Below are 72,089 nucleotides of genomic sequence, written 5' to 3' on the forward strand. Positions count from 1 at the left end.
GCACAATGTAGCCTATTTGCTAATCCCTAATACTTTAAGTATACATTTCTTTACTTCATTGAAGATGGTCATGCTGAAACATATGTAACCTGGAAATAAGTGATTGCTTTTGTTTTAATATTTTCATAGCTTTATGTGTGTTTTTTTTACAAATGATATTACACAGAATTTAAAAGTAGTCTTGTTTACTTTTGCATATTTCAATCTTTGTTCTCCGCCAATTTCTCTTCCCTTTTCCAGGTCTCTTCCAACTAACGCTGAGAGAGTTTACAGACAACTTCTCCTCGGGTGAGCGTCAGAGACTCCGTGGTCGTAGGTAGAATTGGTTTATTCCAGCCATTTTCCTGTTTACTGCTAACTGTACATTATGATATGTTTTTTGTGTTGCATGCCCTTGTTGGCTAAAAGGTCACTTTCTCCTAGGTTGTCACTTCTAACGAATTCTGGATGCTAAGAGTGACATTGATTTAAATTGATTTGCTCTGCTTTTTTCCTCCATAGCCTGAAATATTTGAATGGAACTTTGATGCATTATATCATAAAGTAGCATTTGATTTAATCATTATTGGTTAGTGCTCAGGTTTTTACTGCTCCCCTACATTGAAACACAACTAACACTGAACCTAGAACTTTGAACAGTATGGTACAAGAACAGACCCTTCACCTCACAATGTTTATGCTGAACATGATGTCATACAAAACTAATCCTTTATGTCTGCGCATGATCCATATCCACTCAGTCCCTACATATTCATGTGTTGATCTAAATGCACGATTCCACCACACCCCTGGCAGTGTGTTTTGGGCACATACCACTCTTAGTAAAAACCTTGCCCTGCATATGTCCTTAAACTATCCCTTTATGATCTTAAAGTTACACACTCTAGAGTTTGACATTTCCACCCTGGGAAAAATGGCCTGAAGAAGGGTCTCGACACAAAACGTCACCCATTCCTTCTCTCCACAGATGCTGCCTGTCCCCCTGAGTTTTTTTTTGTGTCTTATCTTCTGACTGTTTACCCAATCTATGCCTCTCATCATTTTATCTACTTCTATCAAGTCTTCCCTCAGCCTCCAAGTCTCCTGATGCCTCTGTTTGTGGATAGAGTCTCAATATGCTGGGATGGCACAGAATGCCCATTGGAAAGCTAAGGGAGTGGGATGAGGAAACAGCAACTTTGTGATTTGGAGAGGTGGAAAGCCCTAAGGTGTTCTTGTCCACATATTCTGCTGCTCTTCCAGATCCACAGTGCACTTCTAAGAACATTTATTGTCTTAAAAAAGAAACACTTAAATGGCCTCTTGTGGCCGAGGACATTGATGAACAAATGTTTGCTTACAGATTGATGTAAGTGTGAGCATTAACTGTGGTAAAACTGGCGAGTACCCCAGTTAATACATTCAGGACGTGACTTAGAAATTAGGCCTGTGATTTAATCCTCCACCCCCACCCTGACACACACACACACACAAACATTAACGCCTAGAGACAAGGCAGATAGAGACTAGACACACAGACAGACAGACAAGACACAGGCACACACACATGTACAATGTGGAGGGCAGGATTCCCAGTACCTGAACCTGGGCAATTTAAAATTGTGGAGAAAAAAGAGTGCCAAAATTATTGCCAATCCAACAGTATCAGTCAGTATTCAGTATTTCTTTAATATAATTTTCACTGAGTACTCGCATACACAGAGGAAACGAAAAAACGTATCTCGATCAGTTTCGATTCAGTGTAGTTAATAAAAAAGGATAAATACATAGAGCTTTAAAAACAAATTAAAATTACCATGTCTAAAAACAGAAAATAGGCCTTACATTTACAATAGAATAAAAACAGACATTCCGATCGCCAGTGGCTTTACAGTGGCTTTAATTTGACAGTTGCCTAACTGTCAAAGTATGGATGAGGTTGAATGTGTTGGTGAGCTATATTTGGGGAGGGGACAAAGTCCGTAAATCAGTCTTATTGCCTGTGGGAAGAAGCTGTGGAGCATCCTGCTGGTTTTGCAGCTGATGCTCCTGTACCTCTTCCCAGATGGCAGAATAGAGAAGATGTGGTGTGATGGGTGGTAGGGGTCCTGGATGATGGAGATGGCTCTACTGATGCTCCGCTTCTTGTATATCTCCAACAGGAAAGGGAGTGGGGCACCAATGATCCTGCTGGCGTTCACTATCCTGTTGAGTTGATATTGTTCGTAAGCCTTGCAGCTCCCAAACCAGGAAGTGGTGCCGTAGGTCATTATACTTTCGATTGTGCCCCTGTAGAAGGTTCTTAGATGAGCAGTAGGAAGACCTGCTTTCCTTAGTCTCCAGAGAGGGTCGAACCGCTGCTGATTTTCAACTAGAATAGCATGTGCAAACTGTTTTTATTTTAGTGATTTTTAATGCAGTTATTCTTAGGTCAATCAATAATGCTCTTACTCCTGCTACTGCTTTCTACAGATCAATTAATTCTACACAGATTAGGATCCAGGTCCCACTAAACTCAGGTAAAACATTAGTTTATGTCAGGTGATGAACGTTATGCACTTTAGTGGAATATAAACATAGAGGCAGTGCATGTTTTAACAGTTAAAATACAACTCCAGCCATGAATGAATAAAATAGAAGACTGATTTCTCATCTTTTCTTGTATCTGTTTTAAACTGCCTTGTCCTTACTTGCCTTTTACGCTAATTTAGTAATTTGCCAACATGTTGCAATGTTTGGCTAAATGGATTTCCCTGTGGAGTGAACATAAATAACTACTTGGGAGTCTTTGACATTCAATGCCGGTAGGGCAGTGTAAATAATGGGTGACTTTGCTCATCCTTTGTCTGCATCAATGAGCACCGATTAACGGTGTGAAAATTCATTAGAGAATTACAGAAACACTAGAATTATTATTTATATAGCACCACTTTAAAATATTAAGCAAAGATGCCAATTGCAATTAATAATTGGGAGAATTGAAAAAAAACATTTCTACTTTGCAGATTGTTAAAACGCAAAGAAAGCTGTGGAAGTATCTTTATCAGTTTAACATTACATAATTTACAGAAAAACACAGATGGGCTTAGAGAGAGAGACAGGTGGCCATTCAGCCCTTCAGTTGTGTATGCAAATACATCCTTGCAGAGAATTATCTGGCCATTCTTTGAACACTGCATTTGTATCCCTACAATTCAATGTTTGAGAAAATTCCCAGGCCACCTTTTGTGCCTTTGCTCATCACCTTCGGTTTATTTCTTTTGGTTCTTGACCCTCTCTGCATCCTATCTACTCTGCCCGTATCCTTCATGATTTCAAATAGTCCTCTCAAATTCCCTCCTAAACTCCTCTGTTCCAAGGACAATGTGCTTCTTCACTCTGTTCACAATTCCTCATTCCAGGAATCGTCTGAGTAAAACTCATCCCTGCTTTCTACAGAGCCTTTATACCTTCCCTGGTGCCTACTGCAGGAATGAACATAATACTGTGGATTGGAGGGTAGCTAATGTTATCCCACTTTTTAAGAAAGGCCGTAGAGAGAAAACAGGGAATTATAGACCAGTTAGCCTGACATTGGTGGTGGGGAAGATGCTGGAGTCAATCATAAAAGATGAAACAGCAGCACATTTGGATAGCAGTAACAGGATCGGTCCGAGTCAGCATGGATTTACAATGGGGAAATTATATTTTTTAAGTCCCTACGGCTCATCAGGCATGCACTAGCCCAGGAGGAGTCCCTTCAGCCCATCAGTAAATATATATATGTGTGTGTGTGTGTGTGTGTGTGTGTGTGTGTGTGTGTGTGTGTGTGTGTGTGTGTGTGTGTGTGTGTGTGTGTGTGTGTGTGTGTGTGTGTGTGTGTGTACATATATGTGTGTATACATATATATATATATATTTGGACATCCGAGGGCGCTGTTGCTAGCTGCCTCCGCCTTCAGTTTTTGTTTTTTTGGTTATGTTTGAAGTGTTTTTTGTGGGTTTTTTGTCTTTATGTGGGGGGAAGAGGGTACGGTAAGGGGGATACCATCCTTCAGTCGCTTCCTGGAGAGGATGCGATTATTTTTCGAGTCGCATCCTCGTGTCCCCCCCCGCCCCCCCCCATGGCCTACCTACTGGATTGGCACCTACCTTTCTTGCTGGGACCGACCAGAGCTCCAGCAGCAGCAACGCAGCACTGGATACATCGCCGGGCGGGTGATGCCTTACCGGGGATCGCCGTTTGGAGCTCCGGAGTGCTGGGCCTGCTGCACCGACATCGCGGAACTCCCAACGCGGCCGGCGCTGACCATCATCGCGGAGCCCTGTGACACCGCCCGGCTCGACCTGTGGACTTTGGGAACTGCGGACTCCGGTGGGAGGTGGCTGATTTGGAGGTCCGGGCCGCTGAGGATGTTCTCCGTCGGGGTTTGGCGTCGGGGTTCCATCATTCCCGGTGAGAGGGCCTGAGCATCGGGCCTCCCGTGACGGTAACTGCGGGTGCTCGGGAGGCCCTGATCACGGATGAACATCTGGGAAGATCGGCGGGGAGGCTGCCTGGACTATGGTACCTTCCTCAACTTTGGTCCAGCTGTGGGGTTATGTTGTGTCGTGGACTTTTGTGTTTGTGTTTTTTTTCCCCCTCTAAATATTTATTTATTTATTTATTTATTATTTTTATGTTACATGACTGTAAGGAAAATCTATTTAATTGTCTCTTATGAGATAATGACAATAAATTGAATACAATACAATAAATTGAAAACAATATATATACACACACACACACACACACACACACACATACTCAAAAAACAAACAATAGTAGTACAATAATAATAATAATAATAATATTAGTCTATTGTAGTTCAGAGCTTATTTGAGGTTGTTGTGTTTAGTTGCCTGATGACTAGGGAAGAAGCTGTTGCTGAACCTGGACGTTACAGTTTTCAGGCTCCTCTACCTTCTTCCCAATGGCAGGGATGAAATAAGTGTGTGGCCAGGGTTGTGTGGATCCCTGACGATGCTGACTGCCTTTTTGAGGCAGCGATTCCGATAAATCCCTTCGATGGTGGGGAGGTCAGAGCCAGTGATGGACTGGGCAGTGTTGACAACTTTTTGCAGTCTTTTCTGCTCCTGTGCTTTCAATTTGCTGAACCAGGTGATGATGCAACTGGAAATATGCTCTTCTAAAGCTTATCCCCCAGTCTAGTTCAGTCAAAAACCACTGAGTCAAGCACTGGAACAACTAAACTTTATTTTTAGATTGAACAGCAAATTCCCGTATATGATACCTAAATCACCGCGGGTTCAATCCTTGTATCTGCCTGGCCAAACCTTTCAGCCTCGTGCAAGCAGAAACCCTCCAAAAGGTCACGCAATCCCAAGCGCTCCTCTAGAAGATCGATACCGATCTAAGAAGGAGCTACCTTTTATAGGTCCACAAACTTTGAGGTGCCGTACTACATAGGGGTGGTCTCTTTACAATCCAATCAAACATATTCATTACATCAATACATTATTGACAGTTCACCAACCCAATAACAGAGTCTCCCCTACATTGTTTCAAGGAGAAGCTTTGAGAAGAAAGCTAACTTTACTGAATAATGCAACATTTACCATGGAATTCAAACAAACCTTCCAGAGCTTAACACTTTTGACCAATCAAAAAATAGCAGGGTAACTGTTGCACAACATTATTTACAATTAATTTGCAGTAATGCAATCAACTTCATGCATTTATAATTATTTGGAAGTCCTCTGCAGAAATCTCATTCATTCTGTCAATTGAAGAGATACTCATACATTTCTTATTTGCAACATTGATCTGGGACCTAGACTTACTGGCACCATTCAGCAGCTTCTCTTTTTACATACTGAAACACAGACTTGACCAAAATGGCCTAGCAATGCATGAATCCTTCACTAAATTTTGTTTCTATTCCTGTTCCTTTTCGGCCAGGATTTACATTACCAGTCAATATGCTCTCTACTGTACATATGTAGAAGTTCAAGAGAATCCTCTCTGACATACCAAATCTCCGTAATCTTCTCAGAAGTAGAGGTGTTGATGTGCTTTATTTATAATTGCATCATTGTGCTGGGTCCAGGAAAGATCTTCAGAAATATGCACGCCCAGGAATTTGAAGTTTTTGACTCTCTCCACTATTGTCTCATTGATATAAACAGGGTGGAAATATCAAAGACATAGAAACATAGAAACATAGAAAGTAGGTGCGAGAGCAGACCACCAGGTCCATCGAGCCCGCACCGCCATTCGCTCATGGCTGAACACTAAACAGACACACTTACCCACAAACAGTAGACACAAGACACAGAACACAAGACACTACCCTCCCCTTTATACCGCTATCACCCCTCTCCACCCCAAGAACCTCGTGATCTCCTGGGGGAGGCAAAAAAACGGATAAAAACCCAGGTCCAATTCGGGAAAAAAATCCGGGAAATTCCTCTCCGACCCCAATCTAGGCGATCGACACTTGTCCAGGAGATCACTCAGGTCTTACTATACTAACCATACCTAGGTCCATATCCCTGCCCTCTCCCCGTAGCCCCTTATCCCCTTGGCAGCTAAAAAACCATCTATTTTAGTCTTAAATATATTTAAAGTTTCTGCTTCCACTGCTCCCTGGGGCAGTGAATTCCATAAATTAACCACCCTCTGGGTGAAGAAGTTCTTCCTCATCTCAGTTTTAAAAGAGCCCCCCCTTATTCTGCAACTATGTCCCCTAGAGTGCATAGCCTTAAGTTGAGAGGGGCAATATTTAAAGAAGATATGTGGGGCAATTTTTTTACACAGAAAATGCTGGAACATGCTGCCAGAGGTGGTGGTGGAACCTGATCCAAAAGTAGTGTTTAAAATGCTTTTAGATAGGCGCATGGATATACAAGAAATCGAGGGGTATGGGTCATTTGCAGGCAGAGGAGATTAATCTTGGTTAATCTTGCATCATGTTGGCAGGGACAATATGGGCGGAAAGGCCTGTTCCTGTGTTGTACTGTTCCATGTTGTATGTTCTATTGATTGGTCAGGCTTTCAGGACTCGGCCTAATTCAGTGAATTCTGGTTGCAGGCAGCAGGATTTCCACCTCCATCAAAGTAACTGTGCAGTGAATAGTGTGGTAATAGAATGAATGTACAAAAATGAATATACCATTGCGTTTCATGGGAGATAAATTTAATAGCCCCATAATCAGACTGAATGAAGCACAATCAAAGCTGGCAGCACACTGGCATACACAGTGGAGCTGTTGCCTTACAGCGCCAAAGACCTGGGTTCAATCTTGACTATGGGTGCTGAATGTATGGAGTGTGCATATTTGCCCTGTGACCATATTGGTTTTCTCTGGGTGCTCCGGTTTCCTCCCACACTCCAAAGACGTACAGGGTTGTAGGTTAATTGGCTTCTGTAAAATTGTAACTTGTCCCAAGTGTGTAGGATAGTGCGAGTACATGTGATGATCATTGGTCGGCGCGGACTTGGTGGGCCGAACGACCTGTTTCTGCCCTGTATCTCTAAAGTAAAGTTGAATCATAGTTTGCAATTAGTGTTTAGTTTAGTTTAATTGAGAGATACAGCGCGGAAACAGGCCCTTCGGCCCACCGAGTCAGCACTGACCAGCGATCCCTGCACACTTATACTATCCTACACACACTTGGGACAATTTACATTTTTACCAAGTTATTTAACCTCCAAACCTATACTTCTTTGGAGTGTGGGAGGAACCTGAAGGTTTAGGAGAAAACCCACGCAGTTCACGGGGAGAACGTACAAACTCAGTACAGACAAGCACCCGTGGTCAGGATTGAATTTGGGTCCCTGTTGCTGTAAAGCAGCAACTCTACCTGCCGCCCTTGATTACCTACTTCAGCTTGGTATACCTTGCTCTTGCCCACAAGTACAGCACTTGGCCAGTGTTAACCTGGACTGTATCTATTGGAATGGTGCAATGTTATGCTTGGCTAATTCCCACTAATGTTAGGCAGCACTGCTAAGGTAGGCAAAATTGATTACCGAGGAGGTGATGGTGGCTGGAATTGGAGCCAGCTCTGTGTCCCCGAGTCAAGAACTGAAGCTGTTCTGGGAAACAGTGAAGAATCATGTAAGAGGGAGACCAAGCAATGGGGACTTCAGCCTCTGAATGGGCAGGTGGAAAATTGACACGATGAATAACTGTAGGCAGCTGGATGGCCCATCAAACACATAGTCTGAATACAGTGGAAGAAAAAGGTTTTGGAATGTCAGCCCAAGGATTCATATTCAGCACTGAAGAGGTTCATTGTGCTCACAGGGGAATTACATTCAATGACTTCATCTGCCATAACCTACCGAGGGTTGTGTTGGACTTAGGCTTGTTCAAATAGTCCCAATGACTCATCTAACAACAATCTCTCTCAATCAGGTCTCAATCCCTGCATCACAACTTAGACCATATACCACCCCCTGAACACAGTAGTGCTGAAGACAGATCCTTCAGATGTGAGCTCATAAGATCATAAGATGTAAGAGTAGAATTAGGCTCTTTCTGTGACCCCATTTGTAAGGTGAATGAACAGGATCACAGTGGTTGATAAGGCCATAGGTGATAGGAGTTGAATTAGGCTATTTGGCCCATCAAGTCTACTGCACCATTCAATCAGGGCTGATCTATCTCACTATCCTAACCCAATTTTTCTGCCTTCTTCCCATAACCTCTAACACCCGTTCTAATCAAGAACCAGGGACCTCTTGAGATGAAACCTGAGTACCTGGGGAAACCCATTCAGACACAGAGAGAGCACGCAAACTACACATATCAAGAATGAGCTCACTCATGTCATTGCAGTTTGGAGGCAACAACTTTCCCATTTGAGTCAAGTGCCAACCACATTGTTTAAACACTGAGGACAATATGCACATATCCAATTCTCTTATGCAAAATGAGATGATGAGCAACTCGATGCAGTGCAATAATTGAAGAGGTCTGGGCACCCTTCATCTCACAAGGGTAGTGCCGCCCAAGGTCAGTTGGCCATGAAGATTATCACAGTTGAATGCACCTTCTAATCACATCTTTGGTCTCACATACTACCTCCCCCCCAACCCTCACTAAGTCCATTGATTTATTAGCTGGTGTCATCGATTCTGGTGATTATGTGGTTCTTGTCCTGCTGGACCTATCTGCCGCCTTTGATACAGTGGACCATGGTATCTTAATATCTCGGTTACAGCACCTAGTGGGCATTTGTGGCAGTGCCCTGGGATGGTTCAGGTCTTATCTGGCAGACAGAACTATGTAAGCCTTGCTGGTTTTGAATCCTCCTCCGCTCCTCTGTCATATGGGGTTCCACAGGGCTCAATTTTGGGCCCCTGCTTTTCTCACTGTACTTACTTCCCTGGGTTCCATTCTTAGAAAGCATGGCATCTCTTTTCATTGTTAGAGGTGATATTGTTTGGTCCCAATGGCTTGAACCTCTGACTTCGGTCTCAGAGGGCGGTGTGAAGCCACCAGTTTTAGACCTTCTTTTTAGGATGACAGTGATTTTCATTAGATCATCAAATAGGCGCGGTAGTTAATCCAGGGCCTAAAAAATGGCAAAGGTCAGCCCATTCTTGAGTGGATTTTGAAACAGTAATCCATGCCTTTATCACGTCTAGGCTGATTACTGTAACGCACCTATTTTGGAGTTGCTCGATCTTCCCTGGCTGTCTCCAATGTTTCAAATGCTGCTGCTCGCCTTTTAACTGGAACTCGAAAGAGTCCATAATGCCAATTCTGGCCTCCCTCCACTGGCTCCCGGTGTACTTTCGAGTTCATTTTAAAATTCTTTTATTTGTTTTTAAATCTTTAAATGGGCTCGCCCCGCCTTACCTCTCTGAGCTGCTTCATCCCTACACTCCTGCCCGGTGCCTCAGGTCAGCTGATCAGCTGTTCCTGGAGGTACCGAGGTCTGAGCGGAAGCTCAGAGGGGATAGAGCCTTCTCTGTTGCTGCTCCGGCGTTATGGAACACTCTGCCGTTGCACATCAGACAGGCCCCCTCACTGTCCATCTTCAAAACCAGTATTAAAACCCATTTCTAGTCCTTGGCTTTTGACCCTGCATGAGACTTTGCTCCTGTTTTAGTGCTTTTAATGTTTTTAATTTTATTGTTTTTACCCTGCCTTTTAATGTTTATATTGATGTGTAATAATTTTTTGTCCATGATTAATCATGTACAGCACTTTGTGGCAACAGTGGTTGTTTTAAAGTGCTCTATAAATAAAGTTATTATTATTATTAATATTATCGTAAGCATACATTTCTTTCATCTACATAATGCTGCCTCTAAACCGAAATCAGGGCTCTGGGCATCAGTTAATACAGCTATGGTAACTGTTTGATGCAGGAAACGTGCATGAGGCACATTTAAAATGATGAATTGAATATAATCCAAATAATCCAACTTTTTGAATAGATAACTTGCTTGAATCCATCATTGTGGCATTGAAGAATGAAGGATATATGTTGTAATGCTTGCAACAGAAGGATGAGAAGAGTTTTATTGCAGAAATCTATGGCCAAACATTAGCTGTTGTCAAGGCTATATTTTAAGTATTTGGGGCAGCACGGTGGTGCAGCTGTGGAGTTGTTGCCTTACAGGACCAGAGACCCGAGTTTGATCCTGACTACGGGTGCTGGCTGTACAGAGATTGTATGTTCTTCCCGTGACCACATGGGTTTTCTCCAGGTGCTCTGGTTTCCTCCAACACTTCAAAGACGTATAGGTTTGTAGGTTAGTGCTAGTGTACGGAGTCCAGAACCAGGGGCCACAGTTTAAGAATAAAGAGTAAGCCATTTAGAGATGAGGAAACACTTTTTCTCACAGAGAGTGGTGAGTCTGTGGAATTCTCTGCCTCAGACGGTGGTGGAGGCGGGTTCTCCAATTTCTCCTCTTAAATATAAGTCAAGGCAGGAACGGGGTACTGATTGTGCCTCACATTGAATGGCACAAGGCCGAAAATAAACAGCTATTGTCTATTGAGAGTCACGTACTCGGTGGGTTGAAGGGCCTGAGCACTGTATCTCAAAATACAATGAAACTATTTAAGCATTTACTTCAGTTTCATTTAAGTACGATAAGCATGAAATTAAATTTATTTTCAAATGCAAGGGTACTTTAACATTTAATGTTATTTTAGGATAGGCACAGTGATACCGTTATTTGCCTTGGCCTTGATGCAAATAAATTTGTGAAAATACTCACATGTAGTCCTTTCACTTCAGTTCCTGCTTGAGTACTGTGTGCATGTAGTGGCACCTGTCAAAAGAAACATTGCTTTTCAAGTTTAAATGTAGTCAGCTTCTGTAAACTCTCATTTCACAAATTCTTGGATGACATTGTGGCATATGGTCACAATGTTTTCAATGCATGATGACATTACATGGCTTGATAAGCATCGTGTTGGCAGAATTTTCAGGCATCTCTGGAATCTTAATGCAGTTTATATTGATGTATGAGCTCTGGGACGTCAATCCATCACAGCGTGTATGTAGTTAAACGATCCACAATCACTTGCTTGTAAATACATGCTCTATTTTCAAAACAATCTTCTCCACTTATATAAGTCAAACCAAGTTGATGTGCTCACAAGGAAATAAACAGCTTTATAGTAAAGTACTATAATAGAGTATTTCCAGAATACAATGAAACCATTTCATTCCATTGCAAAAGCTGTTCCATGCAGTGTGGTGCAATTTCATTGATTGCATTTCTTTCATGGGCCATCATCATGCTATTTATGTGCTATCATTATAGAAAGATGTTCCCGTAGTATCCCGTTGCATTAGTGGCATCTGTCAAAAGAACATTGATAAATATAGTCAGAGCTGTGCACATATTTCACAAATTTAGTAACTGTGGCATATTCTATTGTTTCAATGCATGATAGAAGTGCATCATGTTGGCAATTTTTAAATGATCAATCTAGACAATTACTTTTTAAAATTATAGTAATAAAAAATAGTAATCAGGGTTTTAGTATCAGAATGTATTATTTTATGATCTTGATTTTTAACTGATGAAGACGAGACTATTTCACAACGGCTGATTCACAACACGGTAACACAAATCTAGCACAGCATATCTTCTTAGATGTTTTTGCAAAGACTATCTATAGAGAAATTTGGCTAGCCAGGGAATCAGGATAATAGCTAGAGAAAACTGGCTATTCCAGTGGTGCCTTTCTTATTTCTTAATTGAGGGTTTTTCCCCCCCGTATGGCTGTATGGTAATTTGCATATCACTGTATCTTAATTGGTACATGACAATAAAAGACCTTTGAAACCTTTGAAACCTTAAAATGGAATATCTCAGACAATAGGCATGAAGATGCACAATTAAAATTTGTCCATTCATCTTGGAGCAGGGAGTACACATAGCTTGCTCATTACGCAGACATGCTAACTGCACAGCTGATATGAATGGCCAGCACAAGTTCAAGCTTAGTTGAAGGAGGGGCACATTGTCGCTGCAGCAAGATATGCAAGTCATTTTGGATGTGGTTGCAGATTAGTACAAGTCATGGCACAACATGTGAGGACCAATATTCGCGGTTCAGCTTGTGAGGGACATTTTTGGTGGAGAGAAATCTCTGAACGACAGGGATCATTGTTAACATAATGGTCAGGAAATTTCAACCCCCAGCACTACATCCAAAACATCACCCATCTTTTTTCTCCAGAGATGCTGTCTGACCCGCTGAGTTGCTCCAGCACCTTGTGTCTATTTTTGGTATAAAACAGCATCTGCATTTCCTTGTTCCATCCATGTTTTATCTCTCTCTCTCTCATCCTCTCTAACTAACAGCAGTGTTTCCAGTTCCGTGGGATCAATGACCTGGCTTATATATACATAGGGAATATTATGCCCACACATTGGATACAGCACAATAACATTTAGCATGGTTCATGCCTACTATGTTCTGTGTGCTGAAGCAAAGCAAGAATTTCATTGTCCTATCAGGGACACATGACAATAAGCTCACTTGAACTTGAACAATTGGATACTAGTTTGGAAGCAAAGATAGACACAAAATGTTGGAGCAACTCAGCGGGATGGCAGCATTTCTGGAGAGAAGGAATGGTTGAAGTTTTGGGTCGAGTCACTTCTTCAGACTGACATCAGGTGAGTGTGCAGTACAAAGATAAGGAAGTGTATAGATAAGGAGTTGTAAGGTGTGAAAACAGGACAAAGGGAAATGAGATCAAGGAAATGTAGAATAGATCATTGTTAGTTGGGAGAAGGTAACGACAAAGCAAACAGAGATAGAATGTAGGTACACAAAATTGCTGGAGAAACGCAGCGGGTGCAGCAGCATCTATGGAGCGAAGGAAATAGGCGACGTTTCGGGCCGAAACCCTTCTTCAGGCGACAATAAGACTGGTCGAACTGGGAAGGAGGAGGGGATGGGGTGAGGGAGAGGAAAGCAAGGGCTACTTGGAGTTTGAGAAGTCAATGTTCAACCCAAAACGTCACCCATTCCATCTCTCCAGAGATGCTGCCCGTCACCTGCTGAGTTAATCCAGCATTTTGTGTCTATCTTCAATTTAAACCAGCATTTGCAGTTCCATCCTACACTAGTGTGGAAGCAAATGGGCACGAACAATTCACAAACAAAGAGACACTAAACAGCCCAATCTTATAGCCAAAAATATCTATTATAATTGAGTGTACACAAAAATGCTGGAGAAACTCAGCGGGTGCAGCAGCATCAATGGAGCGAAGGAAATAGGCAACGTTTCGGGCCGAAACCCTTCTTCAGACAGATGGGGGGGGGGGGGGGAGAAGGAAGGAAAAAGGGAGGAGGAGGAGCCCGAGGGCGGGGGGATGGGAGGAGACAGTTCGAGGGTTAAGGAAGGGGAGGAGACAGCAAGGGCTAGCAAAATTGGGAGAATTCAATGTTCATGCCATCCGGATGCAAGCAACCCAGGCGGAATATGAGATGCTGTTCCTCCAATTTCCGGTGTTGCTCACTCTGGCAATGGAGGAGACCCAGGACAGAGAGCTCGGATTGGGAATGAGAGGGGGAGTTGAAGTGCTGAGCCACCGGGAGTTCAGGTAGGTTATTGCGGACTGAGCAGAGATGTTCGGCGAAGCGATCGCCCAACCTCCGCTTAGTCTCCCCCGATGTAAATCAGCAGACATCTAGAGCAGCGGATGCAGTAGATGAGGTTGGAGGAGATACAGGTGAACCTTTGTTGCACCTGGAACGACTGCTTGGGTCCTTGAATGGAGTCGAGGGGGGAGGTGAAGGGATAGGTGTTGCATTTCTTGCGGTTGCAACGGAAAGTGCCCGGGGAGGGGGTGGTACGGGAGGGAAGGGAAGAATTGACAAGGGAGTTGCGGAGGGAGCGGTCTTTGTGGAAGGCAGACATAGGAGGAGATGGGAAGATGTGGCGAGTGGTGGTGTCACGTTGGAGGTGGCGGAAATGGCGGAGGATTATGTGTTGTATTTGTCGGCTGGTGGGGTGAAAGGTGAGGACTAGGGGGACTCTGCCCTTGTATCGAGTGCGGGGATGGGGAGAGAGAGCAGTGTTGCGGGGTATGGATGAGACCCTGGTGCGAGCCTCATCTATGGTGGCGGAGGGGAATCCCCGTTCCCTGAAGAACGAGGACATTTCCGATGCCCTGGTGTGGAACGTCTCATCCTGGGAACAGATGCGGTATAGGCGGAGGAATTGGGAGTAGGGGATGGAGTCTTTACAGGGGGCAGGGTGGAAAGACGTGTAGTCCAGATAATTGAGTAGTTACTACATTGTTGGCTACCCATTCTGGCATTCATTTTGCATTAGGTCATATGTTTATGTGTACAGTAACATCATGGATTATTTGGAATCTTTTTCTCTTTTTAAATTGGTGCCTTTTTTTTCTCCTTGGACCCTAAATGGACCCCATGAGATTATTACCTTATTGCAATGGCATTTAAAAAATGAAACGTGTCACAATTATTGCTTTCTGTTTGTTCCCTGTTGTTAGACATGCATTTCGTTGTCAATGCATTTCGTTGTCTCTGTACTGTACACTGACAATGACAATTAAAATTGAATCTGAATCTGAATCTGAATCTGAGTTATGGATCCCAAGTAAAGTCAAATCTAATCTCATTATTTTCTAGTCTGCATCTTTATTTGTCATATTACTCTTAGAATCACACCACTAAAAATAGAAATAGGGCTCGAACTCAGAGAAAATAATGGTTTAGGATAAGTCTATTATCAATGTGTTTTTATTTACACGGAATTCAAAGGGAAATAACTAAAAGTATATAACACTGACATTTGGCTGCGCCGTTCCCTGATGCACTAAATCTGTTTTTGGTAGAAATGTAGTCTTTAAAAACAGAAGCAATTTATTCCTGTAATTGTACCCGGTGTACAATTCATCACATGAATAAACATAGTCATTAACTTAATTGAACATGCAGACACTTCATAACAGAGATGTACTTGCAGCCCACTTTTCCAAGGATGCTTCTTTATAGATTTTGTGCCTGTGGTGCAGGCACCAAGACATTATCTGCAAAACTATCTTGGCCTAGCTATATGCTGTTAACAGCCAACAGTGGCTCTACTAAACTATTGTGATTTTTAAAGTGGATTAATATGTTGACATGAATGACATTTTTATCAATCTGTCAGGGATGCCACAAGTAATATTGGTCTCATAACAGAAGACCAGTAGATGTTTCATCAAGGTTATAACATCCTGATGAAATTCATCCCAATGGGATAATTGATTAAAGCTGGAAAAAACCTCCAGATGCTTGGGCATTGCACTAGTTCTAAGGCAAGGTCACTGACTTTTTTTAGGCTCATATTAAATCCAGACACTATTTTATACCCAAACATCTTTCAGTGCAACAGAAGATATTCATATCATCAACTCAAAAATGTGTGCATTAACAAGTAACATTTTTCTTTACTGATATCAGTCGTGAATGTAAAAGATAGAAGCATAAATGTACTTTAAAAGGTAAGCAATTTAATCATGTCATAGTTACCAAGAAGATAGATATGATTTCTTGTGAAGAAAAGTACTCATCAGATTTGATAGATTGGCAAGTTGCTACTTCAAACAACTGTAGTCATCATTCCAGATGTGGTTTAGGAGGCAGCTTTGAAAAAAATAATTGTGGGATTTTAAAGAAAAGGGACTTATTTTTGAAAGCACATCTGTTTTCAAAGTGTTCGCTCCACTTTCCTCAATCAGATATCAGTATGAAGCCTTCTCTGAAAGGGGCAGATTAATTAATATTGGGACACATGCAGAGTTGGGCATGAATAACGGTTCAGGGGGATGATAGGATAGTCATGGAGTTTTGACTGTTGGAGGCTGTAATGGAGGTCCTGGGTCCAGGACCGTGGGAATCAGGAAATCACTGATCACGTAACTGGCCATGGAATATGGAGGGATAGAGAATGGTTATGATCATAAGATCATAAATGATAGGAACAGAATTAAGGTATTCGGCCCATCAAGTCTATTCCGCCATTCAATCATGGTTGATCTATCTCTCCCTCCTAACCCCATTCCCCTGCCCATAACCTCTGACACCTGTACTAATCAAGAATCTAACTATCTCTGCCTTAAATATATCCACTGACTTGGCCTCCACAGCCATCTGTGGCAAAGAATTCCACACATTCACTACCTTCTGACTAAATAAATTTGCCCTCATCTTCCTTAAAGAACGTCCTTTAATAAGCAAATTTATTATTCCGACTGAATGCCCAAGTCATAGGTCACTCGCTATAAACATTCTCGGTAGCTGTGCTGCTGCGTTGTGCGCAGGATTGCGTTTTGTCCATGGTTAAGGTTGGGGTCGGGCCTGGGCCTCCGGCGCTGCGGGCACTGTTGAGTCGCTGCTGGTCCGTCCCCGTCCGGGGGCTGCCGGAGGTGTCCGGGGTGGCCCTGGGTTGGCGGGCCGGCGCGTGGGAATCAGGATATTTCCTGATTCCCACGGGCGGAGGCGCTGGCTCCAGCTCAGCTCTGGCACATGGGGGGGGACCGTCGGCTACGTCTCTCGCCTTGTCCAATGGCTGTCAGTTGGCCCCCTCGGTGCTGGCGGGAGCCGAGCACCGTTCATCGGCGGAGATGCACACAGGGTGCTGCGGTGGCTCGGCGGGTTAGGCAACATCTCTGGAGAAGGGTCTCGACCCAAATCGTCACCCATTCCTTTTCTCCGGGGATGCTGCCTGTATCGCTGAGTTGCTGCGGCATTTTGTGCATATCCCCATTGATGGCTGGTGCTTGGCTTTCGCCGGCGCCGGGGCGGTTGGCCAGCGGCCACTGGGTGGGACGGGCGGTGCGGCTGGCGGTCCCCGGACCATCAGGGAGCCGGTTCCTCGGGTGTTGGAGCGGGGTTAGGCTGCAGTTGGCACTTCTTCTCCGTGCTGGCTGTGGGCCGCTGGGCCGCTGTTCTGTCGGTTCGGGGTCGCCCCGGCCGCCTTCGGCCGCCCCCCCCCCCCCCCTGGGTGCGTGGATGGGACACTCAGTGGGGGGGAGGGCGGTCCTGTGGCAGTTCGGCAGCGCTTGCGGCGCCGGGGACCCGGGTTCGATCCTGGCTGCGGATGAGGTGTGGGTCTGTCTGAGCGCAGTTGCTGAGAATGTCTCTCCGCCAGTCCAGTCTCAAATTAAACTTCTTTTTATGCTTAATCTGATGGGATAAATTGCAGACTTGATTTTTTAAATCTCTAAATTTTGTAACATTGTGATTTATACATTAACATATATACACCAGAATGCTCTTCACCTAGAAATGACTCTTGGCTCAGAAAAAGTCGAGTTTGGAATTGAATATATATTTATTTTAATTAATTATTTGGATCTCTGCACATTTCCACTAGCTTGACCACTGTCATCTATCGAGACAGATTCTATAGCAATTCGATGATTCAAATAATTCAGAGCATTTGTATCAAATTACCAAAACCCTGCTTTGTCACTGGAAGTGGAGCAAACCTTTCTTCGGACCAAACCCCAGCTCATATTACCGAGTCTGGATTGATTTCTGTAATTCTGTAGGTAGGATGCATCCAAGGGATGTAACAAGGGTTCCCATCACTAAAAGATAGTTGATGTTGAAGCAGCTTTTCATGATCTTTGAGATGGATCACAAAGGTGAGGAAAGACTTGAGAAGGTCCATTCCCCAAATATTGATAGTAAGTAGGTATGTTACAAAACCTACCTGAATCGTGGCTGAGCATCTGCCCTACCCCGTGTGTGTGATTTTGGCGATGTTTAGAGGGGGCGGTTTTAAAACACGATTTTTACTAGGCTGTTCCAATCGAAAATGTTCAGCCTAGTAAATCATTAACGGAAAATCGCTGAAAGACCCCGTCGCAAAAGGTATTATTCGTTTTTATGGCCTTGTATAATATTTATAGTAGTTTAAAAATCACTCTCTCACTCCGCAACCCAGGGTTTTATAAAGCAAACAATTAAAGGTATGTACCTTATTTTTACATTAAATGGGGCTTGTATATAAACCCTGTATATAAAGTTTTCTATAGCGAGTAGTTCATTTTGGGCTCTTTATATCTCGCAGTATTTTTCTGGGCATTTGAGGGCACAAATCCAGCGCAATGTGAATGTTCTAAACCAGCGCGTTCACAGGAACCCACTAGAAAGCCGATTTAAATTGACTTTAATTTACAGCAAATGAACACTAAATTCCTTCCATTTGGCCTATAAATTGATGTAAATGAGATTTAAAAATCATGTTTTATTGCGAATTATTTGTGAATATTATTTGGACACTTGGGCTATTTAAAAATGTTAATCATTTATTAAGAAATGGATAGATGTTTAGATCTAGTAAATTAAGTTTGAAATTAGCTACAATTGGGTAACTAACTAATTATATGCTTTAATTTCAGGTCATCCAAGTAAGATTATATTATATTTGTTTCAGATTGCTTCAATCTATGATAACTGAAATTTTCATTCAGTTCTCTTAATTTTTAAGAAGGTTATGGGCTTTTGACTGTCCCCGATCACAGCTTTTTTGTTATGTCCATAGAAAATCAATAGGGAACAAGATGCTAATTTCCGAGTATGAAAATGGTCATAACTTTTTTATTACTTGAGATATGGAAGTGAATTAGGTGTCAAATTAAACTTATCGTTATGCTTTATCTGATGGGATAAATTGCAGACTTGATTTTTTAAATCTCAAAATGTTGTAACATTGCTATAGTAAGGTCAGGTTTTAAAGGTATCTTTTCCCATTATAAATCATGGTGCCTTCTTTCTTTCCAGTACATTATCTCCTGATCTTAATGGATGTAGAACTTTCTATGAAGCAGTCAAGTCAACACAAATTTAATGTATTGTCATATATGCACAAGTATAGTGAGATGCAGGTGCAATGAAACTCTTTGCGGCAGCATCACAAACATATAGACACAGACCACACATAGAAACATAGATTATACATAACTTATACAAAACACTGAAACAAAGACAGTAAAACAAGGCATTAATGTTAATACATAATTGGGGAAAAAAGCCCATAGTGGTCTGTAGTGTTCCCTTTGCTGAGGTAAGATTAGGGTTGTGCAGCTTGGTTCAAGTGGTGTTAGTTGCAGGAAAGTGGCTGTTCTTGAATATTCCCTGCCCGATGATAGCAGCAAGAAAAGGGCATGGCCTGGATGGTGTGGATCGTTAATGATAGATGCCGCCTTCTTGCAGCAGTGCCTCATGTAGATGTGTTCAATGGTGGGAAGGGCTGTGTCCATAATGGACTGGGCTTACTCCACAACTCTCTGCATCCTCGTTAGTTTCTATGTATTTGAATTGCTGTCTCAAGTCATGGTGTAACTTGTCTAATACAGTATCAAATACAGTGTAGAATTCCTGATTGCCTTTAAATAATTGCTTGAGGTTTGCCTGGAAATCTAACCAACAAGCAGATAGCCTGTCCACTCTCAGTCACCGCACCACCCTCATGATCCATCCACAACTGAATCTGAGCTAGAGTGTGGATATCTGCAGGACCAGATTCAACGTGACATAAATTCCACACCTTGTCTCTTTCTTTTAATCCACCCTGACTATGCCCTCCTGTGACTAAATAATTCTGGCACCCAGGTATTAAAATAATTAAACATTCAGAGGTAAACATTTTGAATACTTTGAAGCTTTGAATACATGTCAAAATGCATTTATCCGTAAGCATTTAGTTGTTGATAATTACTGAATGTGACAGATCTATTTTGTCATATTATTTCAGATCATGCATGCATCTGAAGTTGCTGATGGATCCAATTCCACACCTTTCAGACATTTTATATTAGTATAATCAAAAGCCTGTTAATCAGGATAGCCCCAGAACGAGTAATATTTTTGGTAAGTCGATTGTTCTTGGCCTCGGTGATTTAAAGGTAAAAGAAAAAGTAATTAAAAAATTTTTTTTTTTCTCTTTTATGAAAAGAGATCTTTTTATCAGAGCTTCTGTTAAATTACATACATTGAACTGTGCAATAATATCAAAAATACCATATCATGCTCATTTCACACAAATTCAAGTTCTTAAATATTATATCAAATATTATATTTAATGGATAAAATACCATTCACCAAAATAAATCTGAATAATGTGTGCTATGGTATTAAATTCAAAGTACAGAACAGAAGAGAGGCAATTAAATATTTAAGACTTAACTATAATGAACCTTTCCCAGGGCTACCATTGAACAGGGCATATCGCTGCATATATCAGGGATTGGTACAATGAATATTCTTCCTTGTGTAAGAAGGAACTGCAGATGCTGGTTTAAACCGAAGATAGACATAAAAAGCTGGAGTAACAGCGGGACAGGCAGCATCTCTGGAGAGAAGGAACGGGTGACATTTCGGCTATTCTTCCTTTTCAGATTTGCTCTATCATCATGGTTAGACATTTAAATGTCATATTTATTTATTTAACATAGAAACATAGAAAATAGGTGCAGGAGTAGGCCATTCGGCCCTTCGAGCCTGATTCAGTATGATCATGGCTAATCATCCAACTCAGTATCCTGTACCTGCCTTCTCTCCATACCCCCTGATCCCTTTAGCCACAAGGGCCACATCTAACTCCCTCTTAAATATAGCCAATCAACTGGCCTCAACTACCCTCTGTGGCAGAGAATTCCACAGATTCACTACTCTCTGTGACATTTTTTTTTTCTCATCTCGGTCCTAAAAGACTTCCCCCTTATACTAACTGTCACCCCTTGTTCTAGACTTCCCCAACATCGGGAATAATCTTCCTGCATCTAGCCTGTCCAACCCCTTAAGAATTTTGTAAGTTTCTATAAGATACCCACTTAATCTTCTAAATTCTAGCGAGTACAAGCCGAGTCTATCCAGTCTTTCTCTATATGAAAGTCCTGACATCCCAGGAATCAGTCTGGCAAACCTTCTCCGTACTCCCTCTATGGCAAGAATGTCTTTCCTCAGATTAGGAGACCAAAACTGTACGCAATACTCCAGGTGTGGTCTCACCAAGACCCTGTACAACTGCAGTAGAACTTCCCTGCTCTTATACTCAAATCCTGGACACAAATCCTGGACACCATCATGCTCTTGTACAACTGACAATGTTCAATATTTAGTGCTGATATTGAAGGACATATTTTGCAAAAATGAAATAGAATAAACATCTCTGGAGAACACACTTAATGGCCTGTTCATGGTCTCTCAGTGTTAGTGTAATACGTTATAAACAGAAATCTGCTGGTCAGGATATTAAATGTTTTGCTTGTTTAACATCTCCGCAAGATTCTTACTCAAGAGCAGCCCAGTGGTGCAACTGGTAGAGCCACCGCCTCATAGCGCCAAAGACCCGGGTTAGATCCTGACCTTAAGTGTCGTCTGTGTCGAGTTTGTACGTTCTCCCCGAGACCAAGAGGGTTTCCTCCAGTTTCCTCCCACATTCTCAAGACGTGTGGATTTGTGGGTCATTTAACGTCTGTAAGTTGCCGCAAGTATGTAGGGAGTGGATGAGAAAGTGGGATAACGTAGAACTAACATGAATGGATGATCAATGGTCGGAGTGGACGGTGGGCCAAAGGGCCTATTTCCATGCTGTATCTTTTAATCAATGAATCAACAATATTAATCAATCCTGTGGATTTGATGATGCCAGTTCTTTTATTTTCAGCCTTTCAGCCACAATTGTTACTACTCCACAAAATCTTTTAACTCTGTGTCTAAAATTTTGTCCATAAATCCTTCCTGTTGGTAACATATATCAAACTTGTCATTATTAAATAGCAGCAATGGGCCAACTGTATATGTATGGTTGTTCTGTGGGCAGAATCTTGTCCTGTGGTACTAATATACAGTGCATTCAGAAAGTATTCAGACCCCTTCACTTTTTCCACATTTTGTTACGTTCCAGCTTTAAATTTGGATTAAATGTTTTTTTTAAATCATCAATCTATACACAATACCCCATAATAAAAAAGCGAAAACAGGTGTTTAGAAATGTTTGCAAAATAATTAAATATAAATAACTGAAATATCACATTTACATAAGTATTCAGACCCTTCATTCAATATTTTGTTGAGGCACCTTTGGCAGTGATTACAGCCTCATGTCTTGTTGGGTATGACGCTATATGCTTGGCACACCTGTATTTGGGTAATTTCTCCCATTCTTCTCTGGATCCTCTCAAGCTCTGTCAGATTGAATGGGGAGCGTCGATGCACAGCTATTTTCAGGTCCCTCCAGAGATATTCGATTGGGTTCAAGTACGGGCTCTGGCCGGGACACTCAAGGACATTCACAGACTTGTCACGAAGCCACTCCTGCGTTGTCTTGGCTGTGTGGGTCATTGTCCTGTTGGAAGGTGAACCTCTGCACCAGTCTGAGATCCTAAACGCTCTGGAGCAAGTTTTCATCAAGGATCTCTCTGTACTTTGCTCTGTTCATCTTTCCCTTGATCCTGACTAGTCTCCCAGTTCCTGCCACTGAAAAACATCCCCACAGCATGATGCTTCAGCGTAGGTATGGCATTGGCCAGGTGATGAGCAGTGCCTGGTTTCCTTCAGATATGATGCTTGGCATTCAGGCCAAAGAGTTCAATCTTGATTTCATCAGACAAGAGAATCTTGTTTAGGTGCCTTTTGGATAACTCCAACTGTGCTGTCATATGCCTTTTACTAAGGAGTGGCTTCCGTCTGGCCACTCTACCATAAAGGCCTGATTGGTGGAGTGCTGCAGATATAGTTGTCCTTCTGGAAGTTTCTCCTATCTCCACAGAGGAACTCTGGAGCTCTGTCAGAGTGACCATTGGGTTCTTGGTCACTTCCCTGACCAAGGCCCTTCTACCCCGTTTGCTAAGTTTGGCCGGGCAGCCAGCTCTATGAAGAGTCCTGGTGGTTTCAAAGTTCTTCAATTTAAGAATGACGAGGCCACTGTGCTCTTCGGGACCTGCAATGCTGCAGAAATTGTTTTATACCCTTCTCAGATTGCGTCTCGACACAATCCTGTCTCGGAGGTCTACGGGCAATTCCTTCATCTTCATGGCTTGGTTTTTGCTCTGAAATGCACTGTCAACTGTTGGACCTTATATAGACAGGTGTGTACCTTTCCAAATCATGTCCAATCAATTTAATTTACCACTTGCGAACTCCAATCAAGTTGTAGAAACATCTCAAGGATAATCAATGGAAACAGGATGCACCAGAGCTCAATGTTGAGTGTCGTAGCAAAGGGGCTGAATACTTATATAAATGTAATATTTCAGTTATTTCTTTTTAATTACTTTGCAAACATTTCAAAACACCTCTTTTTGCTTCTTCATTCTAGGGTATTGTGTGTAGATTGCTGATACAAACAATGAATTTAATCAATTTTAAAATAAAGCTGTAATGTAACAAAATGTGGAAAAAGTGAAGGGGTCTGAATACTCTCTGAATGCACTGTATGCATCAAGCCTGAATACAGCTTTATGTTCATGCATAACAGCTGTATTAAAACTATTGAATCATTAAATAAGTACAAAGATTAGTTCTCCATTAGAGAGAAATTTCACCCTGTTGTACAATGTCCTTATTAGTTGGGCTGAGGTTTTGAAACTTAAAATATAGATATTTGATTTAAAAAAAAAAAAAATACAAACAGCTGGACTAACTCAATGGGTCAGGCAGCATCTCTGGAGGATATGGATTGAAGACATTTCGGGTCGCGACATTTCTTCAGACTAAATGGTCTACGTATTTGTATCCACGTGTCAATATTTGATGAGTTAGTCAGGTGTATGGAACTATTACAAAGTGCAAGGAAGGTCATATGTCTTTTACTAATGCCAAAGCTATTGCCAGCAGCACAGTGACACAACAGGTAATGCACTGCCAGAGACCCAGGTTCACACTGCCTCACACTGCCAGAGACCCAGGCTCGATCCTGGCCTTGACTACTGTTGGGTATGTGATATAATTAGCATATGTAATTAGTATATGTGATGTCTTGTGATATCTTGTGGAAGTACGCGTGTGCGGGGGAGTCTCAAGGTGGCATCCTGGAATAAAGAGCTTGTTAGTTTACTCCCGTGTCCGAGCCTTATTAAAGTCTGTTCCATAGCATCCAGATACAAAACAACTACTCTGTGTGGAGTTTGCACATTCTCCATTTGACCACTTGGGTTTCATAAGATCATCAGTGATTGGAGCAGAATTAGGCCATTTGCCCATCAAGTCTATTCCACCATTCAATCATGGCTGATCTTATCTCCCTCCTAACCCCATTCTCCTGCCTTCCCCAAATAACCTCTGTCACCTGTACTAATCAAGAATCTCTGCCTTAAATATATCCACTGACTTGGCCTCCACAGCCTTCTGTGGCAAGGAGTTCCACAGATTCATCACCCACTGACTAAAGAAATTCTTCCTCATCTCCTTCCTAAAAAGAATGTCCTTTAATTCTGAGGCTATGATCTGAGACTATGACTTCTAGCCCTATCCTAGTATTTCTCACTAGTGGAAACATCCTCTCCTCATCCACTCTACCCCAGCCAGGTTTCCTCTGGATGCTCTGGTTTCCTCCCACATCCTAAAGACATGCAGGTTTGTAGATCAATTCCCCCTATTGTATAGTGAGCTAATGCAAAAGTGGGATAACATGGAAATAGTGTGAATGGGTGATTGATGGTCAGCGCTAACCTTTTGGGCTAGAGGTTCTGTTTCCATGCTCTATTTTTCAATCACCAAGGTTTGAAATGCAAATGCCTGAGGAGATGTATAAAGAGAGAAATAATCGATCAGTGGTAAAATTACGAATCCTGGGCAAAAAGCATTTTCCTGGCTTTAACCAAATCCTTTCATAAGATTTTAGTGGCATTTTTTCGGCCTTTCTTTCTTAGATATATGGTTTTGTTTGTATTGGAGAAAAAAATTGTGAATTGCCTTTGAATGGCAAACATGTGAAACAGACTCAATGTCCACCTACTTAGAATGGCAGTCAGGATAAAGGCTAGACCCTCTTCTGAATCTTCATTAGATGGGAAGATTCCTACTCTTGATCAAGATTATGTAATATCTGAAAAAGGTGAATGTATTTTTACAGATGAAGATGAAGATGACGATATGTTGAGTGATGTGGGGTTGGAGTGGGTAGTCGATGATCACGTGAGGAATAATTACTTGGTTAAGTATTTAATTAGGTAATTGTACTTCAGTGTTACTACCCTGAGGGGATACATAAAGGGAAAAAGAAGTGATTAGTGGAAACATTTCAAAGCGAAAAGCACTTTCCTGGCTTTGACCGATTCCTTTCATAAGATTTTAGTGCCACTTTTTCTCCGCCTTTCCTGCTGACTTCATAGTGCAATCAATTAAATTCTTAAAAAGGTTTGGAATGATTTGTCAGATAATTGTAAAGGAGAAAATATGAATAGTTGAAAGCTGGATGATGTTATTGCTAACACTTTTTGCAATATACTATTTATAAGGTGGTCTATCAAGGGGGGTTTCAGACAAGTAGTCCTTTTTGCTGCTACCGGGGTCGTCAATACTGCATTAGCAGGATTTTAACACATGAAATTAACTCGTCAGTTTTCACTAGAGTCCGAACATCTTAAGGGCCTGTCCCACTTGGCGATTTTTTTCGGCGACTGCCGGCATCATTGACTGACGTATCAGGTCACTCACTGAAATATTCGGGGCGTGATACGGCGTGACGAGGTGTGATGTGGCGTGACACAGCGGTGACGAGGCATGATGATGTATGACGCGTGGTGCTTTTTCATGTGTCGCAACATTTATTTTGTCGCCGCTGAATTTTGAAATGTTCAAAATCTTTTGGCGACCCTGATATGATGCTGGCAGTCTCCGAAACAAATCGCTAATTGGAACAGGACCTTTATTCTTAAAAGAGTTCAATGGATTCTATGGTTTGTTTATCAAGTTCTCAGGCATGCCTTAGAAACTGAACAAGAAACCTGCCAGTGCAAGTTATGCTTATTTGTCTTTGCAATAAAAGTAAGAATTTCATAGTTCCAAGGTAGACATGGCAATTAAACACCCTTGGCTCTTGTGTAGGAAGGAACTGCGGATGCTGGTTTGGAGTCTGAAGAAGGGTCTCGACCCGATGCATCACCTGTTCCTTGTCTCCAGAATGCCGTCAGATCCGTTGAGTTACTCCAGCTTTTTGTGTCTACCCTTGACTTTTGTTTGAAACTCATAATTCTCTCCATATTTTATTCAAAAAAGTTGATGCATTGGTCAGTAGAGTTTGTTAACATCTCAGATCTAGGCCAAAGGTTAATAGTACGAATCATGAATCTGAAATGGCAATATTGTCAGCTCATATTCATCCAGGCTTGCACAATTGCAGCAGTAACCCAGTGTGGACCAAGTGGGTGTAATTAAGCTGGTGGCTACTCTTCAGTGGCTGGTTGTGAGCAACCAGGCCTTGGGCCATATGTACTGAAAGCTCACTGATAGCACTTACACAGAGGATACTTTTAATAGACTTTTAAAATGGTCCAGAAAATATTTTCAATAGCTGTACAGAAAAATTATAATAGAAGAATTCGACCTTATTCTGTGTATATATATAAAGTAGTTAATTCCGAAAATACAAAGCCAAAGTCAAAGTTAATTTTATTCGGCACATGCTCATCACATGCAGTGTAATGAATTTGCCAGCAGCGATACACTTAAAAGAACACACAATAAAAAATTTAACACAAACATCCACCACAGCATTCTTCACTGCGGTGGAAGGCACAATGTTCAGCCAGTCATCCTCCTTTGTTCACCCGTGGTCGGGGCCTTAGACCCTCCATAGTCGCCGCTACAGACGGCCCGATGTACAGACGATGGAACACACTCCGCGGCTTGGATGTCCTGAATCGGCACTTTCCTTCGGAGACCGCGGCTTCAGGATGTTATAGGCCATGGGCCGGCAGTCGGAGCTCTTCTCCGCTGATCCTCGGTGAGGGATCCCAGGCTCCGGATGGTAAGTTCACTCCATGCCCGCGGCTAGAAGCTCTGCGGACCACAGTCCCCATGATGCCAAAGTCACCAGGCCAGCAATTGGAGCACTCCTCTCTGGTGACCCCGTCAAGGGTTCGCCCGCTCCGCAACGGAAAGTCCACGCTGCGCCTGCTGCCAATGCTTCAGGCCTGATTCCGAGAAAGGCCACTCCAATCCAAGTCGCCTCTCCATGGAGGCGTCCGAAAGCAGTTTCCTCCTTACCCATCCCCACCACCCCCCACATAAGACATACCGAGAGGCACCCAAACTAACACTAGACACACTAAAAAAGACAAAACAAAGCAGAAATAACGAACACGCTGCTGGCAGGGCAGCCTTCTCGCACGCTCCCACTAAACCTGAAGAGAAATTCAATGCATATCTGTGCAACAAAATATGTAGAATGAATTGCAGATGCTGATTCTACTTGAGTCTGAAGAAGGGTCTCAACCCGAAACGCCACCCATTCCTTTTTTCCTGAGATGCTGTCAGACCCGCTGAGTTACTCCAGCAATTTGTGTCTATCGTCTGTGCAACAAAGTCACTTGTCCAGTTCAAGTGGCTGAATGAAGGCAATGTGTGCTGTTAAAACTGAAGGAAACCTGCTGCAAATAGCGAAGCTCTGAAGAAAAAAACGGAAAATAATGGGAACACCTCACGGGGCATGTGACACATGGAGAGAGAAATGCAGAGTTGATATTTCAAATTAATGACCATTTGTCAGAACATTGATCTGATAATTAAACTTAAATTTCACTCTCCATTGATGATGACTTTGCTTCACGGGGCAACAAAAGTTAGAGGTGAAAGTGAAACGAAATGTCAGTACGGAGAAAAGTGGTGATGTGAAATGTAGAGCCAGAAAGAGAGATATTCGTCAAAGGGGCAAAAGAGGGGAATAACAGGGAAATATGTAATGGGGATGGAAGATGAGTGTATGGAGGAGGGGAAAGATGTAGGGTGACTGGGGTGGTGGGAGAAATGTTTGCACATTGATGTAGGGAGTGAAGGCAGGGGAAAGGGGAAGGTGGCATGGGGGTATGTAACGTAAACTGGATAATTCAATTTTCGTAGCATTGGTTGTAAGCTCTTCAAAATGGAATATAAGGTTATGTTCTTCCAATTTGCATGTGTTCTCACTACGGCAACGGAGGAAGCCAAGGACAGAAAAGTCAGAATGGGATTGGGAAGAGGAATTAAAATGGTTAGCAACCAGGAAATCTTGCAGGCCTTAGTGCTCAGAGCATAAGTATTCAGTGAAATGGTGGACTCGTCTGTGCTTGGTCTCGCCGATGTAAAAGAGTGCAGGGTGGGAGCACGGAACATAGTTGACGAGATTGGAAGATATGCACAGAACCTTTGTCTCACCCGGAAAGGCTGCTGGGGTCCTTGGATGGAAGTGAGAGAGGAGGTGTTCAGACAGCTGTTATAGCTCCCACGGTTGCAGAGAAAGTACCTGGGGAGGGGGGGTAGGTTGGGTGGAAAGGGATGAATGAACCAAAGAATTGCGGAGAGAGTGGTCTCTACAGAAAAGATAAAGGAGTGGGGGTGGAAAGGTGTGACTGGTGGTGAGATCATGTGAAAGATACTGGAAATGTCGGAAAGTAATGTATTGGATGCGGTGGCTGATGGGGTGAAAGGTGAGGATCAGGTGAACATTGTTTGTGTGGGGGGGAGAGGGAGCAAGAGCAGAACTGCAGAACACAGAGGAGGCACAGAAGAGGGCCATCAATAGCAGCAGAGGGGCGGGGCAACCACATTCAGTGGAGAAAGAGGACATCTTTGATGCTTTTAAGTGGAAAGTCTCATCTTGGGAGCAGATGCGGTGGAGACAGATAAATTGAGAATAAAAGATGGAGCCCTTGTAAGAGGAAGAGTGGGAGGAGATATAATCAAGATAGCTGTAGGAGTCGATACTTTTGTAGTAGATGTCAGCCAATCGATACAGGGAGTTAAAAAAGGGGAAAGAGGTGTAATAGAAAAGACATCAATAGCTCTCTCCCCTTTCTCAATCTCTCTGTCTGCACCTTTTTCTGCTTTATCCCATCATCTCCTTTTTCATGCATTCTTCCCATCTACTCCAATCAGTCTGAGGAAGAGTCCTGACCCGATACATCGCCTGTCCATTCCTTCTACAACTGCTGTCTGACTCACAGAGCTCATCTAGCATTTTAGTAATATTTACTGTTGTATCTATCGTTACAATTTGTATACTGTTCACCGGGAGCTTTACGTGAACAAGAAATTTCATTGCACCCTGATGTATCAGACAATAAACTGATCTCAATCTGAGAAAAATAAAATGCTGGAAATACCCAGCAGTTCAGGCAACCACGGTAATTCACCTTTCTACTCCCACTCTGACTTTTCTTCCTGTGGCCTCCTGTAATGTAAGAATGATGCCCAATGGAAGTTTGAGAAATCAGAACTCTCCTTCCATCTGGGCACATGGCACTGTTTCAAACTCACATTAGACAAAAGACAATAGGTGCAGGAGTAGGCCATTCAGCCCTTCAAGCCAACACCGCCATTCAATGTGATCATGGCTGATCATCCACAATCAGTACCCCGTTCCTGCCTTCTCATTATATTCCCTGACTCCGCTATCTTCAATAACCCTATCTAGCTCGCTCTTGAAAGTATCCAGAGAACCGGTCTCCACCGCCCTGCGAGGCAGAGAATCTTCAACTTCAGACATCTCACTTTTTCTGTCTCTATCAGGACAGCCCATTTCTACTTCTCATCTTGCTGTTGGGTATGTCCAAGATTCTCAGAATTAATAATACGTTGCACAACCAAAGAAGCATAATATGTTTCTAATTGCTACCATTATTGTTCCCTTGAACCCATACGATCTCACCAAATCAGAGGCATTCCGTTTTTTCTATCCTTCCCTCCACTATCTTCTAGGCTACTGAAACCTAACTTGTTTCCCAGTTCTGAAATGGATCCTGTACCTGAAATGTTGACTGTCTCTCTTTACACAGATACTGCCCGACCTGCTGATGGATTCTGGCATCTTCATTTTTTAATTATTCTCCTCCTACAGTTTAATGTTCATATATATATATATATATATGAACCTTCTAATGGCTTTAATACATAGTTATCTTTAACTCCCAATAGCATACACATGCATGGTTCTTTCTAGCTCTAGTTGATGATGAGCACTACTTATCCTGAAGATCACTGCAAGAGTTCTTCCTATGTGTATGAGTGATCAATCCTGTCTAGAATTCCTTTGCATTTGCTGGTTGGCACCTAAATGGAACTTTGTTGATGATTAAAACTGCACGCATGACAGTAAATAGATCCTACCCCTTCTTTCCCACTACAAAGGAATGTTCCAATTTGGTCTTAACATTGTATATCTGGTATAAATCTTAGAAATGGTTCATTCTCACAGTTGGGTCACAGGAATGACATCCTGTTTGGTGCGTTGACCAATATTACACCAAAGTGTTTTGATGGGAAAATATATGGGTTGGTCAGCATTTTGAAGAGATATAGAATAGATATCAGTCCAATTTTCTGAAGGATCGTGGGGAAAAAATCTAGACTAAATGGAATCTTAAGCAAAAATCAAAACGTTGGAGCAACTCAACTGGTCAGGCATCTGTGGATGGAATGGACAAACATTTCAGGTTGAGACCTGGCCAATTTCTAGTTGGAATATTTTTTATCTCTCAGTATTTTAGTTGCTAACGATGAGCGATGTTCTCTACTTAAAATAGAAGCTGTTGAAACAAGGAGCCCACTTTTCTGAGATGTCACTCCCTGTCTCTGTTACTCATTGATATATAGTTACTGGTTTCTAAAATATTCCCACGTAATTAATAGACAATGTGGACTCAGTAAGCCAAGTGTGGACTCAGGGCCTGTTGTGAACTTATGTTTCCATGTTTCCATGCTGCATTTCTAAACTGAAATAATTTTCACTTACCCTGAATTATAAATAAATTAGTTCCGAAAATATGCCTTGGCATCTAAAACCTGAAGTTGACGTCCCTCAGTGCATTCCCTCAGTGGGTCCTTCACTTTATTACAGAAAGAGTGATATTCGGCAGGAATGTGGAAGCAGACATCAAAGGGAAGGGACTGCTCCGGTGATTTATTCAGCGAGTGGCAAGTTAGTGCTTTTTCAGTTCAAAACCCGAGCCGTTGAATTGGATTATTTTTATGGGCACACAGACTGTAACACAGAAAGCAGGGAATATATCGTAAGAAATTCCGAAAGGAAAGACCTCAATATATTATCGGGGGAAAGACTCTTAATTAGCAACTACAGCACCTTTTGCGCAATGTAAAGCTTGCTGGGCTGCGGAAGCTGACAGAGATGAACAGCCCTTCTGTGTTTGAGATGGGAACATTCACGAGGATCGAAAATATTTGTGCAATGCCAAAATTACATTTATCCTCTTTTGGTGCTATTATTCTTTATTTACCCTGAACAAATGCTGTTATCCTGTTCTCCTGTGGCATCTTGTATTGAGTTGTGTCTGGAGACTATTATGAATTGCGAAATTTCATCTATTTGTCATAGCATTGACAAGTCCATGCCGTCCCAATGTTTACAGGTCCCATAGTTAAAGGCAAACACTCTCTGTGAAGAGCAGCTCCAAGGATGATAGTTTACCCAGGCACCCATGCCCATATTCCTTCTGGACCTGCACCAGGACCTGCACATTGCTTCCTGTTCTAACATGGTGGAGTTGAACAGAACTCACTTGCAAATATCAGGTTCCCAGTTGCGTTAGACCTTTTCTGATTCTAGTTTATTTTGGATGGTGGGAAAACTCAATTCACGATTGAATCATCAAGCCATGATTTATTTGCAGATGGACCAAATGGCCTAATTCTATTCCTATAACTTGTGAACTTGTGAACTCCACATTCCCCTCACAGAGCTAATAATATCAAGCAGTGACCCCAGAGTTGGACCCTGAGTGCCGACCATATATGTTGGGAACTTGTGGATCTACAACTGCAGTAGGACTTTGTGTAGGACAGGATACTGAAATGAGATGACATCCAGGTTGGTAAAGCAAGTGGCAGAAGAGACTAAGCTAAAGGAAGAAAGAAAAATCTTGCCTCCTTCTTCCTTCCTCCATGTTATAGACTAAACTGCCTCTCTCATTTCACATCAGTGGGGATAAATTGCACATTTTTACTGACAGTCTTTGGAAGGCGTAATGCTCTGGCACTTCATATTTTGCAGTAGAAGTCTGAAGTACCCTTTGCATTTAGAAGCATTGGTATCGGCCAAGTTTATTGGATTTTTCAAGAACATTGTAAGTAAATGGTACTTGACTCTTCCTTGCTCCACTATCATCATCATAGATCATCATCATTTGAAGATTCATAGAGATAAACAGCATGGCAGCAGGCCCTTCAGCCCAACTTGTCCATGCTGACCAAGATACCTATCTGTGTTATTCCTACTTGTCTACATTCGAGCCATATCACTTTAAACCTTTTCTACCAATGTCACTGCCCAAATGTCTTTTAAACTTTGTAATTGTATCCAACTCTTCCGCTTCCTCTGATACCTCGCTTCATAAACTTACCGCCCACTGTACGTTCCTTGTTTGTGAATACTTGGCCAATAAACTTACTTACTTACCTACTTACTTACTGTGTGAAAAACCTCAGGTCTCATCTTTCGCCTCTCACATAAAATCTATGTTCTCTAGTTTGGTACTCCCTATCCTGTGGAAAAGATTGTGATTATCTACCCTATCCGTGCCCCTCATAATTGTATTAACCACAACAAGATCACCCTCCCTCCTTTGCTCCAGGGAAAATAGTCCTCATCTTATAACTCCAATAGTTCTCACCTTATAACTCAAGCCTTCCAGTCCAGAAAATATTCCCGTGAATGTTTTTGCACCTTCTCTGGCTTAAGGGCCTGTCCCACTTAGGTGATTTTTCAGCGGACTCAGCTGAAAAACCGGCTACTGGAATGGCGACTGTCAGAGTGGAACATACACACACACAAACACATTGCTTCCTTCACCAGCCCGTTATGCAGGTGGGGGACAGGGCAAGCGGGGGGAGTGCTATCTAAAAAATTCACATGGTACGAAGCCAAGGTGAAACAGACACACACCGCGATGAACAGGAAGGTAGACAAAAATGGTGGAGAAACTCAGCGGGTGAGGCAGCATCTATGGAGCGAAGGAAATAGGCAACGTTTTGGGTCGAAACCCAGAGGTTAACGCTGTAAAAACACAGCAAAAATACAGTGTATGGTAAGTCCTTTAAAAGAGGGGGGGGGGGGGCGGTGGGTGGGGGGGGTGAAGAGGAGGTGGGAGAAGGGGGGAGAAGGAGTGGAGCCAACTTTTAAGAAGCCAGAGATACAAGGCTAAAAAGCTCGGCGGACATTTAACATTACCGGTTGGTTATCCTTGGTTCTGAAAACTACTGCTTACCTTATTTTTTCACAATGAGCCAACGAGATTCACCAGTCAGCACCGGCTACAATCTACAAGAAGCTCCGAGAACCTTCGACCTCCTGCCAACCCATTAGGATCTCCTGGCAACCCACCCACGGCTCAAGAATTCTCGCTAATCTCCATGACGGCTTCATTCTAATCGCCGGTAATTTTTCAATATGTTGAAAAATTCACGGCGTCCATAATGAGGCCGCGACTAGGTCCCAGAATGCGGGAACTCCTCACTACCGTGAAGGCGACTCCCCGGCAACCACCCGCGAACATGTGGCGACCACAAAGTCTCCTGCAGTCGCCAAAAAAGTCGCCTAAGTGGACTGGTCCATTAATCATAACGTCTCTTTGGTATTGCCACCAGAGTTGCTCACGATTATATAATTATAGACTTAGCTAAGCCCATTGTTTGATTGTTCACATAGTTAAAGCTAGTCCAGAATTCCTGGTCACTGTATGCTGTGGTGACTTTGGAACCACCCACGAAACTTGATTCAATCCTTCAGTGATTCAAAGATACCTAGGTACAGTGAATGGCTTTGTTTTGTATACAACCTGGCAAAACAGGAGCAGACCTCACCCAAGCTTTGGACAAGTGTCGCCAAGCTTTGGCACAGAGTGACAAAGTTAAGATATTTCACCGAACATTCCTATCTACTGCCTGCCGCTGCACGTGGCAGCGGGTGAGACAGCATCTATGGATCCGTCTATCCGTCACCTATTCCTTCGCTCCATAGATGCTGCCTCACCCGCTGAGTTTCTCCAGGATTTTTGTCTACCAAGGAAATAGGAATAGTAATTAAGTTTTTCAAGTAAGTAATCTAGGTAAATTGACTTGTTTATTCACCTGGTAGCTCAGTGAAGGTGTTTGGAAAATAAATGAGTGAGAATAAAAGATTTTCTTTTGTTATGCCATTGAAATCCAAAATTAACAGTGGAAATGCTGGAAGCACACAGCAAGTCTGACAGCACTCATGGGAAAACAAACAGATTCAACATTTCAGGACAAGAACTGGAAGGTAAACATATTTCAAGTTGCATGGTGGTGGGTGTTGGAGAAGGAATGCTTGTGAAAAGATGGAGACCAAAATTACTAAAGCTGTCAAAGTAGTAATTATACTAACTTCTGGAGGCTAAATGCAGAATAGAAACAAAAGCAAAGTAACACATTGAAATTGAAATGCACAGTTTTATGTGTGGAGAAGAAAAATCTGGTTATTGAAATTGCAAAACTTAATATTGTCATGAAGGCTACAACATATTCTGCCTAATGATAGGCTGCTTCCTTTAAATTTAGATTGAGCATTATTAGTACAATGATGTACATCTTTGAAACAATGTAGGTAGCTGAAGACAGAGGGGATGGAATGGGAATGGGTGCGGAATTGAAATGAGAAGCGATGGAAAGTATTTAGATCTTAACCACTCGCTTATTTAAATATTGGACAGTTCCAAGCATGGGAGTAATGGTGGGTGAAAATCCTAATATGCTGCAAAGCTTGTCCCTAGGGAAGCAAAATAAATATTTCAAGCTTCTGCTGTCTGTAGTGGCAGAATGCAGCCGAATCAGAACAGTTGGGGTAGATAAACAAGCTTGATGATCCCAAAGGTGATTAATTTATCCACTGGCTAGGTTCAATACAGTGAATGATTTCAAATATTTTGCATCCCAAACATTAGTATTTTTTACCGAAATCCTCTTCCTCACATACTTCAATATATTGCGGCAATAGAAGTGCAGAAAAAAATTGTTCTTGTTAACCTTAAAAAATGAAAATAGTTGCAAAGATCGCCATTCGACCGACCAAGTCTACTCCGTTATTCAATCATGCCTGATCTTAGCATTACTTCCTTTTTTAAAATTATATTCTAGTTCTCTCAAAATAAATGCTAGAATTGCATTAGCCTTCCTTACTACTGATTTGACTTGCAAATTAACTTTTGGGGAATCCTGCATCAGCACTCCCAAATCCCTTTGCACCTCTGATTTCTGAATTCCACCTGTCACTATTCAGCCCACCCTCCCAACCTGTCCAAGTTCTTCTGCAGAGTCTCTTCACTACCTTCCCCTCCACCTATGTTCGTATCATCTGCAAACTTGGCAACAAAGCCTTCGATTCCCTCATCCAAATCATTGATGTATACCATGAAGAGTAGCGACCCCAGCACCAAGCCCTGCGGAACACCGCTAATCACTGACAGCCAACCAGAAAAAGCCCATTTTCTTGCCACTCTTTGTCTTCTGCCATTCAGCCAAATCAACGGTCCAAATGCATTGCTGAGACTTGCACTCCAGTACCACTTGTAAAAATAGGCAAGTTGTCCTGCTGAGAATGGAATGTCAATATGCAATTGGCAATTTTCAACATTGTTAAGCCCCATCCACAAAAAAAAATGGACAAATCCATTGCAGCTAATTAGCACCTAAACAGGCCATCCTCAATGATTAATGGAAGGCATTATTGACATGCTGTTGATTGGCACTTACTCATATCATTTCCACTCGGTTTGGGTTTTGCTATGATCACCTGGTTTATACCTCAATGGCGACTGGTCGAAAGGTAAATAAAAGAGCGGAGTGCCAATGGTGAGGTGATAGTAACAGTCCATTACAGCAAGGCAGAATTTGACCGAGTGTGACATCAGAAGCCCTGGAAAAAATACCCACTCGCTTGACTCAATTTACACATAAAGAAAAATGGTTATTATTGTTGATAGTCAATCATCCCAGCTCCAGGACATCACTGCAGTTCTTCAGAGCAGTAGCCTTAACCTAGTCATCTTCAGCTACTTCGTCCATGTTCTTTGTTCCATCACAAGGTGAGGCATGATGGAGGTTTGTACAATTCTTTTTTGTCACTAGTTTTTTAGTTTTAGGTTTAGAGATACAGTCCGAAAACAAGCCCTTTCAGTCCACTGAGTCCACACTGACCAGCGATCCCCGCACGCTAATACTATCCTACACACACACTAGGGACAATTTACATTTATCCCAAGCATATTAACCTACAAACCTGTATGTCTTTGGAGTGTGAGAGGAAACCGAGGATCTTAGAGAAAACTCATGCAGGTCACGGGGAGAACGTACAAATTCCATACAGACAGCACCGTAGTGGGGGTTGAACCAGGGTCTTCGGTGCTGTTAGCACTGTGAAGCAACAACTCTACCGCTGTGCCACCATGCCGCCCCACTACTCGGAGAGCAAAATATTAAACTCAAACTATGTTTTAAAATTTATTCCACAGTCTCTTGGTGGTTTTCCTTTCTTACTGTTCACCTGTCCCCCCAGATCCTGACCAACTTTTACCGCTGTACCATCAAAAGCATCCTGACCACCTGCTTCACGGTATGGTACAGCAGTTGCACCGCAGCGGATAGGAAGGCACTACAACGGGTGGTGAAAACCGCTCAGCACATCATCGGTGCCCCGCTCCCTGCCATGGATGCCCTCCACCGAAAACGGTGTCTGAGACGGGCCAGGAAGATCATCAAGGACCACTCTCACCCTAACCATGGACTGTTTGCCCTCCTCCCGTCAGGGAGGCGGTACAGGAGCCTCAGGTCTCGAACTAGCAGGATGAGGAACAGCTTTTTCAACAAAACACTTACATTGCTGAACTCGGAGTCCCGTCGCTAGATATCTTTGGTCTCTCCATCCACATTGTTAACCAATACTCTTCTTACTCTAATGTGTGCTGGTTCTGTATTTTTCTGTGTGTTTTTTTTCCTATCTTGCACTATGACTATGACCAGATGCTAAACTGCATTTCGTTGTACCTATACTTGTATCTGTGCCATGACAATAAAGTTGAATTGAATTGAATGGAATTGAATTTAACGTGAATTCCACAGTGGTGCAGCTGGTAAAGCTGCTGCTTCACAGATCCAGATAATCGGGTTCATTTCTAACCTTTGTTGCTGGCTGTGTGGAGTTTGCACGTTCTCCCTGTGATCTCCCATGATCTTCCTCCAGGTGCTACAGTTTCCTCCCACATCCCAAAGAAGTGCAGATTTGTAGGTTAATTGGCCCCTATAAAATTGCCCCTAATGTGTTGAAATGGATGAGAAGGTGGGATAACATAGAACTTGTGTGAATGGGTGATCGATGTAAGGAGAGTTGGTCGATGATCGATGGGACGAAAGGCCTGTTTTCATGCTGTATCTCTAAACTGAACTAAAAGTATCTTGGGGAATTAAATGATTTATTTGTGGAAGCACCATCTAATATTGCTTGAAGGAAGATGGTGTTTCCTCTTGACCTACCTTTCCATTGTTCCATTTCATTGTTCCGTTTTGGTACATATGACAATTAAACGTTCTTGACTCTCAAGATTCTTGTATCTTGAATTTTCTAGATATGACTTTCTATCTAAGCTCAAAACAAAGGTCTTTAAAATCAACTTTAAAAAAAATCTGAGTCTGATTGTATCTAAACCAGATAACAGATCTTGCCCATATGATTGAAATTAATGAGGTGTCTGATCTGTGAAATTAGGGTTAAAGTTTAGAGAAACTCTCTGCTGACAACTGAATCTCAACGTGCACAGTTTAGTTACAAATGTTACATCTGGCCAGCATTTAACATATCAAATCCATCCATTGAGCAAGAAGCACAATAATTGACTTAACCCTCTATAAACCAGCCTCGTGAAAAAGCTGTGAAGTAAATATTATTGTAGTAATGAGCAATATAAAAGTATAATAAACAGCTATCTATTCTATTAAAATGGCTATTATAAAATAATATTGTGTGCATAATCCATTCGATCCTAATGATATAGCATTAAAAATAGGTAATTAGAAAATTATTAGCACCTCCATTGCAGCATTTTTGTCTCTGATAAATCTCATTCTTCTTAACCATATACAACAGCCATGTTTTGGAATCTATATCCAATACAAAAGTCCTGATGAGTGATAATGTGACAAGTGTTTCTGGTAGGCCTTCCACTTAACCTGGCATGATGATTAATTTATTTTTCAAATCATCAGTTTCCAAGTGCAGTACCAGTGGAATATGAGGATTGACCCAATCCTATTTTATCGATGTAATTTGTGTCAACCTGGTTTGAAGGTTAAAATAGCCGCAAGACCACAAGGACAAGCCCCTGAATCCTTGGGTCATGATGGCCAGCATCACTCATGGACAGAGATATTTGCAGAAACAACACTGTAAGAAGCGAGACTAGAGCATCAGATGTTACAGATGCAACATTTCTTAAAAGGACAAACCACATCTGTCAAATAACCATATCAAAACTATCCTGTGCAGGAAAGAACTGCAGATGCTGAAGTTAGATGCCGAAGATAGACACTAAGAGCTGGAATAAATCAACGGGTCAAGCGTTATCTCTGGAGAAAGAGAATAGGTGATGTTTCAGGTCAAAGGGTTCCAGCCCAAAACATCACTGATTCTTTTTCTCCAGAGATGCTGCCTGACCCGCTGAGTTACTCCATCTTTTTGTGCCTAAATTACCCTTCCATACTTCCACACTTAGTTCTTCAATTAAGGGCCTTCCACATTTGGGCGACCTAATCCGCGAGTTCTGGCGAGTTTGCCCTCGACTCATACTCGCAGCATGGTCGACACAAGGTCGTAGGAGGTCTTCGTAACTCTCCTTCATGCTCAAGAGTGGTATCCGCGTACTCGAGGCCTCGGCTAGGTTGCGGCGTTTTTTCAATATGTTAAAAAATGCCAGCGAGTAAAAAAAAGGTCACCATGGGAAAAATTGGTGTTTTTTTTTTCTCGTAGGCTTAGTCGTAGTAGGTCGTAGTATGTCGGCATGTTAGTCGTAGGTAATCGAGGGTGGTCGAAGGTAGTCGTAGATAGTCTTCATCATAGTCGAAGGAGATCGAAGGAGGTTGTCTTCACTCTCCACTATTCGGTGTCCAATTTTCCCGATGTTAGTAGTAGCTACAGTCGTAGCTAGTCGAAGCTAGTCTTCAACATAGTTGAAGGAGGTCGAAAGAGGTCTTCTACATAGTCGAAGGAGGTCTTCAACATGTCATTTTTTTAAAACTCTTCTAAACTCGCCAATTAGGTCGCCTAAGTGGGACAGCCCCTTTACCTATCATTCGATGGGCTCCTGTTGTAATGTAAACAATGACCTATACATGCTCAGCAGAAATTTCAAATAAAATGTAATACATTTATGTTCTAACATCATGTGATGGGTGAATATTGGGAAATTGAACCAATATGACAGCCATATCCCAGTTCAAGTGTGTAACCCCGACCCATTTTTTGTTTGTGATTTTCTCGTACAGGAGTAAGTGCCCTGACAGTCTGCTAACATGGTTAAGCATTTTCAGGAGGCTTTTTGTAAAAGACCAAGGTGATAATCAGATATGGGCTGTTACAGGCAATTCTTGTCATTCCTGGACAACATACTTTTTAAGATGGGGTGACATTATGACCTGAAATTGCCTTTCATCTACAATCAGGGATATGCCTGGTTATCAAACCCTGTGATTATATCTGTGTGGACTTTGAACAACAGGAGTCATTATAATACAGCTGAAGGTATGTGACACGACCTTGGGTCAAATCTCTTCCAATATAATAAAAGGGAAGTGATTAAATCCCAATTTTTTATGTCTTTTAAATGCATGCATACCAGGGGTTAAAAAGCAAATTCACAAAATTATGCCTGGATTTAATTTATATTGTCCTGTCACATTATTCGTTTAATTGGCAATTTTCTATTTGGGAACTGATGCATAACACCTTTGATTAATTTAATGTAAAATTCAACCTAGTCGACCACCAATTACAGACATGAGATATTTATCCACAATAGAGATGACTTTTATTATAATTCAGTAAGTTTGCAATAATTAGATCAGAGTTGGTAATCTTTCACAGTGCATTGCTTTGTATGCAAGTGCCACAGCAGACCATGGTAATTGGAAAGAGACAAAAGAAAGACTTTCATTAATGTAGTGTCTTTCACAACTTCAAGATTCCCCTTAGTGCTCTATAGTTAAAACAAATTTGCAATACAGTTGTAAGAGTCTTGAAAGATTCTTACTATAATGCAGTTTCACTGATATTTGTCCCATTTTTCATTTTCTAATAAAGTAGAATTTATGTTGGTGCTCAAGGTTGCGTGCTCAGCCCCCTGCTGTACTCACTCTATACTCATGACTGCGTAGCCAATCATAGTGCGAACTCCATCATCAGGTTTGCTGATGACACCACTGTTGTGGGACGTATCACTGATGGGGATGAGTGAGAGTATGGAAGAGATGGTGCCAGCACAATAACCTGGCCCTCAACACCAGCAAAACCAAGGAACTGATTGTGGACTTTGGAAGGAGTAGGATGGGACCAACAGTCCCATTTATATCAACGGGCTGATTGTTGAAACATAGGACTTTAGGTGCAGGGAGTAGGCCATTCGGCCCTTCGAGCCTGCACCGCCATTCAATATGATCATGGCTGATCATCCAACTCAGTATCCTGTACCTGCCTTCTCTCCATACCCCCTGATCCCTTTAGCCACAAGGGCCACATCTAACTCCCTTAAATATGGCCAATGAACTGGCCTCAACTACCCTCTGTGGCAGAGAGTTCCAGAGATTCACCACTCTCTGGTGAAAAAAGTTCTTCTCATCTCGGTTTTAAAGGATCTCCCCCTTATCCTTAAGCTGTGACCCCTTGTCCTGGACTTCCCTAACATCGGGAACAATCTTCCTGCATCTAGCCTGTCCAACCCCTTAAGAATTTTGTAAGTTTCTATAAGATCCCCTCTCAATCTCCTAAATTCTAGAGAGTATAAACCAAGTCTATCCAGTCTTTCTTCATAAGAAAGTCCTGACATCCCAGGAATCAGTCTGTTGAAACTTCTCTGTACTCACATCTATGGCAATAATGTCCTTCCTCAGATTTGGAGACCAAAACTGGATAACTCGGACTTGTCAACTGCAGTAGAACTCTCCTATACTCAAATGCTTTTCTATGAACAGGATACCATTCACAGTGCAGAGAGACCATGACCGGTTGCATCTCCCCCTTTCCCATGGCCACCATTTAGATAATAGGCTTTTCGGCAACTTGAGCGCCCTGGAGAGAGGAAAAGACTACAAACAGAGTAGGGTCAAGAGCTTTAAACATCTCTGCCCAGAACACTGATCATAAGAAAGCACATGACCTCCCTTCCGGTTCGAGGGGACTCTCTCTAACTTCTACAGGTGCACAGTAGAGAGCATGCTGCGGTTGCATCATGGCTTGGTTCGGCAAATTGAGCGCCCTGGAGATGAAAAGATTACAACAAGTAGTAAACACTGCCCAGTCCATCATCGGCTCTGACCTCCCTTCCATCGAGGGGATCTATCACAGTCGCTGCCTCAAAAAGGCTGGAAGTATCATCAAAGGGCCACACACTCATCTCCCTGCTACCTTCAGGTAGAAGGTACAGGAGCCTGAAGACTGCAACAACCTGGTTCAGGAATAGCTACTTCCCCACAGCCATCAGGCTATTAAACTTGGTTCGGACAAAACTATGAACATTAATAGGCCATTATCTGTTATTTGCACTTTATCAGTTTATTTATTCATGTGTGTAAATATTTATATAATGGTATATGGACACACTGATCTGTTTTGTAGTCATGCCTACTATGTTCTGTTGTGCTGAAGCAAAGCAAGAATTTCATTGTCCTATCATGACATGACAATAAACTCACTTGAACTTGAACTTGATCTTCCACCAAATCTTCAGCAGATAGGTACCAAAAACATTTTTGCAGGATTTCAACTGCTTCTCTTCCAGCCAAGAATATTACCCAGCTTTTCAAAGCAACTACTAAAACGTGCAAAAGTGAATCAGGAAGATATTTGGAATAGGAAGCTAGAAATGTAATGGTTAACTATTGGGACCAGTGGTATGAGTGCTGTATGTATTGTTGTATGAGTGTTGTATGCATCTTATAATATGGGAAGAAGGCAGGAGAATGGGGTTATGAGGGAGAGATAGATCAGCCATGATTGAAATGCCTAATTCTACTCCTATCACCTACGACCTTATGACCTTTTCAACCCACTGTGATCCTGTTCATTCACCTTACAAATGGGGTCAAGGAAAGAGCGTTCACGCCGCGGCGCTGTTTCCACCAACCTTTCCACCACAACGCACAAAAAGCGCAAGACGCCATTTTATGCAGATGCCGAGAAGTGTGTTCAGCTCTAGCTGAACAATTTCCAATCTTGTGATGCGGACTCAATAAGAAGACCTTACAAATGTTTACTTTTCAGGAGTTATCCTATTATGTTCAGAAGAAAAAAATCCCCGAATATCTACAATTCTTTCTTGGTTATATCCAGGTCATAATCACTGACATCTTCTATTTGCGAAGGTTTCTGCATTAAGCTTGAAACACAGAAATTATTTTTTAAAACTTGGCAATATGTTTTATTTATTCTGCTTTGTGTGCTTTAACTTACACCGGCTTGGTTGGAAGATGACCGTTTAGCCCAAGGGCATATGTGCTGTAAATCCTGTCAATATTGTTTCACTATGTTTGGTAAAATGTTTTATATCACAATATGAGTGATAGGAGCAGTGTTGGATATAGTGTATGGGGAGGAGTAGGAAAAAATAGGTAGTATGAAGTAAAATAGAGGGTTGCATAATAGAAATGGAAAAAAAAGGGCTCAAATGGCCTTTATTGAAAATATGAATGGGGTACAAAAGGAGGCAAGTCATGCTACAACTGAAGCTTTGCTGATATTATTTTGGGGGCTCACATAGTTTGCTTCATAGAACTTGCTTCATAGAACAGTACACGTACTGTTGCGAAATTATACTCATGTCCTCAGCCTGTACATAATTTGTAAGACTTCATTCCCTGCATATCCATGTGTCTATCTAAAAGCCTTCTAAATGCCCTATTGAATCTGCATCCACCACCACCCCTGATTGGAGTTCCATGCACCCATCTGCTTCTCTCCATGTAAAAAACCCATCCTTTTAACTTTCTCCCTCTCACCTTAAAGCTGTGGCCTTGAAAATGTTACATTTCCACCCCAGAAAAAAAGGTTTTGACTCTCTAACCCATCTTGCCGCATAAATTTATAAAGTTCTATCAGGTCTCACTTCAGCCTTCGCCACTCCAGAGAAAATAATCCAACCTCTCTCCTAAAGGGTCTGTTGAGGTTTCTCACACACACACACACACACACACACACACACACACACACACACACACACACACACACACACACACACACACACACACACACACACACACACACACACACACACACACACACACACACACACACACACACACACACACACACACACACACACACACACACACACACACACACACACTGCCTACTGCTGCCCTCGACTTCGACTGCCTGTCACTACATAGCGACCCCATTTCCACTGCACTACGAGTTAAAAAGAACCAACATGCTGAAAAATTTCCGAGAACTAGCTGAGGCTACGAGTATTCGGGAACTTCCCTCGAGCATGAAGGAGAGTTCCAGTGACCTCATAGGACCTCGTAGGACCTTGTGTCGACCATGCTGCGAGTCTAAACTCGCAGATTAGGTCGCCGGTGAAGGACAGCCCCTTTACAGCTAATATTCCTTAATCCAAGGTGAGTCTTGGTAGACTTCTTCTGCACCATCTCCAAAGTGGTTACATTTTTTCTGTAATGGGGTGACCTGAACTGCACACAATACCCCAAATGCAGTCTAACTAGTGTTTTATAACGCTGCAACATGACTTCATGACTTTTATACGCAATGCCCTGACTGATGAAGGCAAGTATATTGTAATGCTTCTTTACCACTCTATCTACTTGTGTTCCGACATTCAAGGAGCTGTACAGTTAGACCACAAGACTCCTCTGTATATTAATGTTGTTGTTCTTCTTGCGTATGGCGTGCACAGCCTAAAGTTGTAGGTCAACTTGTTCTATTTGATCTTATTTGATTGTGGACGCCAAGTTGATTGCATTCGTCAAAACAGGGCGGACCATGTGAAGGTTGCAATCTCCAATCCCATTAACGTTGTTAAGGGTCCTGCTATTAACTGTATTGTTTGCCCTTATATTTGACCTCACCAAGATCACCAACTAACATTTTTGCCTGGATTAAACTCCATCGGCCATTTCTCTGACTATATCTGTAATTGATCTATATCTTGCTGTACACTTTGACAACCTTCTTCACCGGCTGCAACATCAGCAATTTTTTGGGTAGTCTGCAAAGTTTTTGAAGGTATCTCTGCTAACCAACCTAAGATTTTAAGGGCCATATTTGCTTCAAAATATGTTTGGGAAAGGTTCACTGGGTTGGTTTCCTTGGACAAAGGTGTTGCTATGTGATGACTGGTTAACCAGGTGGGGCTTAGACTCCTTGGGATTTAAAATGAGAAGTGATTCAGAAGCGCATAACGGAACTTGATAGGGGAATTGTGGAGAAGGTGTTTTTACTAGTCAGGGAATCTGGGATAAGGGGGCATTGTGTCAGAATAAGGGGTCTGCTATTTAAGATGAAGATATGCAGCAATATCTTCCTTCGGTGAGTTACGATTCCCTGTCATAAATTGAAGGCAGTGAGATATTTGTGCAATATGAGTTTATTGATTGGTCATTTTTTATATTTTTACTATCTTATGGAAATGTGATGGTGAATGGTGAATGCAGCTTGTGGATGAATTTTATAAAAGACAGGTGAGCTAGAAATGGAGGGAGCATTATCCTGATAACAGAGCTTCATAAAAGGCCAACGGAAATGAGGAGAGGAAGTATTACCTGTGAGGCAGGAGAGAGAGAGAGAGAGAGAGAACTTATCAAGAAATAAGAAGATATTGCAATATAATATAATCATTGTACAAGAAATTAAGTCTTTACAAGGAATCAATAAATCAAATTATCAAGTATGAATTGGTAAATATTGGTATTGATTTATTATTAATGACATGTGTACAGAGATGCCATTGTATCTATTCAGGCAAATCATACCATACATGAGTACATTGGACTGTGCAAAACAGAAAAAAAAATAGACGCTTAGAAAAGAAACATAAATGAATAGAATGCTTATAACAGATTTAAGTGCATCCAGTGGGGTCAGAAGGCATCGAGTTGCCATATTCTGGAGCCATCTTAAAAAGCCATAGATTGCATTTGATTCAGTTCACAGAAGTGTCATGGAAGCAACTAAGGAACAAATGTTATAAGACTCAATCTTGTGAAATGAGAAAGCCATAATTAGTAACTTTATCCTAAGGGAGCTTTTAGAGAAAAGTATCACAATATAATAAATATTTATGTGCAGTTTGAGTGAAACTTAAGCTTAGAATTTAAATAAATAATTATATTGGTGTGAAGAGTGAATTGTTACAGTAGTTGATGAATTAATCAGTTTGTTAATAAACATTATTTAAAGAATTTTCAAAATTCTGAATGAATGTGGGTTATATTAAATAAAACCTACATGAGAAAACGGATCCATCTTTGATAATTAGTGAGCATAACAATAGTATTCCTTTGAAAGAAGCTTATAATGTTTCCATGAAAACTAGAAAGTCTGAGAAAATGTATCAATGCCCACAAATTAATAAGGGTTGAGAAGATAAATCATGATAGCAATTTAGCAATTGCAAATGATTGTAACATTTCTTCAACAATGTTAAAAGGAAGAGAGTTGTGATGTGGCTCACTTGATGGTAACAATAGGTAGCATTAACCTGGTTACAGGGTTGGCTTAAGAACATCTTTACTTGGACAACGATATACTTAACGGAGAACCAGTGTAATGTATATTTACCGGATTGATTGAAGGATGAGAAGATTTTCCTGCTATTGTAGGTTCACGAGGTTAATTCCCGCGATGGCAGGACTATCATTTGTTGATAGAATGGAGCAGCTGGGCTTGAATACTCTGGAATTGAGAAGGATGAGAGGGAATCTTATTGAAACATATAAAATTATTAAGGGTTTGGACACGCTAGAGGCAGGAAACATGTTCCCGATGTTGGGGGAGTCCAGAACCAGGGGCCACAGTTTAAGAATAAGGGGTTAGCCATTTAGAATGAAGAATACCTTTTCACACAGAGAGTTGTGAGTCTGGTGAATTCTCTGCCTCAGAGGGCGGTGGAGGCCGGTTCTCTGGATGCTTTCAAGAGAGAGTTAGGTAGAGCTCTTAAAGATAGCGGAGTCAAAGGATATGGGGAGATGGCAGGAACGGGGTACTGATTGTGGATGACTAGCCATGATCACATTGAATGGCGGTGCGGACTCGAAGGGCCAAATGGTCTACTCCTGCACCTATTGTCTATTGTGGCATCGTGAAACATTACGTTTAGCTTATATTAATTGGATTTCGAAGAATGAAAATGATCTCACTGAACCATGTGAAATTCTGGCAGGATGGATGTTGCGAGGCTGCTTCCTCTAGCAGAAGGTTCTGGAACCAGGGGGCATAAATTTGAGATAAGGGTTTGTCCACTTAGCACAGAAGTAGAAAGAAATTTCTTCACTAAGAAGTTGGATATCTTTGAAATTCTTTACTTCTGACATCTTTGGATATATTTTCATTGAGGATGAAATCAATGGATTTTTTGACATAATGGAAAATGAGGATATTGAGCTTTGAATGAACCTCAGACGCAAGGATCAGCTATGAGTTACTCCAGCTTTTTATGTCTATCTTCGGTTTAAACCAACATCTGCAGTTCCTCCTTACACGAGGATCAGACCTAGTCCCTATGAGTGGCAGAGTAGTTTCAGGAGATCACATGACCTGTCAAGTCCTGTTCTATTTCTTTTGTCCTTGTTTTTTTTGGGAGGAGATATGGTAAAAAATAAATAGATGTCCCATAGAAGAATGTTTTTTTGCAGAATGTGCAAAAGGTGGGTTTGTAAGATAATAATGGGAGGACCAGTTGATCAAGGGGCGTACGGCTCGGGTCTCCTATAATGGTTGTTGGAAAAAGAATAATGCATGCGAGGGAATGCAACGTGATGGTATAATTACAGCAGAAAAAAAGAGACTGGGCAATGATTGAAAACTGCTTCTCATCTGTCACAAGACATGTATCCTTCCCCACTGTGCCCTCCTCATAATGTAAGATAGAAATTTAACATGGGAGCAAAGGAGAAAGCAGCACTGTAATAATTATGGGAGGATATCCACACTTAATATCCAAAGTGTAGTCATAAACAGACAATTGTCATTCTTCAGATATCATACTTTGTTGCAAATGCCTGACTTAAAATGCTCACCATTTCTCAGCTTCAGGATCAAATTGATTAAGGTATTTTCACTTGGCACATTCCCTGATTAAACAGCAGTTAATATTAAGTAGCATCAGGGACTAGACTTGGCTGATTAAAAGTGAACCACGTGGTGATTGTAATATAGCCAGTACAATTACAAAATGCGTGAACAGAATATTTTGTGTTATCACTGTTTGATGGATTGACACGTTCAGAGTGGAGGAATCTTAAGATGCTTTTTTTGAAAATAAAAAAAATGTGAATTTCCTAAAGCTATCTTTGTAAGACAATCAAATTGCTTCCCAAATTTTTCCCCAATTTCTTCCATGAGGCTGATCTTCATGTAGAATAAGCTTCCTTTTGAGGAAGTACAGAGCTTTGTGTAGCTGCTTTCAAAACCAAATGGATTTTCAGTTAGTGAATAATTAAACCTATTTCAACTGGCAGGAGGGTCAGGAACAAGAGGACACAAAGCTAATTGGCAAGAGAACCACAGGAGGGATGGTGCAGTTTTTTACAAGCAGCAGTGTGTTATGATGTGGAACACACAAGGAGCAGTGGATGCAGATTTAAGAACATTCAAACAGAGTGTATAATTGGAGAGGTAACATTTTCATGGCTTTGGTGAAGGGGTTGAGAGAGAGAAACTGGATTACCTCTTCAAAGAGCCAGCACAATCAAAGTCAGCTGCATGACCTTCTTTTGTAGTCTTAATCTACGTTGCAATTTTTTGTTTAATGGAACTGTTCTGCGTAATTATCTTCCTATAGATATTCCACGTACAGTTCAAAAGCTAAAAATCAACAGCAGCGTTTAAAAACCTTGACCTTTTGGTTTTTCCTGCATGCGCATACATAAATGAGATGACCATGTATTAGAGGATGAGATCAGCTGTGTGCACCAACACATAATTCTAAATTGATCTTGAGTGACTGTGTCAATAATCTGGTCATTTCCTTCCAGCTTTGAAAGTGTATCCGCCGTACTCTATTACTCATGGAAATATTGGACTAGATTCGGTGGTCAGCTTCGAGCTAATAGCTTTGGTGAGATAAGTACTGGTGCAGCGTGTTTAGATTTTATTTGGATTCTAAACTACAAACAGATCATCCTTTATTGAAGCAATTAGAAAATTGTCTGGTGCAACATTGTATCAAATTTATACCACACTAGACCTAGTCCGTCCCCTCAACACACGACCAAAGATCTCATAGGATACGTGTGCGGAGACGGAAGCTGGTTATGGAAACATTCTCATTAAAAAAAAGTTATTTAGTAAAAATCTGCTTCTCATTTTCAGAATTATAATTTATTAACACAAGCTGTCCCCCCGCAACGTTGATTACACTGCCAGTCGGGTGGGGTCGGGTCGGGTTACTGAAATGGATGAAAAAAAGGCCCACGTTCCGCTCTGTTGCGTACTACATGTCAGCCCATTGCATTTAGAAGGAGTGGTCTATCTTGCTTGCTATAGGATCTTTGGGTTGAAGCACAGGCATCTTTATTGTTCAGGTCTACATCATCTAAGCAATACATCATACGTTCTCACTCCTGCTACTACTGGCAGACAGTGGATGAGTTCTTACAGTTTAAATATTACAATTAGGCGGAGTTATAATTACTAAGCATTCTGATTGACTAACATGCAATAGCCAATCTACATCTCTTCTTGTATAAATGAAAAAAACAATTAGGGCATTTCAAACTGTAGCGAGTAAATAATAATGGGGTTAAAAATAATCGCCATATCTAGTATTACTAAATATTCTGTTTGGCTAACATGCAGTAGCTAATCTACATCTCTATAAATGAAAAGAACAGCTAAGGCATTTTAAGCTGATAAACAATCTACAATCTTCAACATACTGGGATTAAACACAATCACCATATATAATGAATGTCCTGCTAACCCACCCGGTCCTCATGTGGTCAGATTCAATTTTAATTGTCATTGTCAGTGTACAGTACAGAGACAACGAAATGCATTTAGCATCACCTTTGAAGAGCGACATAGCAAACGATTTTGAATAAAAAAAAAAAAATAATAAGTGTCCGGGGGTGGGGGGGGGTGATTGGCAGTCACCGAGGTACGTTGTTTAGTAGAGTGACAGCGGCCGGAAAGAAGCTGTTCCTCGACCTGCTGGTTCGGCAACGGAGAGACCTGTAGCGCCTCCCGGATGGTAGGAGGGTAAACAGTCCATGGTTGGGGTGAGAGCAGTCCTTGGCGATACTGAGCGCCCTCCGCAGACAGCGCTTGCTTTGGACAGACTCAATGGAGGGGAGCGTGGAACCGGTGATGCGTTGGGCAATTTTCACCACCCTCTGCAATGCCTTCCGGTCGGAGACAGAGCAGTTGCCATACCATACTGTGATGCAGTTGGTAAGGATGCTCTCGATGGTGCAGCGGTAGAAGTTCACCAGGATCTGAGGGACAGATGGACCTTCTTCAGTCTTCTCAGGAAGAAGAGACGCTGATGAGCCTTCTTGATCAGAGTAGAGGTATTGTGGGTCCAAGAGAGGTCATCGGAGATGTTGACTCCCAGGAACCTGAAGCTAGAAACACGTTCCACCTCCGTCCCGTTAATGTGGATGGGGGTGTGCGTGCCGCCTCTGGACTTCCTGAAGTCTACAATGAGCTCCTTGGTCTTCTTGGAGTTAAGGGCCAGGTTGTTGTCAGCGCACCATGCTGCTAAGTGCTGGACCTCCTCCCTGTAGGCCAGCTCATCGTTGTTGCTGATGAGGCCAATCACCGTTGTATCATCTGCATACTTGATGATGGTGTTAGTACCATGTACAGGTGTGCAGTCATAGGTGAAGAGGGAGTAGAGGAGGGGGCTCAGCACACAGCCCTGAGGAACGCCGGTGTTCAGGGTGAGGGTTGAAGAGGTGTGCTTGTCTAACCTCACAGACTGGGGTCTGTTGGTTAGAAAGTCCAGTATCCAGTTGCAGAGGGAGGGGTCGATGCCCAGGTTACCGAGTTTGGTGATCAGTTTTGATGGAATAATGGTGTTGAATGCTGAGCTGTAATCGATGAACAGCATTCTTACATAAGTGTCGCTGTTGTCAAGGTGGGAGAGGGCGGAGTGAAGTGCCGTTGAGATGGCATCCTCCGTACTCCTGTTCTTGCGGTAGGCAAACTGATAGGGATCCAGTGTGGGGGGTAGGCAGCTTTTGAGGTGTGCCAGGACCAGCCTCTCGAAGCCCTTGGTGATGATGGGGGTAAGTGCAACTGGGCGGAAGTCGTTGAGGCTTGCCGCAGTGGAGTGTTTTGGCACTGGCACGATGGAGGTGGCTTTAAGGCAAGTGGGGACAACTGCTTGGGCAAGTGACAGGTTGAAGATGTCAGTCCAGACGTCTGTCAGCTGCGCAGCACAGGCACTGAGCACGCGCCCGGGGATGCCGTCAGGGCCAGTGGGGCTGTCTTATTCCTTTTCCTCCAAAAAAATGGAAGCTGGAGTTGGTAACATCGCGGGCCACCAAATGGACACGGAGGGGGAGGCTGCTGCGGGAGGACAGGGGTTAGATCGGTGCACGAAGTCCAGGGAGCCGGTTACAACCCGGAATGTAGGGACAGGCCGATGTGGGGAGTGGACAGACACATTCGCGGCAGGTGAACGAACAACTGCAACAATCGCGGGTTTGAACACGAGCGGTGGTGCACTAAGAATCAGGGGCGCTGGACGATGTTCCTTCACAGGAAGGTGATGTTGACAGTTGCGTTCGTGGAGGATGCTACTAATAGGCCTTTCTCACGGGGCGACTTGACGCAAGATGTAACCAGAGTGAAGTGGTCGTGGTCTAGCACGATATCACACGATATAATGGGGGGGTAGACAAAGAGTTCCCACGGTACTCGGAATTTCTGTTATTTGTGCGAGTGACTTGTCTGTCTCCCGAGCTTTCCCGTTAAATCTTGAAAGACATTGTAGACTGTCAAGTGTAATTAAATCATCACGTGGCACAAATGATGGGGGGGGGAGAGAAATTAGATGAAAAGGCCTATATACACACACAAAGCAGAGTTTTACTGTGTATGTGGGAGACACAGATGGACTGAGCACAGTACCTCGGTCTTACTGTGTATGGGAGGGGGAGAAAGAGACGTACACTCACAGAGGCAGAGTCTCTCAGCCTGTGTGAGAGGAAGGGAGGGAGAGAGAGAGAGGCACACACAAGGTGGATGTGAAATCTCACCTGCCTGTTTCAGTGACAGACACCCGCCGCCAGTAAATGAAGACACCCCCATCTGTCTCATCCTCCTCTCCCTCGACTCCCCCACCTTTCCCTCCCAACTCCAGTCCCATCCCGACCCCCTGGGAAACTGAAGGGAGCAACAATTAACTGCTGCCTGCCTGCTGAGTTAAAGAGTTCCCACGGTAGTAAGACGACGTTAGTTGCGCCCAAGTTTAAATTTCCAACGTGTGTTTCAGAGTAAAGAGTCAGCGCAGAATCCTTGATAATCAAAAACTGTCTGAATCAGCAAGTTAGACACAAAATGCTGGAGTAACTCAGCGGGCCAAGCAGCATCTATCTCTCAAAGAAGTACATGTGAAAAATTTCTCACGGACCGTAAAAATGCGGGACCTTTCAGTAAAGTCCCTTTTAAAGATTATAGTTATTTTCTTGAATCTCATTAACATAACTCATGAATAAGTTGATGTCCATATGCGGATGCAAATCTTTATTTTTTAAATTCAATCCCACAGAAGACAATATTTACTAACCTTCTGTCCCCTCTGTCCAGCTTCCGGGTTCACCGTTCGCAGGAGTTCCCACGGTACACGCAAGAGTCAGTACGGATGTCGCACTGGCCACTACGTGCATATAATGTTACAATGTTCAACCACAAGTATACGTCACTCTTGGAGAAATTCAAGCTTGTTTGAATTTTCTCCCGAGTCACCAAGTCACACGAGTACCTGCCGTTAGCGCCACGGTGGTCCACGGTGGTCCACGAATGCCGTACGGTTATCGCAAGAGATTCCCATGATGTTCAACTCTGGTTAACTCTTGCGTCAAGTCGCCCCGTGAAAAAAGGGGTTTAACCCCGACCAGGTAGGAGCGAGGTTCCTGATTGGTATGACCTTTGCCCGTTTCACAGCAACAGCTGCAGCCGCAGTCAGCTCCATGTAAAGAGCTTAATCCCACACATGTAAATATCTTAGTCTCACACAAGTTGAAGCACAAGCATCTTTATTGTTCAGGTCTACATCACAGCTCATGGAAAACAGTGGCCAGCAGGCTGCGCGTTGAAAACTCTGCGCAGCTGGCCGCAAGGAGCAGAGCCATTGTGACGTCATCAGCTCGTCAGATCAAAAAAAGATCTCAGATTGGTGAAGAATTTGAAGAAATAACTCAAGAAATAATGAATCAAATTTTCAGATGAGGCGGGGTGGGGGGGCGGAGACAATTGAGAGAGTGAGAGCTCTCCTCCCTCCCAGCTTTCTTGCCCTCTACAATCAGTCTGAAGAAGGGTCCCGACCTGAAACGTCACGGATCCATGTTTTCCGGAGATGGTGCCTGACCCGTTGAGCTACTCCAGCACTTTGTGTTTTTTTGTGTAAACCAGCGCAAGCAGTTCCTCGTTCCTACTTATATAACATCTCCCTTCACTCCCCCATTTAGTCAGCTTTATAATGTTTTAAGCAGGGCATTGCAGAAGACAGCGGGGGGACTGTGCAGAGTGTGGACCTGCACAGTTGGACTGCAGGAGTGAACACAATAGGAGGCACCTATCTCTGTGAGTCAGTTGATCAGCTTTCAAACTGCAGTGGAAAAACACAAAACATATCTAATGATAATGAAGAAAGAAGTTTATTCTATGTTAAGCATGAAAAACTGAGCGCATACCATACAGCCCTCTATTAACATATTAAATACAACTAGGGTAACTTTGCAGATAAAGGACATTTACGATGATCAGGTCATAAAATGCAGGATTCAGGGTCTCCGGTTTCTGGGCATTTTATTGGAGTGCAGTTTGATTCTTAACCACGTAATTCAGTTTGGGTGCAGAGAAGATTCGGTGGTAGGCAAGAGAGTATTTACACTGCGGATAATGTTTAGGGCTTTTTAAATAAAAAATGTATTCCTTTATTTTTATTGTAGGACTTTGTGCTCTAAAATGCTTTGGAAAAAAACCCAGTGTTCATGGCATGCTCTGGAAATTTTATTTTTAGCCTCCAGTCTATTGAAATAAGGGAGATAATTGGCAAGATCCCAGTGTGATGTGTACTTGAAGTAAAAAAATACACTGAATTATACAGGTTTGTAATACGCATCCGTCTACTTTTAAATTCTGGAAAGTATAATTGCAAAGTATAAATATACCCAAGAAAATGTTGGAAATACCAGCAATGTGCAATGTGCAAGTAATGTGCAACTGTGCAGCCATTTTACTGGGATTATTACCTGAGTAATTGCCATAGCTATAATTAAACATTGGACTAACGTTCAAGTCAGCAGCTATCAAATGGATTAAAGAATATTGCACTAGCAAGCAATACTGCAAATGCATCCTAATGCATTACACTAGATGGAGAGTGTTTCTCATTTTTATTCAGTAATGAATGCCCCGTTCAGGATTGCTTAGCACCAGTGCCAAGCCATTAATCTCATTTGAAGATACAAAAACATCACTTTTTAATTTTAATTTATGCTCTTTCTCTCTGGCATGTTTATTTTTAAAATCCGGAGAGTAGAAGCTCTTAGAATGCTTTATTTTGAGTGCACTTATTAGTTAATAAGGAGAAAACAACAGAGTCAGCATCATGAATTTTAGATTTACAGTGCCAGATGCGAAGTGTCTTTCGTAGAGGGGATCAAAAAATGACTAGAGATGGGTATATTTCAGAATTATGATATGCAATATAATTATTCAAAATTTTATTTTCTCACTGTTCCATGAATTGAGACCTGTTTATATTAGATATGTATTGAAGTACTTCCTCAATGGTCTAGATATGAACCCAGCCAACCCATGCTGGATAGTAGGGGGAGTGTAGGGTCCACGTTCTCAATCCACTTCCATACACTGCCATTAACCATTTATATTCCTGGCATTTTAGACATGGATGGGGCCATGAGGTACACTAAAATTTCAGATATTTACACTGTAACTGAATCTATCATGAAATCCCAAGGAGCACTGAACTGCAGCAAAATCAGAATCATAGCATTCACAGAGGTGGCAAAGCACCCGGAGGAAGCCAAGAAATATTTGTATATAAAGTTGCATGGACTCCTTGTGACCCAGGACTTGCAAGAAGCACGGGACAGTTTGACAATGCACTGATTCTATACCTTGATCGCTGATTAATTATTGAAGATTCTGGGATGGGAGAGATTAAGTATACGAGGTGTGTGTTTCTAGCATTTAGTGGGGAGGGGGGGAGAAAGATGTTTCTGTTCGCTGAAGAGTTTTGAAATAATAGTTGGGGTCTCAGATTTTGGGGTAGACCATTTCACACTGAGATGGGGGAAATGCATTCACTTTGAGGGTGTTGAATCTTTGAAAATTTCTATCCCAAATGGCAGTGGAGACCGAGTCATTGTTTATTCAAAACAGAGATAGATGGACTTCTTGTTTAAAAAAGAACTGCAGGTGCTGGAAAATCGAAGGTAGACAAAATTGCTGGAGAAATTCAGCGGGTGAGGCAGCATCTATGGAGCGAAGGAAATAGGCAATGTTTTGGGTCGAGACCCTTCTTCAGACTGATGTGGGGGTGGGAGGGGGCGGGAAGAAGAAAGGAAGAGGCGGAGACAGTGGGCTGTGGGAGAGCTGGGAAGCGGAGGGGAAAGGAGAAAGCAGGGATTACCTAAAATTGGAGAAGTCAATGTTCATACCGCTGGGGTGTAAACTACCCAAGCGAAATATGAGGTGCTGCACCTCCAATTTACGATGGCCTCACTCTGGCCATGGAGGAGGCCCAGGACAGAAAGGTCGGATTCGGAATGGGAGGGGTGTTGAAGTGCTGAGCCACCGGGAGATCAGGTTGATTATTGCAAACCGAGCGGAGGTGTTGGGTGAAGCGATTGCCAAGCCTACGCTTGGTTTCTCCGATGTAGAGCAGCTGACACCTAGATGGACTTCTTGATATTCAAGAAATATAGGTTTAGTGCAGGAGAGTGACACAGTCTAGCAGTTTTATTTCCAATAACTTTCCATATTATTTAATCGCAAGATGTCTGAAACAGTGCCAGCAACTTTAATTGTTTTCCTTTTCTACAGAGATACTGTCCGGCCTGTTGAGTTATCCCAGCACTTTGTGTCTATCTTTGGTTTAAACCATCATCTGCAGTTCCTTGCTACACATCTTTAAGTGCAAGTTGAAATTCTAAACAACCATTACTATTTGTTTTGAGTTATATCAATAAACTCTTATCTATGTTTGATATGCACTTAAAAATGTTTGTCTCCACTCAAACTGAAAGCTGGAACGTGAACGTGGAACTGGAACAGGCACTTGTGTCTCCAAATGCAGCTGCTAGAAAGTTAAGAGGATGCCTTGTAGAAACTGTAGAACTGCAAATGCTAGTTTATGCCAAAGATAGACACAAAGAGCTGGAGTAGCTTAGCAGGTCAGGCAGCATCTCTGGAGAAAAAGGATGGTTGACGTTTTGGCTTCGGACCCTTCTTCAGACTGAAAGTAGCTGGTGGGAGGGGGAGGTGGGGGGGGAGTTGAGAAAAGACCGGCAACAAATGACCTCAGGCAGGGTGGTGCTCTGTAGACCCATTGTTGGCTAGGGAAGGTGTGATCGATCTTAAGAGGATGTCTTGTCCTTTTCCAATGCAAACCTTTTCAGTGTGAACTAGCAATTGCGGATCTCATCATTAATGTTGAGAAAAAGAACATGCATTTGGGATGTATCTCTCCTTACAATATGGGATTCAGTAGAAAATAGGGTTTCGTGTTACGGGCAATCATGATGCTGACAGTTTTCTAGAAATGCAATCACACTATAATGTACTAGGTACTGTATTTGTCACATGTACCGAGGTAAAGTGAAATTCATTTTTGTATACAGTTCAGTACAAGTATCACTATATATAAGCACATGGATACATATTAGATAAGCATCTCAGAAACAATACAAGTATACAGCAGCAGTACACTCTATGTTTATATGTAGTTTTTGTTATTTTTTGTTGGGGTGTGTGTGTGTGGGGGGGTGGGGTGGGGTGGGAGGGAGGGGGAAACTTTTTAAATCTCTCCCTGCACGGGAGACCCGACCTTTTCTTGTCGGGTCTCCGTTATCGTTGGGGCTGCAATGAGGAGCGGCCTCCAACAGAAGAAGCCGGGGACTCTGGTGCCGACTCACCTCACCGTCGCGGAGCTGGCCGAGTCCAGAGCGGGTGGAGCAGTGGTGGAGCGCTGCTGCTGCTGCCGCTGCCGCTGCTGCTGCTGCTGATGCGGAGGCTGCAACTGCGGGTCTGCGGACGGCGGCACCGGGAGCCCGCGGGTCTCTGGAGGGAGACCGCTTTTCAGGGCTCCTGCAACGGCGACTTCTCCCGCCCGAGTTGCGGGGTCGAAGAGCTCCTGGAGCGGGGCCTGACATCACCGCCCCGTGCGGCTTGGAATGGCCGCGGGACTCTGCGAGCGCACGCCGGGGGCTCTAACACCAAGATCCGGTGTGCGACCTCGCACCACCCGGCGTGGCTTTAATGGCCGCGGGACAATCGCCATCGCCAGCCGGGGGCTTTGACTTTGACTCTGTCATCGGGGGGGGAGTGCAGTGGTGAGATACATTTTTTTTTTTGGCCTTCCATCACAGCGATGTGATGGATGTTTATGTTCAATGTAAATTATGTTGTGTCTGGGGTCTATTTGTTTGTAATGTATGGCTGCAGAAACGGCATTTCGTTTGGACCTCCAGGGGTCCAAATGACAATTAAATTGACTATTGACTATTGACTATTGAGACAGTACACAGAGTCGCCAGTTTGGTACCATTTTCAAGTCCAAGTTGTTGTACGTGAAGGGATCTTGATTTGACCATGAAGGTCTGTTGTCCTGGCAGCGTTGCTGGGTCGGCCTTACCAAGCATAGCCGTTGGTGTCCTTGTTTGCTGCTCCACCACTGTAGGCTGTGTACTGTCCACGTGCTCGGCCTCTTGGTGCGGTTCCCAGATCAGCCGAGCCCCAAGCAGCTGCGGGGCCTCCAGCGACCCACTCCACCGTCAAGGCACCACACTACTTCCTGTAGCCGTTCTGTTTAACGGCCCCCCCAGGTGGGTTTCCATGGGCCCTCGGTCTCACCTCCTTCTGCCAGAGGTCGCCTGTATATTTGAGTTTAGCACAGGTACAGTTTTACCTTGTCAGACCCTAATAGTTAAGTGGCTGCAAATGGCTGGAATGAATACAGCAGCATAAAGGGCCTGTCCCACTTGCCGATTTTGCCGGCGTCATATCAGTGTCGCCAAAAGATTTTGAACATTTCAACATCCAGCGGCAACAAAAAAAAATTTGCGACACTTGAAAAAAGACCGTGAGTCATACGTTATCACGCCGCGTCATCGCCGCGTCATACCGTCATGCCGCATCACGCCGCACAACACAGCGTATTTTTAGGTGACCTGATACGCCAGTCAATAATACCGGCAGTCGCTGAAAAAATAGCAAGTGGCACAGGCCCTTAAAGAAAGAGAATTATGTGGAATGAAGAAAAAGAACGTGTGAAACTGAGAAAGGTGTCAGACAGAAACCAAATTTGTGGGCATCATCTCCTTGCTGCTGCTTTATGTGTACCACCAGATTATCTGGGATGTATCAACACATCAATCAGTTTTCTTTGCAGTTTAGGTTTGGTTATAATTTGTAAGAATATTATTTTTTATTGCAGTTACAACTATTCATACCCGCATCTGTTACAAACATTATTTTACTCACGATCTTCCAGATAGATTAGATGTTTAATTATTTGGATAAATAAGACATAATGTTCAAATTTAAAGATGTCAATGTTTAATTTTGTTCAATTGATGAATTTACTGAAGATATCTCTAAAATCTACAGAAAATTGTAATTTATCTGCAGCACAGAGCAATTCCCTTCTTTTAAAAATGGATAAATCCTTCAGTTTTATTAATCAGATGGAAATGTGATTGTGTGACTGAATTCCTTCTGATGGGTCCAAGATTCATTGAAAAGGATAAGGGAGAGGACAACAGGAAATTGAGCTTTCTTGATGAGGTTAAACAGGTCAGGGTGATAACACTATCCTCTAGTTTCATATTTGTCCCAAATCATGCTTATTTCACAGGCAAACCTCATCAAGCAGTTTGGATAGAGTTCCCGTAGTTAGGATTGATCAGAGCCAGTCTCACAGAATTTGTTTTCAAACAATTGTCCTTTTCTCATGTTAATATGATTTCACTCATTTGATGCAAGTTGTACATGAAATGGTGGATGCTGTAGTTTGTCTTTACATATTACTCAAAATATGAATATTTTGGCAAATTAATAAACACTAATGCTATGTGCGTGTGTGTGTGTGTGTGTGTGTGTGTGTGTGTGTGTGTGTGTGTGCGTGTGTGTGTTGCAAATAGAAGCCATATTACAAATTTTACTTCGGAGTCACGTGAGTGACTACGTGAAGAACCCGCTCAGCGCGCATGCGCGGCATTAACGCCAGCAGTGCAACAGCGGCTGCAACGGGAGTTAGGCGCTCCCGCTACAGAATGAAACGGACCGTCGGGTGAGTACCCTGAGGTCGGGTTTCTATTACAGGGGAGCCTTTTTTCTGCTTGTGTTTTACAGGCAGAGAAAAAGGCTCTGGAACAAAACTGTCCCTCGAGGAGGAACGTTTTCCGTCAGGGAGGGGGGCAGCAACGGGCAGTAGGAGCGTTTACCCGGTGTTCCGCTATTCCCCGACACCGTACCGAGCCCAGCCCGCTAGTACCTGAGCAGCGGGCTGGGTGCATAGCCACCCGAGGAGGTGTTTTTTCCAATTTCGGACGGGACGTCTCTCCACCCGCACGGGGGGAGCGAGAGCCGCCTGAGCTGCTAGAGCGGCTCTCGGAGCAGGTGCCTGCGAGACCCACTGCTTGAGGGGCGCTCTCGCTTCTACAAGGCACAAAAGCTCTAAGAAGAACCTGTCCCCCGCTCGACTCCAGCGGAGGAGCATTCTATTTCAGGGGAGGCAGCAACAGGTGGTAGGAACAATTACCGGGCGCTCCGCTATCCCCATCACTGCACCGAGCCCAGTCCCGCTAGTGTCTGAGCTGCGGGCTGGATGTTTAGCCATCCGAAGAGGCATCCGGCCAGTGGTTTCCGACTTGTCGGAGGGGACGTCTCTCCACCCGCATGGGACAGCCACCTGAGCCACTGGAGCGGCTCCTGGAGCAGGAGCTCCTGCGAGACACGCTACGTGAGGGGCAGTCTCGTTGGAGGGTTCAGGCATACCCTCCACAGTGCCTAGGCACTGCCCATCGCTTCCTCCTTAGTGTGGTTAGCTTTGGGGTGACCAGGGCTGGGCTGGTCATGAAGAGGGGGTCGCTGGCTGAAGAATTTGGGAGTATGCCAGGGGTGCAGGAACAGGAAGAGCTGCTGGGTGTGTGTGGACCGCTACGTGGCTACCCCACGTGCAGGAAGGCCATTAGAGCCTAAAAACTAACGGCCAGCGTTGACCACCTCTCCGACAGGCACCTACAGGAGCAGGTGGTTAATGAGGCTTTAAAATGTACAGCTCCAATAAATTATAGTCCTTCAAAGTGCCGGCAGTCAACAGCCAAATCTGGGGGCACGTCGGGACAAATACTCGGACCAGGAGCTGATAATGCAGCGGATCTTCAGGCTCCTGACGTCAGCCATCACACCATTTGCTCGTTTTTTCTGTGGACAATACGGAGATGACCACTAACTAACAAATCACTCTCACACTGTTGTGCAACACGCAGAGCGAGATAAATGACCTCCGTATATAAATCATAAGACCTGCCTTAAATCCCGAATTTGGGTTGTGCTAAACCCCAGCCACTGAATCAGACTCACTGCTCTTTGGCAAAAAACCTCATGGGAATAAAAACTTTCGGCCTCATGAGGGCAGGCCCCAGGACGAGCAACCCCCAAAAATACAATACCCAAGCGGCAGCACCCCATCGCGTCCACCAGTCGACGTCTACCATATGGGACTGGTGAAAGCTCGGGGACCGCATTTTTTTATGCCCGGGAGTCTTTTAGACCACGGCCCAGAGCAGGACCCCATGGAAAATGCGCCACCCCCCAACATCACCGCCACGTCAAACAACGCGCCAGACTCGCTGGTCTGGGAAGAGACAGAAGAAATGCTCATATCCATGGAGGTAGGTGGGTCTGGTGCCTACAAGAATATGTAAAATAAGGAATCTAATTTCAAAGGATACTTTATGGCAAGTATTGGCCTCAAATATGCTTACTATTCAGTACCCATTCAAAAGGATCTACGCAGATACCTAAAATTTACATGGATGGGGCAACTATGACAGTTAAAGCATTACCCCATGGGGTAACGGCAGCTCAAGGTTATTCATCAAGATACTAAAACCAGCCCTGGCAAAACTAATAAGACCATGGAATTGGCTAATCAGCTGTTTTTCAGCTACAAAACAGTGTTCGAAACCGTGGGGTTTGTTTTACATCCAGATAAATCAAAGTTGAAGCCATACACTATCATGGACTACTTAGACTTCACAATTAATTCAGTCGATATGACTGTAACTTTGCCAAAAGACAAAACGGTTGAATTGGCACAAATTATGCCACAATTTAATGGTCAACGAGCAAGTAGCAAGAGTAATTGGGAAAAAGGTAGCAGCATTCCTGGCTACAGAATTCGGACCATTGCATTATAAAATCTACAAAGAGAAAAGGTACAGGCATTAAAATATCATGCAGGTCATTATGATCGGGTCATGAAATTACCCACTGAAACTATATCAAAACAGTTGGCATAGTTTCAGCCCTATCATTATCTAACAGGTGGTAGATGGACTAACCTAAAGTCATCATTACTACTTACACGGGGCATTAATTATTTAGCGATGTTGGGTGCCTTTTATGGATTAAAAGCATATATATCAAATATGCATCACTGCATGTACGGTTACAAATGGATAATACTACGGTGGTGGCCTACATTAACCATATGGGAGGCATAAAATCGTTATCATGCGACAAATTGGTCAACACAATTTGGCAATGGTGTGTCAAAAAGACATATTTGGCTGTCAGCAACTTACCTATCAGGTAAGCTAAATACAGTGGCAGACACCAGGTCACGCAAATTCAATGACAACATCGAATGGATGTAAAACCCAAAGTATTTGCAAAAATTATCAAGCTATATGGCACGCCAGATATCGATTTATTTGCATCAAGGCTAAACCACCAGATACCTATGCATGTCGCTTGGGAACCAGACCCAGAGGCAGCAGCGGTAGTAGATGCCTTCACGCTGGATTGGGGAAATTCCTTCTTCTATGTTTTTCCCTCCCTTCTGCCTCATCAGCCAGGTACTACGAAAAATACAGATGGACTCTGCATCAGGGTTTGATAGTACCCGACTGGCCTACACAGCCATGGTTCCCAGTACTGCATGACATGTTTGTGAAACACCGATGGTATTCCCCAGTGACCCACAGTTGTTAACTCACCCGGTATCAGGTATAAGCCACCCGTGCCATGAGAAAATCAAACTCATGGGTTGCAGGGTTTTAAACAGACCTTATCTGGAACTGGGATTGTCAGAACAAACCATCAACACCATGTCAGCATCCCTTTCGAACATCCACTAAGAAGCAGTATTTAACCAGCATCGAGAAATGGGAGAAGTACTGCCAGGAAACAGGGACCACGTACACAACAGCAACAGTCACCAACGCACTGGAGTTCCTGGCCTACCTACACCACAAAGAGGAATCAGCTACAGTGCCGTCAACACAGCAAGGAGTGCCCTGTCTGCTTATTTGAAAGCAGCACCAGGACAACAGCCGATGGGATCCCATCCACTGGTGGTCAAATTAATGAAGGGCATCTATAACATCAAACCCCTAGACCAAGGTATACCCATTTATGGCATGTCAGTGTGGTCCTGACATACCTCAGGGAATGGCCACCAGCCAGATCCCTCAGACTCGAACAAACTACCCTAAAAACGCTCATGTTGATGGCACTTGTATCCACTCAGAGGGTCCAGTCACTACATCGATTGCGACTGGACAACATGGTGACCACCCCAGACCAGATCTCGTTCATCATCCAGGGTCTGGTAGAACAGAGCAGGCCAGGTATAGCCAATCCAGTTGTGGTGTTCCGGGCTTACCCGCTAGAGCCGCGGTTGTGTGTCATGACCTATCTACTATATTATATAGACACAACCTATAACATCAGAGGGAGTGACACAAAAAACCTTATGGCCGGGTAACGAGCCAAACCATTGCAAGATGGCTCAAGCAGGTACTAAAGGCTGCCGGAATAGACACTAACTTTTTTCAAATCTCATTCCACCAGGGCAGCGTCTACATCAACGGCCGAAAGAATGGACGAGCTGGTTGACCATATTCTGACGACAGCAGAATGGTCAAGGGAAAGGACATTCAGAAATGTTTACAATAAGCCGTTGACGAAACCTGACTTGTTTGCAGAAAAAATTTACAAACTGCAAATATTTAATTTAAGCCCGGGGGAGCAATTTAATTTGTTATTGTTACTAAATACCATTTTTGTTTCTCGAAAAACAGATTAATTGGTTGGTTACGATAACACACTTCCTCCCTCAAGAACTTCGGCAGTGAGTGAAATAAAACTGTTACACGGTTTGAAATCACAGAGCTTTGAAGTCTTCACGTAGTCACTCACGTGACTCCGAAGTAAAATATTAAGATTAAACGAGAACTTACCAGTTTGAAGTTTGATCTGTATTTTATGAGGAGTTACGATGAGGGATTACGTGCCCTCCGCTCCCACCCTCATTGGATCAAACTAATAAATTGATGTCTCCTTTTCTTTACTATGTTTACTTCAAATAACTGTGTCTATCTGTGATTCCACACCGCTGCTTGGAAGTATGCCGCGCATGCGCGCTGAGCGGGTTCTTCACGTAATCCCTCATCGTAACTCCTCATAAAATACAGATCAAACTTCAAACTGGTATGTTCTCGTTTAATCTTACTATTTTAGATCACACCAGTGACCATTGCATGTTGAAGGTCATAAAGATTGTCATCAAAAAGTGTTTTGAAATCCCTTTTGAGGGATCAAATTTCAATGCTACCTGAGATAGCTATAGCAAGCATCAATTTATTAACAATTCAGCATTTACTATTCACGGTGCATGGAATATGAGGGTAATAGATGAGATTTCAACAATCAAATAAATTTCATTAAGACAACAAAGGTTGGAACAAAGACCAGAGATAAGAAAGGAAGGTACGAGACAGGTCTGAGACATTCTACATTTTGACTATTGACTCGCATTTTCACCTACTGTTGATTAAAACTTGCAGCAAGTTGGTGAAGAGTTGCAAATGAGATGTACTCCATGTGGTCTTCAATGATATGCCTATAACCCCTTTCAGATTCAATGATATGCCTATGGCCCCATGTCCACAGCCATCACTGCCAATTATCACCTCAATGCAGGTTGCTGAGTTTGCCGGACACTTGATGTACTTGTAGCTTCCAGCGACTTGATGCCATGGTGCTGGTGTTGGTGGTGGGATTGGGTTGACATTGGGTCATGTGGGGGTCCCAGACACAGAGGAGCATTATGTTTCCCTTGTCTATCTCCCCTTCCTTCAAGATTCCCCTCACTTCCATGGCGATCTGTAATGCTGTTGTACTGTGGACGCTATTGTGTTTAATGACACAGCAGTCACAATTTCTGCAGGCTGGTTCCCTTGGGAAACTTGCATGTAAGCCTTTAAAGCATGATTCAAAGTGGAATCTACCAATCTTTCCAGCAGGCTTTTTCGCTGATTTTTGTTTTTTGTGGGTCACCTGACTGGGTTTTAATGCAAAAAGCAGCAAGTGCTTAGCGACCAAGGGTGAACTGCAGCTGTGTAGGAAGGACCTGCCGATGCTAGTTTAAACCAAAGATAGACACAAAAAGCTGAAGTACTGTAACTCAGCAGGCCAGACACCATCTCTGGAGAAAAGGAAAAGGTGCCATTTTGGCATGAGAAGAAGGGTCATCTATTCCTTTTCTCTAGAGATGCTGCCTGACCCGCTGAGGGACTCCAGCTTTTTGTGTCTATCTTTTGTGAACTGCAGCTTCTGGGTATGCATATAATAGTGCAACATCTACAGAACATAAAAAGTCCTTCAATTAATAAGACATGCTGCTCTATCTTGCTGCCATCTCTGTCAACCCTTCACTGTCTTTGATTTTGCCAAAACAGAAAATGTTACGTATTTCACACTGTAAAGGTGAGCATTTCTTTCATAACTTGTGCCCACCTTTACGCCTTTAAATATATTCTTCCAATCACTCACATCAAACTATTGTCTCTCACCTTTACTGTCTACTGTTTAGATTTAGGACGCGTGTAACATATTGCACGACATCACTTTTAAATCCAATGTAATTATTGTATTACAGTCACTCTTTCCCAGAGGCCACTTGACCATCAGATTATCAATTGACCTCTTCTCGTAGCAGAAAATTACAATCAAAATAGATTTTCCTTTTTGTTGCATTCCATGAATTTATCTGGCATCTTATAACAGCAAATTTGATTTGTCTAGACTATCTATTGTTAATGTATTCCATAGAATCTCATATTACCCCTGTGCTTGCGTCTTTAATTTCCTTATACAGTATTTGCTGCACAACCACTATTTGGTGGTTTATAAAAAAACCCTACAAATTACCTTTGCTAATTTTTAGCTTGAGCCAAACTGATTCTATTTATGCACCATGATCTGTTACATTAAATAGATAGATAGATACTTTATTGTCACGTGTACTGTGAAGGTACAGTGAAATTCTTTGCTTCTGCATAAACAGTACACAAAGGACTCACCAAAAGGCATAGACCAAGTCACAAAGAACCCTTAATTATTGTTGGTTCCTTCTTCATCTCCCCCAACCCTATACCGCCACCACCACCACCACAGGTCCCTCTTTCCCGGCGCCCCCCCACGCCGGGTCACTTTCTCACCATAGCACTAATTCACTCTCATATTTATAATGCTACTCAGGCTTGTTTCATTCTAGTCTGTCCTTCATGAATGATGAATACCACATATTGATTAGTTCAGTGCACCCATGTTTCTGTAATGACAATAAGATCATACTCATTTGCATATTTAATTTACGTAGTATAAATTAAAACAGACAATATTCAGCAGGTCAGGCATCACCCGTGGAAAGAGAAATACACTGAACCCTCGTTAAAATGGACAAGGGGGGGTGGGGTGGAATGGTGTCCGTTATTAGTACAGATTGTCCGCAATAACCGAGTAAAGTATTATCATTATATCAGGATTAGAAACAAACAGCTGCAGTTGTTGATTGATACAGAAAAGGACACAAAGTGCTGGAATAACTAACACCGCAGGTTAGGCAGTGTCTCTGGAGAACATGGATTGGTGATGTGTCGGCCCAGAACCACCTTCCGATTCTCAGGAACTTCCAGGAACTGGGCTTGAAATACAGTTGAGTTGACGCCCCCAGCTAACTGAGGAGTGGTTTGGAGCAGTCAACGGTCGCGGCTCGCAGATGGCCGGATTGCGGGCAAAGGTCGGCGGTGGTGGCAGGCGCGGCCTGGAAGCGGCCGAGGAAGCTGTGTGGACCTGCCGTGGCAGCAATAGGTCTAGCCTGGAAGAGGCGTGACCCAGGGGTGGAGCTGGTGGCCGGCGTTACGTTAGTGGCTAGCGAGACGGTGTGAGCCGGGGTGGCTTAGGTGGCTGATGGTAGGTTCATCCGTTAAAACCAAAATCCGCTGTAAAGTGGTCCATTAAAACAAGGGTTTACTGCACTTAACATTTCAGGGCCAGGATCTTTACTTGTGTTTTTTTCAACAAATACTGTTTGTCTACTGGGTTTAAGCATTATCCTGATATTTTTCATTCAGTATTCCAGCATCTGCATTTTTTAAATATCTTTAGTTTTTTAACTTGTTGTTAAAACTATGGTTTTCAAATACAGTGCCTTTAATATTGTCATTTTAACATCGGTACTTTAATTCTAACCCTCTTTTCACACTACTTTGTTTTTGGTATCTATTTAGTTTCCTTTCTGTTTTTCTCACTTTCTGAATTCTGTTTGAAGTTCACATCTCCCTGCTAAGCCAGCTTAACCCTTCTCCGGCAACACTAATAAAATACCCTTGCAAGGATATTGGTCCCAGCCCTACTTCAATACAATCTCTGAATAATAGACGTCCCACTTGCCCCTCAGAGAGTCTAGGGCCAGAGGGCACTGCCTCAGAATAAAAGTACGCATCTTTAGATGGGAAATAAGGCGGAATTTCTTTAACCAGATGGTGGTGAATGTGTTCTACAGTCTCACCAATCTAAAGCAATTGCTCTTACACCATCTCTCTAGCCTCATCTGTTCTATTCTTCTGTTTCTGTAGCTCTGTAAATATATAAACATATAAAACAGGTGCAGGAGTAGGTTGTTCGGTCCTTCGAGCCAGCACCGTCATTCAATATGATCATGGCTGATCATCCAAAATCAGTACCCCATTCCTGCTTTCTCCCTATATCCCTTGATTCCGTTAGCCCTAGGGGCTAGGTGGAACTCTCTCTTGTCAATTGATGTCCACTGCCTTCTGTGGCAGAGAATTTCACAGATTCACAACTCTCTGTGTGAACAAGTTTTTCCTTATCTCAGTCCTAAATGGCCTACCCCTTAGTCTTAAACTGTGACCCTGGTTCTGGACTCCCCCAACATGGGGAAAGTTTTTCCTTCATCTAGCCTGTCCAATCCCTTAAGAATTTTATATGTTTCTACAATATCCTCTCTCAATCTGCTAAATTCCAGTGAATATAAGCCCAGTCGGCACTCCTTAATTGGTAGGTTCATCTGTAACTACAGAAATGCCTGTTTATCCCCTTTAATGTTTTACGTGCCATTCCTAATTGTCACTGTATGTCATGTTGTTACTTGTGGGCAGAGCACCAAGACAAATTCCTTGTATGTGAATACATGGCCAATAAACGTATTCATTCATTTAACCATTGAATCCCTTACATCATTTCCATTCCCTTCAGTAAAGCTGAATCACTCACAGTAGCACGCCCCACTGAATGACTGATGATGCTACACTCATAATGATTATGTTTCATCTTCAAACTTTAGCCAAAAGTCGCTTAATCTGGAAAATATTCTCATTTCCAAAAATAAATACATCCTTGGTCATTGTAATCAATGTAAACAGCTTCTGTAATAGCATCAATTCATTGGCATTTCACTGAACTTGGCTCTTTCTCCTGGAAGTATTTATTTAACTGGGTTAATTGATTTTATTCAGGAGATCATCGATAATGCACAATTTCTTTGTGGTTCATGTAAACAAAATGTACAAAATGTACCAAAATGGTCAGGTCCATCCAAATATTTGGTACCTCAAAATTAAATAGATCTGTAAACAATCACACCAATTTTCAATGGGGAAACTCTGTGGCCTATGGAGGTCCTCCTGAAGGGGATTGGGAAAAACCAAGTGTACTGCACATCTTTATGTTAAACCAAATTTAATTGGGACATTTCAGAATTCTAGGTTATTTTCATACTGTGCTATGCTGAGATTCACAGACATAATAATCTATATAACTAAAAGTCTCATCTTGACCACTTCCTGTCTGCGCTGTATATTGATTTTAGAAAAAACGCTACCATAAATCTCTATGATTTTTGGCCATCTTACTCACAGTCCTCCTCCGCTGAGGCAGCCCCGAGGATTTTTCCGATCGATTAAATATAAAAAAGATATGAGTGTGCAAAAATCTTGAGATCAGCACTTCTGTCCTCTCGTCTGTCAATCGACGGATGAAGGCAATGCCCCTTCTGACATCCTGGATCCTGGCACCAAACAGTCTATGTGTGTTTTGTGAGTCAGGTGGTCTGGGGGATCGCGAGGGGAGTCCACAACTGTGGTTCTCCTCTGTGAATCAGGCGACTTTGTCCAGGTCGCCTCCCAATGTACTAGCAATAAATTATTTGTTAGCCCTTAATGACAATGCAATGAGTTGTTTGGCAATTTGGTGGCCTGCACTCTGCTTGAAATGCTCTGAAATTGAATTTGTTGGCCTGCACTGCTTGAAATGCTATGAAATTGAATTTGGCGACCTGCATTCTGCTTGAAATGCTATGAAATTGAATTTGGCGGCCTGCACTCTGCTTGGAACGCTGTGAAATTGAAGTGGGCGGCCTGCACTCTGCTTGGAATGCTGTGAAAGTGAATTTGGCGGCCTGCACTGCTTGGAACGCTGCGAAACCGGAGATAGCCACCCTGGAGGTCTTACTTTTCAGCCTTCTTCCGAGTTCTCCGAAGTCACGCTGCAGACTCCTCTTTTTCTCGATATCAATTGTGCTGACATGCACTACCACTTGCTGGGCGGCTCACCTTCAAATCTTGAGGATGCCCTGCAATCGGCCTCACCGTGACAGCCTGGGTCTCCGGTGGGGAAGAGCCGACTATGGACTGGCTCTGGACTCTGGTCCCGATCACGGGGGGAAATAGAGGAGGACTGGACAATTTTTGTGCCTTCCACCACAGTGATGAATGCTGTGGTGGATGTTTGTGTTAAATTTTTATTGTGTATTGTGTGTTCTTTCTCATTGTATCGCTGCTGACATATTCATTTCACTTGCACTTTATGTGCATTGTGACGAATAAACCCGTATTGTATTGTATTGTAACACAGCATCCTTGAATCCCGCCTGTTGCCACAGAAACCCCTGTCTGTACCTCTCACGATGAAGTCCCCGACTGTCACGGCTGTCTGAAGTCTGTCTCTTTGGCTTTGCCTCAGCATCATCTTTTGACTCACAGACCTGTCCCCCACTCAGAATGGCAGTGTCTTTCTGTCCCGACAGGTTCCAAGAGGGTGAACCTGTTTTCAAGAGGTACGTCCTCCAGGGTCTCCTGTACTCTAAGCTTCCTTCCCTTCCTTATCGTAACTCCCCTTCTCTCTTTGGGTATCTTTGGTGTAAAGATCTTGCTGTAGGTCCTGTTCAGAAAACTCTCGTTTTCCCGGGTGATCCTGAGGTCATCTAGTTGCCTCTCCAGTGCCCCAACACTGTCCTTCAAGAGCTGAACCTGGACACACTTTCCACAGTTATAGCAGCTAGGGGCTCCATCAGTGTCCTTGACTTCCCACATCCTGCAAGCCTCACACTGAATCAGCTTACCTGTCATATCTTCACCATGTCTCATCCTCTCCAACTTTTTGCATAGTCTCCTCTCCTCAGCCTCCTCGCTGAAGACTCTTGAGCCAAAGGCTCACACTTTTCTCACAAGGCACTTCCCACGACAGGCCACTCCACTAGAGCATACCTTCCTTATATTAGCTAATTAATTGCCTAATTCGCCAATTTACCAATTTGAGAATTAAATTCCTCAGCCAATCCCTGCATTCCTTCACCTGCTGCCGTCCTGTATGGGTATGGCTGCCCAGCCTGCAGCTGTCCGTTTTTTCATCTCTTTTTTTAATTTTTAGTTAGTTGAGTTTTTTTGTTTTTGTTTTTTAGAGTTCTAGTCTTTTTTATGTGGGGAAGGGGGGAAACTGCTTTTCAGGGTCCCAACCTGGTCGGAGAGGCGGGTTTTCTCCGGGCTGTACCTTCGACCCGTCCTCACGGCCTACCAGCGGGCCTGGAATGGCGTTTCCTGAGGGGACCGGCCAGAACCTCAGCTTCGGTGGCGGCATAGCACCGGAGCGTTATCGCGGAGTGGAGCGGGCGATGCCTTGCCTGGGTCGCCGCACTGGAACTCCGGTATGCTGAAGACCACCGATGAACATCGCGGAGCTACGGGACTGTGGACTGGCCAGCGTTGACTTTAACATCGGGAGCCTGGGATCTTTGTGCCCGAGATCACAGTGATGAAGCTGTGGTGGACGCGTCTGTGTTAAATTTTTTTGGATTGTGTGTTCTTTCTCATTGTATCGGAGCTGCCATATTCATTTCACTTGCATTCTTATGTGCCATGTCGAATCAAACCCGTATTGTACAGTATTGTAACACAGCAACCCTTGAATCCCGCTTTCTCACAGAAACCCCTGTTGTACCTCTCCGATTCATAAAAAACTGTCGAACTCTGTCTGAAGTCTGTCTCTTTGGCTTTGCCTCAGCATCATCTTTTGACTCACAGAACTGTCCCCCACTCAGAATGGCAGTATCTTCTGTCCCGACAGGTTCCAAGAGGGTGAACCTGTTTTCAAGAGGTACGTCCTCCAGGGTCTCCTGTACTCTAAGCTTCCCTTCCTTATCGTAACTCCCCTTCTCTCTTTGGGTATCTTTGGTGTAAAGATCTTGCTGTAGGTCCTGTTCAGAAAACTCTCGTTTTCCCGGGTGATCCTGAGGTCATCTAGTTGCCTCTCCAGTGCCCCAACACTGTCCTTCAAGAGCTGAACCTGGACACACTTTCCACAGTTATAGCAGCCAGGGGCACCATCAGTGTCCTTAACTTCCCACATCCTGCAAGCCTCACACTGAATCAGCTTACCTGTCATATCTTCACCACGTCTCATCCTCTCCAACTTCTTGCGTAGTCTCCTCTCCTCAGCCTCCTCGCTGAAGACTCTTGACCCAAAGGCTCACACTTTTCTCACAAGGCACTTCCCACGACAGGCCACTCCACTAGAGCATACCTTCCTTATATTAGCTGATTAATTGCCTAATTCGCCAATTTACCAATTTGAGAATTAAATTCCTCAGCCAATCCCTGCATTCCTTCACCTGCTGCCGTCCTGTATAGGTATGGCTTCCCAGCCTGCAGCTGTCCGT

This window comes from Leucoraja erinacea, chromosome 1, assembly GCF_028641065.1.
Source record: "Leucoraja erinacea ecotype New England chromosome 1, Leri_hhj_1, whole genome shotgun sequence".
NCBI classification, from domain to species: Eukaryota; Metazoa; Chordata; class Chondrichthyes; order Rajiformes; family Rajidae; genus Leucoraja; species Leucoraja erinaceus.